Source organism: Dama dama, chromosome 9 (genome assembly GCF_033118175.1).
Source record: "Dama dama isolate Ldn47 chromosome 9, ASM3311817v1, whole genome shotgun sequence".
Taxonomy (NCBI): Eukaryota; Metazoa; Chordata; class Mammalia; order Artiodactyla; family Cervidae; genus Dama; species Dama dama.
In genome coordinates, this window is record NC_083689.1 from 44,100,502 (window position 1) to 44,172,590 (window position 72,089).

Here is a 72,089-nt window from a genome sequence, read left to right on the forward strand (position 1 = left end):
ATTAAAAAGCAGAGACATTACTTTGCCAACAAAGGTCCATCTATTCAAAGCTATGGTTTTCCAGTAGTCAGGCATGTATGTGAGAGTCGGACTATAAAGAAAGCTAAGCGCTGAAGAATTGATGCTTTTGCACTGTGGTGTTGGAGAAGACTCTTGAGAGTACCTTGAACTGCAAGGAGATTCAACCAATCAATCCTAAAGGAAATTAGTCCTGAATATTCATTGGAAGGACTGATGCTGAAGCTGAAACTCCAATACTTTGACCACCTGATTCGAAGAACTGACTCATTTGAAAAGACCCTGATGCTGGGAAAGATTGAAGGTAGGAGGAAAATGGGATGTATCGCTCAAAATTCTCCAACCCAGTCTTCAGAAATAAGTGAACCATGAACTTCCAGATGTTCAAGATGGTTTTAGAAAAGGCAGAAGAACCAGAGATCAAATTGCCAACATCCGCTAGATAATCAAAAAAGCAAAAGTGTTCCAGAAAAACATCTATTTCGGCTTTATTGACTATGCCAAAGCCTTTGACTGTGTGGATCACAATAAACTGTGGAAAATTCTGAGAGAGATGGGAATACCAGACCACCTGACCTGCCTCTTGAGAAATCTGTGTGCAGGTCAAGAAGCAACAGTTAGAAATGGACATGGAACAACAGACTGGTTCCAAATAGGAGAAGGAGTACATCAAGGCTGTATATTGTCACCCTGCTTATTTAACTTATATGCAGAGTAGATCATGAGAAACGCTGGGCTTGAAGAAGCACAAGCTAGAATCAAGATTGTCGGGAGAAATATCAATAACCTCAGATATGCAGATGACACCACCCGTATGGCAGAAAGTGAAGAGGAACTAAAAAGCCCCTTGATGAAAGTGAAAGAGGAGAGTGAAAAAGTTGGCTTAAAGCTCAACATTCAGAAAACTAAGATCATGGCATCCGGTCCCATCACTTCGTGGCAAATCGATGGGGAAACAGTGCAAACAGTGTCAGACTTTATTTTTCTGGGCTCCAAGATCACTGCAGATGGTGATTGCAGCCATGAAATTAAAAGACGCTTGCTCCTTGGAAGGAAAATTATGACCAACCTAGATCGCATATTAAAAAGCAGAGACATTACTTTGCCAACAAAGTTCCATCTAGTCAAGGCTATGTTTTTTCCAGGGGTCATGTATGGATGTGAGAGTTGGACTGTGCAGAACGCTGAGCGCCGAAAAATTGATGCTTTTGAACTGTGGTGTTGGACAAGACTCTTGAGAGTCCCTTGGACTGCAAGGAGAACCAACCAGTCCATCCTAAAGGAGATATGTCCTGGGGTGTTCATTGGAAGGATTGATGCTGAAGCTGAAACTCCAATACTTTGGCCACCTCATGCGAAGAGTTGACTCACTGGAAAAGGCCCTGATGCTGGGAGGGATTGGGAGCAGGAGGAGAAGGGGTTGACAGAGGATGAGATGGTTGGATGGAATCACCAACTTGATGGACGTGAGTTTGGGTAAACTCCGGGAGATGGTGATGGACAGGGAAGCCTGGCGTGCTGCAATTCATGGGGTCGCAAATAGTCAGATATGGCTGAGGGACTGAACTGAATTGAACTGAACTGATTTAAGTAAAGTCATGCAGTGAAATTCTTAGGCACAATGCAGATCATTCAATAATTCATCAATAAAACTTGTTTTTGATAAGCTCTTGATATCATTATTATTCATGAATATTGCTTTTGTTTTTTATTTAACATCTAGAATTTGCAACCTTTGACTTTTTTTTTTTTCTTTTTTACCTATGCTGTTTCACTTCATTGACTGTAGATATTAATACATACCTGTTTGAATATAAAATTCATACAGACTTTCATATACTGATTTGGAGACTCCTAGTAAAATAGATTTATGTAATTAAACCATCTCACTTATTCCCTAGTCAGTTGATATACAAAGTGATTCAATATACTTATGTTTTGGTTATTAGTTATAATATCCCAGCATTAAGAAAAAAAAAAAAAAACTTGGAAAAAAAAAATAACTTCTCTCAGGACTACCTGTTAGATCAGAAATTAAAATTGTTTGCTAAAGCAGAGAGAAAGGGAAGAAGGTACCTAAAACTTATTTGATACAAATGGTGTCTCATATTTATTTTAGAAATGAAAATCAAATTAACCTTATGGAAGAGAACTTATTATCCCCCTTCTGTAGATGACTAGTTGGAATTTCCAAGAGTTTATGTAGTTCATTCCAAGTCATATGGCTAGAAAAATTCAAAACTGGTAAAGTTCAATTAAGCCATTCTCTTTGGAAGAGTGCTTTTTTGGGAAAAATATTTCCATAGCACTCTGCTCCCTATGCAATTACTAGCTTGTCTTGACACGTTAGTTATTACTAAAGTATAGACTATAAGATTAGACTCACTCTTGGGTAAAAGTATTTTATATATGCTATCTTATTAAACACTATTGTTAAGCAAATCTCCCATTCAAATAGTCAAATCATGATTTTAGGATTAGGTGAGCCAAACAAGCACTTTCTTTTTAGACCAAATATACTGGGATTGAAAACAATATACTGCAGAAGTATTTGGTCATCTGTATTCTCCTAGGTTCCCATTAACATTTGAGTACCTAGAACTCAGGACTCCCTAAGGTTTTACCCCTGTAATTTACATTTTATATTAGAACAGAAGAAGTATTAGTAGGTTCAAAACAGTGATTCAGGTGCCAGAGCCAAGCAGCATTATCCATCTCCTGCAAAATGGCTACTACTGACACAGGTGAGTGCTCAGACTAAATATATGAAACTTGAGCTGGTGTTCTCTAATGTGCTTATCTATTTTGCTTCCAAATTTTAAAGGATTATAACATAATCTATAGAAATTTGAAAAATAAGAAATTAACTTACTGAAATTTCATGCTTACTGTTTGCCATAAATATTTTATAAAACATGACCTTGCATGTTCACATGCTATCTAAGACCATTCTGACTGTTACATTATGCTGCATAACAGCAATTTAATACTTTTATAATAGATCTTCTTATTATGCATTATAAACAAAAATATTTTGTGAATAGATGACATTTTCATTTTATTTTATATTACTTTTAGAATGAAATCTAGAAAAAGTTGCTGGTTTTAAGCAATAAGGATTGTGCTAGGGTACTTACTCAATCCTGCCAAACTGATATAGAGATTTTAAACTTTATACTATATTAATTTCTACTAAATCACATTTTGTAAAGAATATTATCAACAAAAACTTAAGTCCAAGGTTTCGTGTATAAGAATATTTTGTTTCATATGTGGGTTTCTTTAATTTTTCCTGAGACTATAAATTGTGTAGACATATATTACATAAATTTATTGAACTGTAGTTATGAGCAGTATATGATTGAGCTTTTCAAGAGATGGAAATTTATTCATGCTCCAGCTCTAAGTTAAATGGATGCATTTAATTAACTATCTACTTGTGTTTATTAGTATTCTTTAGAAAAAGTGACAGTTTTAGAGTACATAAAAGCAATAGTGCCTACTATTTATTGAGAACTTACTAATTTTAAGTAATCAGTTAAGCACACTTTTTATACTTCCTTTAATCTTACAACTATGTAATATAACCATGTATACATTTTTAAAACAGAAGCTTGAAACACATAGGGTATGAGAAATGTGTCTTACTTCATCGAACTTGCAATTAATAGAATACAAAATAGAAAGAGCTCTGTTTGACATATAAACCTAACCACTTACCTCAAATATTCCTATAGTTACACATTTTTACAGGTATAAAATGCATTTTAAATGCATTTTAAAATATTTATGCCATATTTTGTGTTTGCAGTATATTTGCTAGCAAAACTAGGCATTGAAAATGCATCCATCCAGAATGAACGTAACAAATGGATTTCTTTATTCAAACTAATTTTTTTTAATTACATAAAAGATAATTATTTAATGCAGCTTATAATCTTGAGAATCATTTCCCTAGTGGCTCAGACAGTAAAGCGGCTGCCTACAATGAGGGAGACCTGGGTTCAATCCCTGGGTCAGGAAGATCCCCTGGAGAAGGACATGGCAACCCACTCCAGTACTCTTGCTTGGAAAACCCCATGGACAGATGAGCCTGGTAGCTACAGTCCACAGGGTCGCAAAGAGTCGGACACGACTGAGAGACTTCACTTCACTTCATAACCTTGAGAATCCATTATTTAATATATTAAATATACAGTACTTGCTTATTAAATGTTTTTGTCTTCTCACTGTCAAGACAGTAACTATGACAAAAACTGAGAGACCTAATTTAGCTTGGAAACTTAAATTCCATAACCTGGGTTCTGGACTCGTGGCTCTGCCTTTGATACATGTCTTCTCCCTTAATTCTCCAGGGAAATTAAAGTAGTGAAAAAGTGAAAGTGAATCATTCAGTTGTGTTGGACTCTTTGCGACCCCATGGATTGTAGCCTGCCAGGCTCCTCTGTCCATGGAATTTTCCAAGCAAGAATACAGGAGTGGGTTGCCGTTTCTTTCTCCAGATCTTCCCCACCCAGCGATTGAACCCAGGTCACCCACATTGCAGGCAGACTCTTTACTGTCTGAGCTACCAGGGAAGCCAAAGTAACCTTACTCTAATTTAATTCATGTGCAACTCAAATATCAGTGTCTACTTAATTTAATTATTATGACATTCCATGAGATAATACATATTGAGCTAGCATAGTGCTTGAAGTAATATTTTCTACAACTATTATCCTTGTTATGTCTGAGTGGCCACAACTATAGCATGCTGCTGTGGAATTAGTCATTTCAGCTTTAAAATGTCAAGTCATTTTGAAAAAAAGGTTGTATGAAAGCCTGGCTAATTTATGAATCTGCATGTGTGTAACATAGAGCATGCATACAGTTGGGTAGGGTGAAGTTTTGATAATTATGGGGAAACCACATTACAATGGAGAGAAATGAGATAATGGTGAAGATTTAAGGAACTTCTTTGGAGGTCCAGTGGTTAAGACTTCGCTCTTCCAATGCATGGACTGTGGATTTGATCCCTGCTTGGGGAATTAAGATGCCACATGCCATGGAGCATGATAAAAAAAAAAAAAAAAAACAGAAAATAACAACAGCAACAACAAAAACTTATAGTTCTGTGTAATCAGTGATTTTATGCAACTGGAAAAATAAGTAACAAGTGATTTTATTCTTTTTAATGTGTGAGAAGCCACATAGATGACTAGTTATATTAATAAATCTATCATGCATTTTGAACACATTGAATTATACAGACTTGAATTCACTTCAGTAAAGCAGCCTTCCTGATAGGAAACAACACATAATAAGATTTTATCTTTTATTTTACCCTATGATTTAAAAATCTTAAGGAGTATATAATTTTATGCATGATAATTTCCATAACATACTAAAATTTTTTTAAGTATTTAATAGTAAACCTATGAGACCTGTTTCAAAATAGGTAATTAAAGAACCAACATCCTTAGTATAATCAAATTTACAATGGTTATGTGTGTTTTCTCTGTGTTCAAAAATTCATAAACGCTGAGTGGAGGGGACAGTCCCACCCAAAAATATATTGCAAATAATATATCACCTAAATTATTTCTATGTCAAAAAAAAGTAGATTTGTATTATATGATTGTTCTCAAATAATTATTGATTTTAATTCCAAGGTTAGGAAACATAATATTTAATAACAGTAAAAAAAATATTAAGGCTAATAAAGGTATTGTGTTGTGACATACATTTGGTTATGCATTTATGTGCATTTTCTCTTGCAATCAATAAATAATCATAAGAGATTGACAGTGTGTTTCACCCCATTTTGATATGATATTTAAATATATTTTTAAATAAACTGCCTAAATTTATCCACCTACTTATCAGTGACATAGGCATTCATACTCAAGAAGGCTACTCATTAATTCAGTACTTCTATCCCATAAAATCAAAGAAAAACTTGCTGCTGAATTTAAGATAAGGAATACAGATATTGCTATCTGTACTCTAACTTTGAATGTGCATTACTACTGAGCCACATAACGTCTAGACTTTAGATTTCTTAGTAATCTACTGATTAAATTTGAAGTATATGAGTATTTTACATGACTTTTTATTTGATTGAATGAGTGAAAATACTTGTTACCACAATGAACTTTTAAAAATTGTTTACCATTTTAAAACACTTTCTTCTTTGATTGTAATATCACATAAGACTTTCAAAATCAGGCATAAAATAATTCATCATATAAAAAATAAATTGAGGAAATGGCCTTAAGCATGTGCATTAGTTGACAGTTTTCATTCAAATAGAAAACACAAGGTAAATCTCAACAGAGCAAATTAATTCTGTGCTGGAAGACAGTCTAGAAAAATATAAACTTCTTGATTCTAGGAACAAGGAGACTGACTCAGCGAGGGTGCTTGTAACATGCCCATTTCTAATAAATATCTTCTAAGCGAATTTTGAGAAGAATTTGGATTTTTTTCTTCTTGTTATTTAAGCATTCTTTAATTCATTTTGCTAATGTTTGCTGTGAATCTGGACTGGATAAATTGGAAGAATTTTATATTGAAATACAGCCAATTCAACAAATCCATGAAGTCAAAGCCCCATCTTTCCATATTATATAATTGAAAAAAGAACTCCAAACAAGACAATTCATAGGGTTAATGTATTTGATAAGCATAGATGCAAAAGATACTTCAAAAATAATATTGTTTACCAAGATCACAGAGTCAAACAATGTACATATCAGTAATAAGCAGTTTTATCCCAATAATATTCAGATGGTGCAGTATGAGAAGGTCTATTAATGTAATCTAGCTCAATAACACTAAATCAATAATAACATGAATCTCAAATGCATGTAATATTCAATGTAAACTTTGGTTTAAAATGATGCAACAATCAAAATTTGTTAAGGTCTGGGTAAAATACTGACATGCATATAAACAAGTCAGAACACTGTACATAACTAGAAATATAATAAATTATTTAAATCTATAAGGAAAATTCAAACAACTCAATAGAAAACATAGACAAAAATGTTCAAAGGGAACTTGAAGAAGTAATCCAAGAGTTCAGTGGATATTTTTTTCTCAATATCAATGAGCATGTAAATTAAAACAAAAATAATTTGCATTATTCTATGATTGGCCATAATAGCTGCACCTAACAATATCTGACAGGATCACATATGAAAAGTGACAGAACAGACTTTTGAACTCTGTGGGAGAAGGTGAGGGTGGGATGTTTCAAAAGAACAGCATGTATACTATCTATGGTGAAACAGATCACCAGCCCAGGTGGGATGCATGAGACAAGTGCTCGGGCCTGGTGCACTGGGAAGACCCAGAGGAATCAGGTGGAGAGGGAGGTGGGAGGGGGGATCGGGATGGGGAATACGTGTAAATCTATGGCTGATTCTTATCAATGTATGACAAAACCCACTGAAATGTTGTGAAGTAATTAGCCTCCAACTAATAAAAATAAAAAATAAAAATAAAAAAAACCAGAGGGGAAAAAAAAAAAAAGAAAAGCGACTGAAGCAAAAATCATCAGTGGATGTCATTAAAAAATTAGGGATTCAGTTATCTCAAAGACAAAACCAATGCTACTTTTAGAATATTTACTAGAAAAAACTCATGTCCCATGCACAGGACCATAAACTATACTGAGAGAAAATTAGAAGGAAACTAAATGTTGACAAATACACTATCCTCTGCATACAAGTTACAAAGTGGAGTCATAATTGAAAATTTCCTAAGGTGAAAAATATAGTACACATTATTTGGATAACAAACTGTGATAATGATATGGGCATTATTATATCTTATTTATAGATATTTTGATTAACAAAGCAAACATACATTTTAATGACATAATTGACTTTGATAGTATACATTAGGCACTAAAAATGATGTAAATATTTACTAAAGATATGGTGCCATTCACATAAGTTGCACTGTTTATAAAGTAACTTACAGAAGAACTGAAAAAAAAAGATTTCCTATACAGGGCTTCCCTGATGACTCAGTGGCAAAGAATCTTTCTGCAGTGCAGAAGATGCAGATGGTTCAATACCTGAGTGGGGAAGATCCTCTGTAGAAGAAAATGGCAACCCACTTCAATATTCTGGCTGGGAAAATCCCATGGACAGAGTAGCCTGGCAGACTACAGTCCATCGGGTCACAAAAAGACATGACTGAGCAGAGCACACAGCACAGATTATGAATAAAGTGCAAACATAAACTTCCTGGAAATCACTAATTTATTACTTTCTTTAAAAGTCTGATTTGCAAAGAAAAGACATATGTTATACAAGAATGAAAGTCATTTGCATATATATTCAACTCTATTCCCATAGATACTAATATGTAACAGAAATAAAAGCTAGCAGCTTTGATGAAAGGAGAATTACTCTTTGGAAATAACTGAAATGCTCCAGATTTTATATGTAGTGGTGCTGTATCTCAAATGAGTTTTGTGTGATAAATTAATTTGGGTAATATTTTACTTGATTATATAGTTATAGAATCAGTCAATTAAGTATGGTAATTAACCTGCTTGTTAATACTTGAATTAGTTAATAAATTAATATTTTAGTACATTTAAAAGGTGCTTATTGATAACAAAGTATGAGAGCCTATAAGTAAGTCCAGTTTCTTTATGTTCCTTTAGGTTGTATTCCTTCATGAATTTTTTAACCATTTATAATGTGTATATTTAACTAATTCAGATTCAATTTGTAAGTATATGCTAGGTATGAATGTTAACTCTTGAGACATCCCTAAACTAAGAAAATGCCCCTGTAATCAGGAAAACCAGTCACGGTAACATAAGGTGATGGGTGACCCTGAGCAGTATCTGTGTGTGTGTGCTAAGTAACTGTGGTAGCTAGAAACTTGATGTACCCAGACTATGGGCTGTTTGCAGGCATAGAATGGAGAAACTGAGCCATTTTCCCTTCATCTCTAGGAAACTGAGTTTTAGTAGGTTGACATTTTGTTTTGTGTATACAATTCATTTTAAAAATCTAATTCATCATGAGATTTAAAAAAAAAAAGACCTCTTATAAGAGTAAAAAAAAGAACAGGAGAAACATTCAATAGTTATGATGTGTACTATATAACATCAATATTGACTAAAATGGATTATCTGAAACTCTTTAAGATGGAAGTCCCAAAATTATAGAAATTGAGATTATATAATAGCAGTTCCTAACACTATGAATATTTTTTTCTGTGGCATACTGACAAAATATTGAGAAAGAAATGCAATTGGTAATATTTCATATATAAAAAATCAATTTATTTTGGTCAAAAATAATGTATAATTGCAAAGAGATGGACAATTGGATACCAAGGCAAACATCTTGTGAAGTGAAATAAGTTAACTCATAATTTTTCTTCCAAGTCTCATTTTTTCTGTTATGGACCAATTTTTCTTAAGGAAATACCCAAGCTTCCTTTTAAGCAGTTCTCATTTCCTAATCATTCATTGTCTTCCAGGAATAACAGGAGCCATGGAAAATGCAAGTGACACCACAGGAATAAATTTCATTCTTCTAGGACTTTTCTACTACACACAGACCCATCTGTTCCTCTTTGCCATGGTGCTCATGGCCTTCCTCACCTCCCTGATGGGCAACACCTTCCTGATCATGCTCATTCAGGTGGATCCCCAGCTGCGCACTCCCATGTACTTCCTGCTTAGCCAGCTCTCCCTCATGGACATGATGCTGGTTCTTACTATTGTCCCCAAAATGGCAGCCAACTACCTGATGCACAACAGGTCTATCTCTCCTGCTGGCTGTGGTACTCAAATCTTCCTGTTTCTCACCCTGGGAGGGGGCGAGTGCTTCCTCTTAGCCGCCATGGCCTGTGACCGCTATGTGGCTGTATGTCCCCCCTTGAGATACCCGATCCTCATGAATCAGAAGCTCTGCTTGCACATGACGGCTGGCTCCTGGCTTTTGGGAGGGGTGCATGGGCTGATGCAGGCCGGTGCCACTCTGAGCTTCCCTTACTGCCACTCTCGGGAAGTCAATCACTTCTTTTGTGAGGCACCATCGCTTGTTCACCTTGCCTGTGCTAACACCATGATTTTTGAATTTTTCATGTACGTCTGTTGCGTCCTGATGCTCTTGATTCCACTGTCTCTCATTCTGGCTTCCTACAGTCTCATCTTGACTGCTGTACTCAACATGCAGTCCACTGCAGCCAGGAAGAAAGCCTTTGCGACCTGTTCCATCTGGCTGTTGTGGGACTCTTCTATGGCACTATCATGTTTATCTACATGCGGCCCAAATCCTACCATTCAGGGGCAAACGACAAGGTGGTTTCTGCTTTCTACACCATCTTCACCCCTGTGTTGAACCCCCTTATATACAGTGTGAGGAATAAAGATGTCAAGGGGGCTTTGAGAAAGTGGCTGGTAAGGCACTTTTGATGGTCTCAACAGTGATCATTATTCTCCAAAATGGCATTACTCAGTTTAGATTTAGGTTATGAAATTTGGTTTGTGTCATCATATTTTTCTCTCTCTTTCCCAGTTTGCATGATTTTTACAAATTATTTCTTTTATATTTGATAAATTAATTAAAAGTGACATTTGTCATATTTTCATACCTTATCATATTTTCTTCTAAACTTTGGACCTCAGCAATAAGATTGAGGCACTATATAGTACAAGATATGCTAAATATCAACCATGTAATTTGCATTTTGGTATATTCAATAAAAATTCTTAATTATGATGGACACAAATAATTTAGAAAGTGCATAATTATTCTGAAGAAAGCACTGTAGAACTAAATTCATATATTTTGATAAATTTCAAATGAGCAAATAATTATATATATTAAAGTTGCAAGAAATATTTATCAAAATGTTTTCAGGGGAATTATTATCCCTGATTATGTGATTAAAAACATATTTAAAGATATGTTTAAAGATAAAGAGATTGGGTTATGTACATTGAGGGATTACCAATATATGAAGTAACTATGGGGAAGTCAACATCTTTATCTGAAAAACAGAAAAAAAACTATTAAAATAACATGTGATAAAATTTATCACATAAATTAGCATAGATAATACACACAGATTATGTGCAGCTGTAATTGGAGCAAAAAATATCCAAGTATTTTTTCCAAATATTTCTTGCTTTCTATTAACTGTCCCACAGATAGAAAAAATCACCTTTGATCACAAGGAAACTTTGGGACCAAATGTTTTACATCTAGTGTTTAGCTGAGGGGAGTGAATCTAAGTTTATTGGAGAAGTGTTACACTCATGATGCATCTGCAAATTTCTTGGGACAATTTTTTTTTAAAGAAAAAAATGAAAAGAAGGAAGGAAGGTATATAACTTAAATATTTTGATTTTAAAAGATTGTCAGAGAGAACAAGCTGGAGGAGTAGTTGGTGGATGTGGAGTACATCTCTCTTCATGGATACATCAGAAATACATCTTTAGATATAGAAGTGCATGCAGTACACCTACTGAGAGCAGACAGTAGTACCTGACCAGAGGAAAAAAATATATATAGAACCCCCAAAACTCGGTAGGACTAAGGAACTAAGGGTGAAAACAGGAGTGTTAGTTGGACTGGACCTGCCTTCAGTGGGTGGGGGAACTGAAGCAGGGGTCTAATCCCCACAGTGGGGCAATTGTCTGAGTCAGAAGAGGAACATTTAAGGCTGAGAGTGAAACAACTGATCTGTGGCAGCCTAAATGGAATGAGAATCAGATAGTCCTTGCTGCAGCCATACTTACCACAGCAGGAATGCTGGTCTCCTGGAAGGCACAGTGGCTGGGAGTAGAAACTGAGGGATTGTGGAGCAATCCCAGGGTGAGGGCTGCTATTGACTGTGGAGAGACAGATTGAGGGGATGTGAGGAAGGAGATCTTGGTGAGAAAGGCTGGTGGAGGAAAGGTGGGCAGCCATGGAACCAAGGCAACACTGCTGAGTTCCGCGTAGGAAGTGGAGTCATCACCATAGCCTCTCTCTCCCCACACGCCAGAACCAGCAGCTGAACAATAGGGAGGCTGGCTCATCAAATGCCTGATGCACTGAATTACGAGCAGGACCCCACCCAGGGTGCCCTTTTAAGTTCCTGACACACCAATCTACAGAGTAGGATCCCAGTCAGGGGGGCCTCCTCTGTGTGCCTGACACTTGGAAGAACAGAGAAGGACCCCAGGCAAGGGAGACCTGTAAGTGCCTGAATGGGCGGAGCTACAGAGAAAGACTGGCCAAGTAGGCCTTCTGATGGCCAGCTAGAAGAGGCTTGAAAAAAGACTCTGATAGGTCCGTAACCCTTGCACACTTGGCACCACCAAGGTTCCCACAAGCCAAGCAGCTGCACCAAATTCATGCTCAATTCTCACTGGGGCAGAGCTGTCACGGGTAAAAAATGTCTTGTGTCTATGTGCTCAGGGTCGTGCCACCCTGTAGATTGTGGCCTGCCAGTCTTCTCTGTCAGAAAGGGGATTCTCCAGGCAAGAATACTGGAGCATATTGGCCAATACTGGTTGCCATACCCTTCTAGAGCACTATATTTCCTGTTGCCCTAGCTGCCACCCCCCTCCCCTCCCCGCCCCCCCCCCCCGCCCCCCCCGAGTACCTGGTGCTGTCAGAACCCCTGCAACACAAGCAGCTGCACCTTCTCCACACCTGGCCCTCACTGGGGCAAACCCAAGCCCTCCAGGGCAGCCTCAGTAGTTAAATCCAAGTGGAAGATCCACATGTAGAGGTGGAAATAAAATCACAATTAAAACCCAGAGTCAGTGTGGCTAAGGAAGGAAGACCCAAAACCTTCCCACCAGCTGTATAAGCTGCAGATTAAATCTACATGGTTAACTAAGCAGACTCTGTGTCTATGGAATATATCAAAGGCCATTGAGAGCTCCCATAAAAGAAAATGCACTAGCTCTGATAGCTGTGGACATTGGAGACAAGAACACACAGGAGTAGGACCAGATTAGAAGCTGAGCTGCCCCCACAGCAGGTCCAGAGATCAGCACAGTGTTGGAGGGCATCCTAGGGAGGTGAGGTGGACTGTGACTCCCAGCGAGGGAAAGGACTCTGACAGCAATGACTCAAGAAAAGCATTTATTCTTCTTATTTTTTTACTAGTTCTGTAGATTATTTTTTGTTTGTTTGTTTTTCTGCTTATTTTCGAGTTGTCAATTTTATTGGCACTAAAAAAACGATTAAGCTTTTTGTTTTCCCCAGTCTCAACTTTTATTGTTGTTGTAAACTTATGCCTCTATATTGGGCTTTTGCAGTTCTGTGGCGTTTTCCTCTTTTCTCTCTCTCTCTCTCTCTTTTTTTAATTTAATTGAAAAAAATTTAAACATTATTTTTTTTCTACATTTATTCCTTTGTTTGCCTTTCCTACTGTTCTTTTCCCCAGCAGTTAATCTTTAATGTATATAAATCTTCTTCATCTACCTTTCTTTAACTCTGCATGTCTATTCTCTTTTCTTTTTTTCCTTTCTTCTCAATATATTTGTTAGTTTTGTTTTCATTGCTTTATTCCCAACTTCTCACCTTGCTTTAGTTTTGTTTTCCAGTTTTTGCTTAAGTTAGTTTTGTTCTTAACTGTTAAATATAATATTTGATTTCCTTTGTTTGCCAGGTCAATCTACTGTACTTTATTACTGTTGGACAGTTTTCACTTTGCTCATGGGAGTATATGTATATGCGAGTACTTCATTAATTTAATTATTATTTACCTGATTTATGATGCCAATTATAAACTGCCATTTGTCTGGGGTTCATCTTTGGTTTCTCATTCTTGGATATTTGTTTTAATCTCACTTAATGCCATAACAAACCACTTGTGGAATCATTGTTCCTGACCAAAGAACAAGCCCTGAGCCTTTGGGGTTGGAACACAGACTCCAAGACTCTCAACTACCAGAGAACCAACCCTGGGGGGTATCATACAGTGAGAAGTCACACAAAGGAAACCACTTGAATACAAGACCCTGAATCACCCAATCACCAGTAGCACCTTGTGCAGGACTCCTCATCTAAAGAACAAACAAAGCAAAAACACAAACCCAATCATCAGCAGACAGGATTTACACCTCACTCAGCCTTGCCCATCAGAGGAAAAATAAACAAAAAAACAAACAAAAACTCAGCACAAATCTCACCTTATATGAAACTCACACAAACCACTGAACTAACCTTAGGAGGGCAGAAACCAAAAGGAAGAAAGAATTCAGCCTTCTTAAAGGAAAGAATTCAACTTTCCCTGAAGCCTGGGAAAAGGAGCCCTCAAACACAATAACTTAAAAAATAATAGTAATGAGAAGGCAGAGAAATACTGCACAAATGAAGGAACAAACTAGAAACACAGATGTCCAAATAAATGAAGAGGAAAGAGGCAAACTACCTGAAAAAGAACTCAGAAAAGGGATAGTAAAGTTGATCAAAATCCTTGAAAACAAAATAGAGAAAATGCAACAATCAATTAACAAAGACCTAAAAGAATTAAAGAATAAGCATATAGAGACAAGCAACACAATTACTGAAATTAAAAACACTCTAGAAGGAATCAATAGCAGAATATCTGAAGCAGAAGAATGAATCAGTGAGCTGGAAGGTAGAATGGTGGAAATAACTTCTGAAGAGCAGAATGAAGTAAAAAGAATGAAAAGAACTGAGGACATTCTCAGAGACTGCTGGGACAACATCAAATGCACCAGTATTCAAATTATAGGGGTCCCAGAAGAAAAAGAGGAAAAGAAAGGGTATGAGAAAATTTTTGAAGAGGTTATAGTTGAAAATTTCCCCAACATGGAAAAGGAAATAGTCAATCAAGTCCAAAAGGCACAAATAGTCCCATACAGGATAAACCCTGAAGAAACACACCAAGACACATAATAATCAAACTAAGAAAGATTAAACACAAAGAAAGAATATTAAAAGCATCAAGGGAGAAGCAGCAAGTAACATACAAGGGAAACCCCATACATTTAACAGCTGATCTTTCAGCAGAAACTCTACAGGCCAGAAGGGAATGGCAGGATATATTTAAGTACTGAAAGGGAAAAATCTACAAACAAGATTACTGTACCTGGCAAGGTTCTCATTCAAAATTATGGAGAAATAAAAAGCTTTGCAGAGAAGCAAAAGTTAAGAGAATTCATTACCACCAAACCAGCTTTACAACGTATGTTAAAGGGACTTATACAGTCAAGAAATGCAACAGAAGAAAAAAGACCAAAAAAGAAAAAGAAAAAAGACCTACAATATCAATACCAAACAATTAAGAAAATGGCAATCAGTTCAGTTAAGTCGCTCAGTCGTGTCCTACTCTTTGCGACCCCGTGAACCGCAGCATGCCAGGCCTCCCTGTCCATCACCAACTCCCAGAACTTGCTCAAGCTCTTGACCATCCAGTCGGTGATGCCATCCAACCATCTCATCCTCTGTCATTCCCTTCTCCTCCCGCCCTCAATCTTTTCAGCATCAGGGTCTTTGCAAATGAGTCAGTTCTTCCCATCAGGTGGCCAAAGTATTGGAGTTTCAGTTTCAGCATCAGTCCTTCCAATGAATATTCAGGACCGATTTCCTTTAGGTTTGACTGGTTGGATCTCCTTGCAGTCCAAGGGACTCTCAAGAGTCTTCTCCAACACCACAGATCAAAAGCTTCAATTCCTTGGCGTTCAGCTTTCTTTATAGTCCAACTCTCACATCCATACATGACTACTGGAAAAACCATAGCCTTGACTAGATGGAACTTTGTTGGCAAAGTAATGTCTCTGCTTTTTAATTTTTTTTCTAGGTTTGTCATAACTTTCCTTCCAAGGAGTAAGTGTCTTTTAATTTCACAGCTACAGTCACCATCTGCAGTGATTTTGGAGACCAGAAAAATTAAGTCAGCCACTGTTTCCACTGTTTCCCCATCTATTTGCCATGAAGTTATGGGACCAGACGCCATGGTCTTAATTTTCTGAATATTGAGCTTTAAGCCAACTTTTTCACTGTCCTCTTTCACTTTCATCAAGAGGCTTTTTAGTTCTTCTCCACTTTTTGCCATAAGGTTGGTGTCATCTGCATATCTGAGGTTACTGATATTTCTCCTATCTTGATTCCAGCTTGTTCTTCATCCAGCCCAGCATTTGTCATGATGTACTCTGCATATAAGTTAAATAAGCAGAGTGACAATATACAGCCTTGACGTGCTCCTTTCCAGATTTGGAATCAGTCTGTTTTTCCATGTCCAGTTCGAACTGTTGCTTCCTGACCTGCATACAGATTTCTCAGGAGGCAGGTCAGGTGGTCTGGTATTCCCAACTCTTTCAGAATTTTCTACAGTTTATTGTGATCCACACAGTCAAAGACTTTGACATATTCAATAAAGCAGAAATAGATGTTTTTCTGGCTTTCTCGGGCTTTTTCAATGATTCAGGGTATGTTGGCAATTTGATCTCTGGTTCCTCTGCCTTTTCTAAAACCAATTTGAACATCTGGAAGTTCATGGTTCAGGTATTTCTGAAGCCTAGCTTGGAGAATTTTGAGCATTACTTTGTTCAAAATCATCTCGTGTGAGATGAGTGCAATTGTGGGGTAGTTTGAGCATTCTTTGTCATTGCCTTTAATAGGGACTGGAATGAAAACTGACCTTTTCCAGTCCTGTGGTGACTGCTGAATTTTCCAAATTTGCTGGCATATTGAGTCCAGCACTTTCACAGCATCATCTTCTAGGATTTGAAAAAGTTCAACTGGAATTCCATCAGCTCTACTAGCTTTGTTCATATTGATGCTTCCTAAGGCCCACTTGACTTCGCATTCCAGGATGTCTAGCTCTAGGTGAGTAATCACACCATTGTGATTATTTGGGTCATGAAGATTTTTTTTGTATAGTTCTTCTGTGTATTCTTGCCACCTCTTCTTACTATCTTCTGCTTCTGTTAGGTCCATACCCTTTCTGTCCTTTATTGAGCCCAATTTTGCTTGAAATATCATATTATAACACATATATATGGAATCTCACCCCACTTCAGTACACTTGCCTGGAAAATCCCATGGACAGAGGAGCCTGGTAGGCTGCAGTCCATGGGGTCACGAAAAGTCAGACACGACTGAGCGTCTTCACTTTCACTTTTCACTTTCATGCATTGGAGAAGGAAATGGCAACCCACTCCAGTGTTCTTGCCTGGAGAACCCCAGGGATGAGGGAGCCTGGTGGGCTGCCATCTATGGGGTCACACAGAGTCGGACACAAGTGAAGTGACTTAGCAGCAGCGGCAACAGCATACGGAATCTAGAAAAATGGTACTGAAGAATTTATTTACAGAGCGACAATAGATAAACAGACATAGAGAACAAACTTATGGACTTGGAGAAAGGGGAGGAGAGGTTGAGATGTATGGAAAAAGTAACATAGAAACTTACACTACCATATGTAAAATAGATAGCCAGTGGGAATTTGCTGTATGGCTCAGGAAACTCAAACAGGGGTTCTGTATCAACCTATAGGAGGGGGATGGGGAGGGAGATGGGAGGGAGTTTCAAAAGGGAGGGGATATATGTACACCTATGGCTGATTCATGTTAAAGTTTGACAGAAAACAGCAAAATTCTGTAAAGCAATTATCCTTCAATAAAAAGTAAATAAACTAAAAAAAAATAATTTTAGTTTAGAAATTAGTTCAGTTCAGTTGCTCAGTTGTTTGGCTCATGTGACACCTTGGATTGCAGCAAGCCAGGCTTACTTGTCTATCATCAATTCCTGGAGTTTGCTCAAGCTCAAGTCCATTTAGACAATGATACCTTCCAAATATCTTATCCTATTTTGTCCCCTTTTCCTGCCTTCACTCTTTCCCAATATCAAGGTCTTTTCCAATGAGTCAGTTCTTTGTATCATGTGGCCAAAGTATCTGAGGTTCAGCTTCAGCATCAGTGCTTCCAATGAATATTCAGGACTGATTTCCTTTAGAATTGACTGGTTTGATCTCCTTGCTGCCCAAGGGACTCTCAACAGTCTTCTCCAACACCACAGTTCAAAGGTATCAATTCTTCAGTGCTCAGTTTACTTTATGGTCCAACTCTCACATTCACACATGACTACTGAAAAACCATAGCTTTGACTGTATGGATCTTTGTCGGTAAAATAATGTCTCTAGTTCTTAAAATGTTGTCTAGGTTCATCATAGCTTTTCTTCCAAGGAGGAAGTATGTTTTAATTTTATGGTTGCAGTCACCATCTGCAGTGATTTTGGAGCCCAAGAAAATAAAGTCTCTCACTGTTTCTATTGTTTCCCTATCTATTAGGCATGAAGTGATGGGACCAGATGCCATGATTTATTCTTTGGAATGTTGAGCTTTAAACCAACTTTTTCACTCTCCTCTTTCACTTTCATCAAGATGCCTTTTAGTTCCTCTTTGCTTTCTGCAATAAGGATTGTGTCATTTATATATCTGAGATTATTGATATTTCTCCCTGCTATCTTGATTCTGATGTTTCGTAAGATGTACTCATTCTGCATATAATCAAATAAGCAAGGTGACAATATACAACCTTGACGTACTTCTTTCCCATTTGGAAACAGTCTGTTGTTCCATATCCAGTTCTATCTGCTGCTTCTTGACCTGCATACAGATTTCTCAGGAGCGAGGCAAGGTGATCTGGTATTCCCATCTCTTGAAGAATTTTCCAAGGTTTGTTGTGAACTACACAGTCAAAGGCTTTGGTGTAATCAGTAAAGCAGAAGTAGATACTTTTCTGGTAATCTCTTGCTTTTTCAATGATCCAACGCATATTGGCAATTTGATCTCTGGTTCCTCTGCCTTTTCTAAATTCAGCTTGAACATCTGGAATTTCACAGTTCATGTACTGTTGATGCCTAGGCTTAGAGAATTTTGAGAATTACTTTGCTAGCATGTGAGATGAGTGCAATTGTGCAGTAGTTTGAGCATTCTTTGGCATTGCCTTTCTTTGGGATTGGAATGAAAACTGACCTTTTCCAGTCCTGTGGCCACTGTTGAGTTTTCCAAATTTGCTGGCATATTGATTGCAGCACTTTCACAGCATCATCTTTCAGGATTTGAAATAGCTCAACTGGAATTCCATCACCTCCACTAGCTTTGTTTCTAGTGATGAAACTCCAATACATTGGCCACCTGATGTGGAGAGCTGACTCATTTGAAAGACCCTGTTGCTGGGAAAGATTGAGGGCAGGGGGAGAAGGGGATGACAGAGGATGAGATGGTTGGATGGCATCACTGACTCGATGGACATGGGTTTGGGTAGACTCCGGGATTTGGTGATGGACAGGTAGGCCTGGTGTGCTGTGGTTCATGGGGTCGCAAAGAGTTGGACACGACTGAGTGACTGAACTGATACTGATAGTAGTTCTACTTTTAGTTTTTGGAATCTTCATACTGTTTTCCATAGCAGCTGCACCAATTTTTAAATTCCCACCTCCAATATCTGAAGATTCTCTTTTCTTCATATCCATACAGCATTGGTTATTTTTTAATTTTTTAACAATAGTTACTCTGACAGGCAGGAGATTATAGCTCATTGTTTTGAGGTGATTTGTGTTTCTCCAACAATTAACCTTGCTGAGTAACTTTGTTTTACATTTTAGCATTCTATATGCCATCTCTGGAAAAATATCTATTCAGATTATTTGTGCATTTTTTATTGGATTGTTTTTTGATATTTAGTTACATATGCTGTTTTTATGTTTTGGATATTACCTCCTCGTTGATCATATCACTTGCAAATATTTTCTGCTGTCCTGTGGGTTGTCTTTATTTTGTAGATTTCTTTTTGCTTTTACATCTTTTGCTTTAAGAGATAGATCAAAAAATTGCTCCTCCTGTAAATCAAAGATTGTTCAGCTTATGTTTTCTTCTATGAGCTTTATGGTTTCAGTTCTTACATTTAGGTATTTAACCCATTTGAATTTATTTAGGTATGTTGTGTGAGGAAATGTTTTAGTCATGTTGCTTCACATTAGCCGTCCAGTTTTCCCAGCACCTCCTTTTCTTAAATTTTAATAACTTCTGAATGGTCTACCTAATATCTTTCATTTAATTAGCTCACATTAACTCAAATAAAACACTGCATTTGTAGATGGTCAAGAAGTAAGAAAAAATATTCTTCCATAGCTCCAATAATTTTTTTTTTTTTTTTTTTTTGCTGATCACTGGACTTTATTAAGATGAAATCACTGATAATTACACAGAAATTACTTGCCTAAGCCAAAATCCTTAAAATTCACATGAACTCAGTTACACAAATAAACATCATGTTCAAAACCATGAGGAAATATCCCAATGCCCAGGTGATGAAGGCTGGGTTGAACAAATCTGCACACTTATTTCAAGCTGTTAAACAGTTTGTGGGCCACACAGTGTTCCCTTGCATGCAAGAAGTCAAAGAACTCCTCTGTGCAGTCCTCCTCTGTCTGTGACCTGGAGGATACACGATCACAGAGCTCTAGCTGCTCCCGAGCCTTCACACATTTCTCTAGCTGCTCTCATTGCTCTCTCACTGTTGTTAGAGGATCCACTAATTCTTCTTCCTCTTCTTTCTCCTCCTTGGGATCTCCGGACCCGGTCAGCATCCTTTGCTCGTCCTCTAGCCCCATGTCCGGCTGCGGTTCTGGACTCAACACCCATAGCTCCAATAATTATAGGACTTTCCTTCTAATAAGCTTTCAGATACTTGAAGCTGAAATGCCAGAATAAAATTTTATATTAAATCTTTTTTTTCCATTACACTTAATGAATTAAATAAGAATAAAACTAGAGAGTAATATGTCAGTATATGAAGTCACACATCAATATCCAACCAGATTCATTCTAAATAAATATAATTTAAGAATTTATACTATATTTCAAGTCATAAGAAATTGAAAATCAATCATTTGAAAATTATTTATGAAAGTGTACTTGAATGATGCACAGATTGTAGATTATGGATTAATGAAGTCATATACACTGATAAATGCTTTTGTATGTGCATGTTTGGTCATGTCCAATTCTTTGCAACTCCGTGGACTTTAACCCTTCAGACTCCTCCGTCCATGAAATTTTCCAGGCAAGAATCCTGCCATTTTCTACTCCATGCTCATGTATACATGTGTGCTTGGTTGCTCAGTCATGTCTGATCCTTTGTGACCCTATGGGCTATGTACAGCCCATAGTAGAGTAGAAAATGGCAGGATTCTTGCCTGGAAAATTTCATGGACACAGAAATACAGAACAGACTTTTGAACTCTGTGGGAGAATGTGAGGGTGGGATATTTCAAAAGAACAGCGTGTATACTATCTATGGTGAAACAGATCACCAGCCCAGGTGGGATGCATGAGACAAGTGCTCCGGCCTGGTGCACTGGGAAGACCCAGAGGAATCGGGTGTAGAGGGAGGTGGGAGGGGGGATCGGGATGGGGAATACGTGTAAATCCATGGCTGATTCATATCAATGTATGACAAAACCCACTGAAATGATGTGAAGTAATTAGCCTCCAACTAATAAAAAAATAAAATAAAATAAAATAAAATAAAAAAAGAGTACCGCAATGAGCTGCCATTTCCTCCTCCAGGGGATCTTCCCAATCCAAGGATAGAATTCGCGTTTCCTGTGTCTTCTGCTTTGCAAGAAGATTCTTTATATGTTGAGCCACCAGGGAAGCCATACTTATGTATATTTATTTATAATTTATATATGTAAATTGTTGATAGATACAAGTTACATATGTAATACAATATGTAAATATATGTAACAATGTGCATGTGTGTGTATGTGCGCTCAGTTCTGTCCAACTCTGCGACCCCTTGGATTGTAGCCCACCAGGAGGCTCTTCTGTCCATGGAATATTTCCAGGCAAAAATAATGGAGCAAATTGCCATTTCCTACTCCAATGGATTTTCCCGGCCCAAGAGATCAAAGACGCATCTCTAGCATCTCCTGCATTGACAGGTGGATTCTTTACAACAAACGCCACATGGGAAGCCCAATACATAAAAATATATCTATGTAATCTATGCTTTTTATAATTTCATATATAAATATATATTTCCATATATAAATAACAGATTTATATATAGACAAAATATGTAAAATACTAATAAACATAAATTACCTCATAAAATTGCAAATGACAAATTATCATGTATAAAACTGTACTAATTATAAATCAGATTTAATACATATAATTTTCATACACTTTAGTTGCTGTTGATGGCTAGTATTGCTTAGAGTCACAACATATATTTCATGTTCTAAGTGAGATCTATTTAAACTTAAAAATATGACAGAACTCCTATTATATGTGTGCATAGTGTATGCATAATGATATATAGGTACCAAAGATAAATTGCATATTCAAAAAAAAGTCTGCAAAATGTGCCAATCTATAAACTCCAGTAGGACACTACCGATAGTCTATTAAGAACTGAAATCTGTGTCCCTGTTCTTTAAATCTGGGAAGACCCCTTTGATTCCTTTTATCCTAAAGCATGGCAGAAGTGACTATATGTTCAATCCATGATTAGGTCACATAGGTACTTTCTTGTCCATGTCTATAAATATTTGCAGGCAGACATTAAGCTTACCTTTAATAGCCAGGACATATATTTAAGCCCTTGAGAAAGTGGATCCTCCAACACCCTTTTCTGCTGATGCTCCTTGAAACACAGACAAGCTGCCACTGCTGGAAATAGCCAAAATTATAGATTCTTTTGAAATATGTTATTGTTTTTTAAAGCTTCTATTTTCAATACTGAAATGATAATTGTGATGTGCTGTCTTTCTGATTCAGTGGCAAAGAATTTCTCTGCCAGTACAGGAGATATGTGTTGGATCCCTGTGTCAGGAAGATTCCCTGAAGAAGGAAATGTCAACCCACTCCAGTAATTCCCATGGACATAAGAGCCTAGCAGCTACAGCCCATGGGGTCACAAAGAGCTGGACACAACTTAACAACTAAAACAACAATAGCAACAAAGTAGCTATAATAGTACTCTAATTAATGCATGCTTTTTTTCTTTTTTCTGGCATCCATGACAAATATAATGTCATCATTTTAAACTTACTTCACAAAATCTGGAGCCATTGTTTTGATAGATAATTTTTATTATACTATATGAGAATATTTCATATTAATAGGAATATTTCACTACTTCAGCCTTCATATATGATCCATAGATGTTTTACACACAAAACATTTCAAAATGTAATTTAGGAAAAACATTCAGAATTTGATACGAAATGATCAGGAGTTACACTCTGAGGTCAGTCACCTAGGAACACACACCCTTGTATATTAAACCCTCTAAAATGCAGCTATGCAAGTTTACAAATATAACATTTCTGTAGTTTAAAAATAGTTAAAATTTAATTCAAATTGAAAATTAAATGATATAGACTTCATTATTTGAGTGTGTGGCAGAATAACTACATGACAAATCCAAAGAGTTAGATGGATCTATAGATAGATTTGGAAATAGATATGGAAATCTATTATGCTTATATATTTGCATATTTATCTATATATAAGTCCATATAGTGAGACATCTATATAAGAATACCTATCTATTAGAATTGAAAATTGAAGAGAAAGAAGAAATCTGAAAAATCAAATGCCAGGATGTCTTCTCTTTACCAAGAACATCAATCATGTAAAATCAACAAATATTATTTGTTTTCATGACCTCATGCTTCATGGGAAAAAATGAAAGACTACAAGTCAAACCAAAGGTAAAGATCAAAGAGAAGGCATGTGAATAAATCAGGGATATATAAAGTACACTTTCAGCATTAGGTTTGACTCGAAATAAACCTCTACTTTTCACCTGTAAGACCCTGAACTCTGAAAAAAAAAAAAATTGTTTGACTCAACTGAGTTGAGTAGTTAAATACTCAGTTGGAATCTCTGTGTATGTGTGAATGTATTGTCACTTCAGTTGTGTCCGACTTTGTGAGACCCTAGGGATTGCAGCCTGCCAGGATCCTCTGTCCATGGGATTCTCCAAGCAAGAATACTGGAGTAGGTTGCCATGCCCTCCTCCAGGAGATCGTCCCAAACCAGGGATCAAATCCCATCTCTTAAGTCTATCTGCACTAGCAGTAGGTTCTTTACCATTAGTGCCACCTGGGAAGTCCAAATGGAATCTGTAGGTCATTTTATTTACTTTTATTTTATTTTATTTTTTATTTTTTCCCATTTATTTTTATTAGTTGGAGGCTAATTACTTTACAATATTGTAGTATTTTTTGCTGTACACTGACATGAATCAGCCATGGATTTACATGCATTCCCCTTCCAATCCCCCCTCCCACCTCCCTCCCCACCCCATTCCTTCGGGTCTTTCCCAATGCACCAACCCCAAGCACTTGTCTTATGCATCCAACCTGGGCTGGTGATCTGTTTCACCCTTGATAATATAAATGTTTGGATGCTGTTCTCTCAAAACATCCCACCCTCGCCTTCTCCAACAGAGTCCAAAAGTCTGTTCTGTACATCTGTGTCTCTTTTTCTGTTTCGTATATAGGGTTATTGTTACCATCTTTCTAAATTCCATATATATGAGTTAGTATACTGCATTGGTCTTTATCTTTCTGGTTTACTTCACTCTGTATAAGGGGCTCCAGTTTCATCCATCTCATTAGAAATGATTCAAATGAATTCTTTTCAATGGCTGAGTAATATTCCATGGTGTATATGTACCACAGCTTCCTTATCCATTCATCTGCTGATGGGCATCTAGGTTGCTTCCATGTCCTGGCTATTATAAACAGTGCTGTGATGAACATTGGGGTGCACATGTCTCCTTCAGATCTGGTTTCCTCAGTGTGTATGTCCAGGAGTGGGATTGCTGGGTCATATGGCAGTTCTATTTCCAGTTTTCTAAGGAATCTCCACACTATTCCCCATAGCGGCTGTACTAGTTTGCATTCCCACCAACAGTGCAAGAGGGTTCCCTTTTCTCCACACCCTCTCCAGCATTTATTGCTTGTAGACTTTTGGATAGCAGCCATCCTGACTGGCGTGTAATGGTACCTCACTGTGGTTTTGATTTGCATTTCTCTGATAATGCATGATGTTGAGCATCTTTTCATGTGTTTGTTAGCCATCTGTATGTCTTCTTTGGAGAAATGTCTGTTTAGTTCTTTGGCCCATTTTTTGATTGGGTCATTTATTTTTCTGGAATTGAGCTACAGGAGTTGCTTGTATATTTTTGAGATTAATCCTTTGTCTGTTGCTTCATTTGTTATTATTTTCTCCCATTCTGAAGGCTGTCTTTTCACCTTACTTATAGTTTCCTTTGTTGTGCAAAAGCTTTTAAGTTTCATTAGGTCCCATTTGTTTATTTGTGCTTTTATTTCCAATATTCTGGGAGGTGGGTCATAGAGGATCCTGCTGTGATTTATGTCGGAGAGTGTTTTGCCTATGTTCTCCTCTAGGAGTTTTATAGTTTCTGGTCTTACATTTAGATCTTTAATCCATTTTGAGTTTATTTTTGTGTATGGTGTTAGAAAGTGTTCTAGTTTCATTCTTTTACAGGTGGTTGACCTGTTTTCCCAGCACCACTTGTTAAAAAGATTGTCTTTTTTCCATTGTATATCCTTGCCTCCTTTGTCAAAGATAAGGTGTCCATAGGTACGTGGATTTATCTCTGGGCTTTCTATTCTGTTCCGTTGATCTATATTTCTGTCTTTGTGCCAGTACCATACTGTCTTGATGACTGTGGCTTTGTAGTAGAGTCTGAAGCCAGGCAGGTTGATTCCTCCAGTTCCATTCTTCTTTCTCAAGATTACTTTGGCTATTTGAGGTTTTTTGTATTTCCATACAAATTGTGAAATTATTTGTTCTAGTTCTGTGAAAAATACCGTTGGTAGCTTGATAGGGATTGCATTGAATCTATAGATTGCTTTGGGTAGTATAGCCATTTTGACAATATTGATTCTTCCAATCCATGAACACGGTATATTTCTCCATCTGTTTGTGTCCTCTTTGATTTCTTTCATCAGTGTTTTATAGTTTTCTATGTATAGGTCTTTTGTTTCTTTAGGTAGATATACTCCTAAGTATTTTATTCTTTTTGTTGCAATGGTGAATGGTACTTTTTCCTTAATTTCTCTTTCTGTTTTCTCATTGTTAATGTATAGGAATGCAGGGGATTTCTGTGAACCAGTAAGTTTTGTGGTGGTTTCTTATACAGCATTATGTATGTATAATAATTTGAGTTAAATTATATATATTTTTAATTTTTTGCATGTCAGTTCTTTTGGAAAATGTAAATATACTTAATGTTACAAGTGAAAAGGAAAGAAGCTATACTGAAGAAAAATTAGGGTTTAAAGCATACATATCTAAACTTGAAAAAATTTAGCATGCTAGAAAATTAAAGAATGAGACTAGGTTTATTAGGCAGGTATTAACCCAACAGTAAACAGATTTAGACTTAGTAAAATAAAATAAATTTGATGGAAAAAACATCACTATATCTAAAAATACTCACTAGCAAAATATAAAACAGATATTATTGTTAATCAGCATGCAAGTCTTCATTTGCTTGTTTTCAGATCTTTTTATTCTGCAAAGATCTATAGCTGAAGATAAAAATTTTTGATTATGTGCCAGTTGGTTTTCTACAGAAAATCTCAGTACAAGCTCCAGTGAAAACTTGGAAGTTCTATAGGACATAATAAAAAAAAAAAAACTTTTCTCTTTCATTAGCTGTCTCTCTGTTTTCTTTAGTATCCTTGGCAGTAGTTGAGACTCTCCATGTTTCCAGGTTTCTTGAGAGAGCTATTCTTTCTATATATAGTTTCAAATCATACAATCTAACCCGCCTCTTTACTCAGATTCTTCAAGTGGGCCCTATTCTTCAGTTTCAGGATGCCACTCATTCAGGTGCTCCTTGATTTACAGGAATGATGGAAACTTACCATGCTTGCATGTTGCTAGGTTGATTCAGTTTTCCCCCATTTGGCTCCTTGACATTCTTACCTTCTATTAGGTTAATTATCTGAATTACTCTGCTCTGTTTGAAAAGAGATAGTGGCTTCCATTTTTATAACGTAGAGTCACAGGAAACTTTGGCTTTTTAAAATAGGAAACCAGGCACAGACAACTTAAGGTGTTAAAATAGACAACATGCTCAAGCATCATCTTCTCATGGCAATAAAAGAAGCAAGAGAAAAGGGGGAAAATGATACCTATAAAGATCTTGGTGTGGAATTGATAGATAGAGATGTTCAAACACAAGGCATCAGTCCAAACAAGATATAGCTTAGCCAAGCCAATATACATACAGATACACACACATACACACATATGTGTTTTTGTGTGTGTATACGTATACATAATGCATATACATATGACAGTGAAGTTTGCTCTTCACATGGAAATCGGCAGAATGCCGAGAATATGTATAAAGCAATAATAAACCACACACAGACTTCAAACATGTATCTAAAGACTGTTGGCTGAGAAAACCAATTTGTCACAATAAGATTATTTTCTACAAATATCAAGTCAGAGAAGGCAACCTGGATTTTGAAAAATAAAGACTATTTAAGGGGAATGTTCCACTGACAGTAAAAAAGAGAAAACTATAAAAATGACTTTAATTATTAATTTTCTTCATCCATATTAGAGTTGAAAATTATATGGCTGCCCAGTAAAAATTGAGAATGTCCGAGAACATATTACTATATTCTTCTCACTGTTTTTTCCCTTTGGGGATTGTTTACTGCTATATTCAGGACTTTGATTCACCAAATATGTTGGGTATTGGATGACATATATTTCACAGGTCATCAGATATAAGAACATTTCTGGATCTGTGGGTAACTGCTCAATACCCATGACTGAATGAGATTTTTACTTGTTTCCTTTGGAAAGTGAATGAACTGGTTTTGTGAAGAAATTAATGGAACAAAATATTTGTTAAAAAGAAAGGAGAAATGATTGATTAGTGATGTTTATTAGTAATCTTGTTTCCTACTTCTGGGATACAGGTCATATTGTACTTTGTCTATGTCCCATGAATTGCCAAGTGTGTCTCTTTAACCCTAGGAGAGGAGAGGCAAACAGAAGAGTAGAATTTATTTCCCTTACTTCCTATCTACTCAGGTGTAACTTCTTGACTCTGCACTGTAGCCAGATAGCAGCACCTATTAGATGCCCTTTTCAAAGCAGTCTGTCATTGTAAAGTCTGGAAAGTATTTAATTTCTACATACCTCCTGGAGAAGAGTTGTGCAGAACATCTTTGTCTTACTAAAATGAGGGTCTGTTAAAAAGTTTCTGATTTCTCTAAATTATATTCAAATATTTATAAATAATCTTAAATTACTCTAAATTTTGACCCCAAGATTCACAGTCATTTCAGTTTCATGATGAAATTCTGAGAAGTATGTCCATTTTTCCCTCTGATATAAGCGTACCTGATCTTCCTACTTATGCCCCTGGGAACCAACAGAATATTTGATGTATATTACTCAATGTCTATTTCCCCCATCTGACAGTGGCAGCACTGTCAACAACTGTGCTTCTGGAGCATTGCTCTGAACAAATCCGTGGCCAATATGAAACAGTATTCAAAACAGAAAATACAAATTTTATTGAAAATGATCATTGCTCTCTTGTCAAATGTCTTACTTGAAACCTGATATACTACCTGTCCAGGTTGTACTACTGTTACTTAGCTAGGAATATGAGGTTTAACAAAGGAAATAATATAGTTTTGCAAAGGAAACAATACGAAAGTGAAAGCCATTCAGTCATGTCCAACTCTTTGCAACTCTATGGACCATAGTCTGCCAGGTTTCTCTGTCCGTGGAATTCTCCAGGCAAGAATACTGGAGTGGATTGCCATTCCCTCCTCCAGGGGATCTTCCTAACCCAGGGATGGAACCCAGGTCTGAGTCAACAGGAGAGCCCAAGAATACTGGATAGCCTATTCTTTCTCCAGGGGATCTTCCGGACCCAGGAATCGAACCGGGATCTCCTGCATTGAAGGTGAATTCTTTACCAGTTGAGCTACCAGGGAAGCACAAAGAAATAGTATAGCTTGACCTTAAAGGTAAGGTTTCACTCAGGAGGTCAGTTATATTTTAAATCAGTGCAAGATTGGACACTCTGATAAGATTCAACATCCAAAGATAGAGTTAGAATGAAAATCTAGGTAGTACTCCCTTCCTAAAAGAAACAAAATAACAATTATTACTGCTCACCTGGATTAATCAATTTGCAGTATCTTATATATATATATATTTTTTACAGAGGCAGCTTTTCCCACTAACTATTCCATGAGAAAGATACATACACACACATACATACATATATACATATATATATGTATATTTTCATTTGTGGAAGGTGATCCTTATTTACTCTTAGACAACACAAAGTTACAGGGGTGGTAAAAATGAAGCAAAAATATACTTTCCCTGGGCTTTTAAAATGAAAAGTAAACCAATAATAAAATTATAAAAATTATCCCAGATAGAATCAAATTGCAAATTGCTTGACACAAAAATGTAATCTGCTATAATTGTTTTTGCTATTACAATGCATGTATTGCATAGACACAAGCATACAAATACAAAATTATGTATAGTTATGTTGCTGCTAAGTCACTTCAGTCGTGTCCGACCCTGTGCGGCCCCATAGATGGCAGCCCACCAGGCTCCTCCGTGCCTGGGATTCTCCAGGCAAGAACACTGGAGTGGGTTGCCATTTCCTTCTCCAATGCATGAAAGTGAAAAGTGAAAGTGAAGTCGCTCAGTCTTCTCCGACTCTCCTTGACCCCATGGACTGCAGCCCACCAGGCTCCTCCTTCCACAGGATTTTCCAGGCAAGAGTACTGGGGTGGGGTGCCATTGCCTTCTCCAACAGTTATGTTACATAGATACAAACTAAATGAAACTTACAATATGCTATTATTTTATCAAATTAAGTCCAAAAAGAAAAGTAGCTGAATTCTACCATAAGCTTTATCAATTTAACTACTGAGTTTGACGAAATCTTGTCTTTCAATAACACACTCTTTAAATTTTCCTCCTTATTAAAGTTTAAACAAGTAATGCTAGAATCAGATTAGTCCCTTCAATGTATTTTTAAATAGACATCTCTTTCCAGGTTCATTTGCATTTTAGCTTTCTTTGGGTAAATAATTCTTCCTTGTTTTAATGAACCATAACATTATGAAAGCATGTAAGAAAATATATTGAATTTCTGGGGACTTCTGAAATCCTTGAAAATTAAATATCTTTGATATCCAAGAGTCATATTTTTACAGTTCTGACATATTAATAGGATAGTAAATTTAGAGCTGGGCTTCTTAGATGGCGCTAGTGGTAAAGAACCCACCTGCCAATGCAGGAGAAGTGAGAGAGGAGGGTTAGATCCCTGGGTCAGGAAGATCCCTTGGAGAAGAGAATGACAACCCACTCCAGTATTCTTGCCTGGAGGATCCCATGGACAGAGGAACCTGGCGAGCTACAGTGCATAATGTCACAAAGAGTCGGACATGACTGATGCAACTTAGCACACAAATTTAGAATAAGATGGCAATAGGCCACACCCATTAATAGGTTACTGTGATGAGCATGTTTGATGTTGCAAGACTAGAAAAGCCTTCCTCCACTCAAAGAGTAACAATAGGAGGATGCCAGTCAGAGAGGATGCAGATGCAGACTTTTGGAGTTTGTCATTTTTATCTTGTGTGAGTAAGTGATACTAATCTCTAAATATTTCTTAGGTTTGCTTATTAAATTTGAACTCCAGAAAGTCCACAGTTAATTTAATTTCTTTATATAGTTTTACAAATAAAATCCATTTGATTATGTACTCTACGATCTAAAGAACTAAAACATATGTTAGCTGGTATAATCATTAGGTTAAAGTACTTGTAATAACCTGGAATTTCATCAAATAAATGATTTGGCTGTTATCATTTTAATTTTTACACAATAGATTGATTAAGTCTCTGTTTTCTTGGGAGAAATTTATAATTTTAATGCTGAGTGAAGAAAACAAGGATTATAAAAATATACAAATAAAAGTTATAGACAGTTTTAAATATTCTATGATAGTTCTATGAGAAAACAAGAGAGGCTCTATTTGTGCCTTCTGGTAGCATTGCAAAAGAGATGAGTTTGTGATTTACAGTAAAAATATTACAACTTTACAGCATTATAAATGAAAGACTATATAGTCAGAATGAAAGGCGGAACATCAGCATTCTGAAACCACAGTGCCAAAGAAAACATATTTATTTTTACAGCATTACATTTTCCTATTCCTACACTAGTTTAGAGGTAAGCTTTTATTGTCTACATAATGTCATTGTAAATATTTTATTTGCAAGATGAATTATTCCTCATTTAAAAATTTCACCACACTTTGTATCCATAGCCAATTTTAGAAAGTATCCTTCAAAATTCTCTTTTCATAGGTTTACAAACATTTTAAATAGTTGCAAATAGATTCACTATTTGAAATGAAATTCACTATTTTAAATTATCACATACTTGTAATATGAAAAGATAGAAATTTAAATGAACCAAATAATAAAACACTATCACATTTTAATAAATATAATTCCCTACTACTCATTTAATTGACACATACAGTAGACAATTCCATTAGATAATCTAAACACAATTATTATGCTGACTAGTCATTTATATTTGTGATGACTGTTGTTTGTACATACTTATCTCACTCAAAATTAAAATGTAGTCATACCATTTATGTCCATTGAAAAATTGAGTTAGTGAGTCATAATAGATAAAATACTTAATACAAGTGGAAACATCATAATAAGAAAATGTATGGTATAAGCAAAAAGTTTGGTTAAAAACTAATATTTTGTGCTTATATATGTATCTATACAAAATTAAAAATAATTACAATGAATTAAGAAAAAGTCCCATTAAATCAATAATTACATGCAAACCAGGAGTGAAAGCAATACAAATGTCCATAACTGAAATGAATTAATAAGTAGAATATAGTATGTGCATATGAAGAAATATTTTTTACCTTAAAATGGAAGGAAATTTTTACTCAGTACAGTATGGATAATCTTTGAGGGCATTATAATAAGTGAAGTAAACTAATGAAAAACAACATAAAAGTAAATGCTGCTTGATTTCATTTATCTAATGTTCCTAGAGTAGTCATTTTATTTTATTTTTTTAGAGTAGTCACTTTTATAGAGATAAAAAGTAAAACAGTGATTTCCAAGGGCTGAGGAGAAGGGAGAATGGAGTATTATTATTTAATTGTTAATAGTTTCAGTTGGAGATGATGAATGTCTGGAGATTAATATTCATGATGCAGTCACAACAGTATGAAAATACTTAATTCCACTGTATTGACAGTAAACTTAAATTAATTTAAGAAACTCACCAAACATCCTATAGTAACTGAGTTACCTATTGATTTTTAAACAGGGTTAAACTTCTGAAGGTTTAAACAGGGTCAACCTTCCAACAAAATTTTAATGAAAATTATGGAAAATAAGAAGGATTCAAGTCAAAGAAATACATTAGGAGGGTTTGAGGTATTTCAGAAGAATGACACTGAGGGCTATAGTTGGAAATGCATATAGCTATTAGTGGTTCAGACTGATTATTCTACACAAAGATAGTGTGTGGATCATGAAGTTTTAGAAAATATGAAATGCATTTGACAATGGGGATTTCCATGATATCTTACTTTAAAGCAACCAGCTAAACCTTCCAGCGGAATCTGGTAAGTGATGATGGTAAGATGATGATCAAGCAATGGAATTAAGAATTGACTGAGCCTTTTGCAATGCCTTTCTCCTTCTTGGTTGACTAGTATGAGATGGATGTAAAAAGTGTAGGTAAAGAGAATGACCATGGAAGAAGAGAACTCCTTCTGTCAGGTCACTTCATTTAATCACAACATATCATTGAAACTGAATTAGCCTCCTTACTTCCGCAGTTATGGTTATATTTATTTAACCAGCTACAACTGTTTTGGTTCCAGGATATTAGAGATGAAAATGCTTTTGAGGACTTAGATCCTCATGAAACTGAAGGAGAAATTAATTCATCTCTGTGTTTGAGTTAAGAAGTAAGATTTTTTTTTTCTTTATCCAATAAAAGTTGTGTTTCTGTGAATTTGCAGGGAAAACTTCTCCCTACACAAAATGTCCTTTCCAGTTGTGAAGGTTTAAACAGATTTATGGGATTACACTGGTGGGGGGGGGGTGGGAATACTACTAAGAAGGTCATTATTGTTTTCAATTTATAGCTTGGCAAAGTTAAAGCACTAACAATTCCAAATTAAGTTGTTTCCATCTACAGACTCAGTTCTTCTACTTCCTGTACATAAGAGTATGTCATCTTATTTTGAAAGTAAAAATAACTTCCAAGATTAATTGACATCAAGAAAAATTATTGGATTTTAGTGTGTTTCAATAAAGTTTGGTATGTCATGCATATGTAACACTTATGCATTTCTCCATTTCAGTATCACTCTTGTTTGAAATCATGGAAAACTGGAATATCACTGCAGATTTCATTCTCCTAGGTCTCTTTAACCACACTGGAGCCCACCAATTTCTCTTTGTGTTGGTTCTGATAGTTGCTTTCACCTCTCTAGTGGGCAATGCCCTCATGCTTCTCCTGATTCTCCTGGACTCCCAACTCCACAGGCCCATGTACTTCCTACTGAGCCAACTCTCCCTCATGGACCTGATGTTGATTTTTACTGTCGCACCCAAAATGGCTGTTGACTATTTGACTGGCAGGAAGTTTATCTCCCCTGCTGGCTGTGGGTTCCAGATCTTCTTCTTTGTCACTTTAGGAGGGGGTGAGTGCTTCCTCTTGGCAGCTATGTCCTATGACCGCTATGTTGCTGTTTGTCATCCACTGAGATACCCAGTCCTCATGAGTTGGAAATTATGCCTCAGTATGATTTTGGGGTCTTGGTTCCTTGGCGCAGCTGATGGGCTCATGCAGGCTGCTGCTACCCTGAATTTCTCATTTTGCAGTGCCCGAGAGATTGATCATTTCTTTTGTGAGGCCCCCACTCTGGTGCGTTTGGCTTGTGCTGACACTTCTGTCTTTGAGTATGTCATGTACATCTGCTGTGTGTTAATGCTCCTAATCCCCATTTTCCTCATCTTGGTTTCCTATAGTCTCATCCTTGCTGCCATTCTCCAGATGTGTTCTAATGAAGCTAGAAAGAAGGCTTTTGCCACTTGCTCCTCACATATCTCTGTGGTAGGACTCTTTTTCGGAGCTGCTATTTTTACCTACATAAGACCCAAATCCTACAGGTCAGCTAACCAAGATAAGTTTGTGTCAGCATTTTATACTATCTTCACCCCTGTGCTAAACCCCCTCATCTATAGTCTGAGGAACAGTGATGTCAAGGGAGCTCTGAGAAAGTGTATGGATCTGTGTACTGCCTTAAGTCTTGATTAACATTAGATTTATTTGCCCTAAAGTTCAAGATTGTACAGTGTGTTTGTAAAATTTCCTTGAGAGAGTATATACTCATTATATCTCTGAAGGAAAGTTACATGGCTCAAAATAGCCTGGAGTTAAAACACCCCTCCAGGTCCTCCCCATCATTCTATGCAAAACAAAGAACTCTTTCACCAGAAGAAAAAAAATGGACTTTAATGTTGATTACACCCAGCTCCCAGCTGGTCCAGCCTCTGGTCGATCTCCAAAATTCCTTGCCCCAGCCATTTAAGAGATAACTACTCTGAACAACCTTGGAGAAGAACAGGCCCCCTTAAGACAGTAACTTTCCACATACATGAGTATATATACTTTCCCTTTTCTTAGATAAGGACAGCAGCTCGCTAATCTGACTGCTGCCCCTTCTCACCTCATCAAAGGTGATCTGTTCCTGTAAAGTGCCGGTATCGTTCTTTTTCTGAACCTTGCCTTCTCTAACTCCCTTACCTTACAATTTCCGTGTGTCATTTCTGTTTTACTTTAGAATTCATATGGACTTCCATACTTTGGGATCATTTGCTAAGCTATGGTCAATAAATCAGACTATTAATTATTAAAATCCTGTTAATCACATATCTTTATTAAAATGCTTCTACACCCCATTTCACAATAAATATTTGTTCAAAGAATGAGCAAAGCTTTCAAACAATGTTGAAATTTGTTGCTTTTTAAAAAAGAATTGCTATAACTTATAACACTAGAATACTCACAGACATAGGCTTCCCTTAAGCCAGTTTCCATAGTACATGAACTTATAACTTACACCCAGTATCAAGAGACAAAATCTTTGGGTTTCCCTGGTGGCTCAGATGGTAAAGAATCCACTTGCAACACAGATATCCAGGTTTGTATATACAGTACCAAGAGACAAAACTTTTACTAAACCAAAAATGTCCCTCATGTCCTTTTTCAGTGAAATCACTCAACCCAGTGACAGATACTCTTCTGATTTGTATCTCTATCTGTTATTTTAACATGTACTTGAATTTTATATCAACGAAACTGCACAGTATGTATTTTTCTTGTCTTTAATATCTTTATTTCATGTTAAAAGTTTTTAAAGATTCCTACACAAATTTACACTATGTAGTTTGTTTCTATCATTGCTAAGTAGTACTTTGTTATTGGTATGAATCACCATTTATTTATGCATTATTTTCTTCATAGACATCAGGGCTATTTTCAGTCTGGAGCTGTTATGATTAAGCTCCTATTAATCTCTCTCTCTCTCTTTTTTTTTTTGTCTGTGATCATATGTTTTTACTTTTTTGGTAGAAGTATGAATAAATTTTTAATAATCTGTTTTCAGTGTGGATATTGAATTTTAAACTCCTGCTAGCAGAACACACAAGTAGCAGTTGCTCCAAGTTGTTGATATTACTGTTTCTTTTTATTTTGTCTGTCTTATTTAATGTACTCATTTGGTCTAATTAGTATTTTCCTAATGTGTAATGATGCTGCAGACTTTTGAATTAGCTTATTTACTATTTGTATGTCTTTCTTTTTGAAAGATTCATCTAGTCTTTGAAAAAAAAAAAATAAATGTGCTTCTAAATCAAACACAAATTGGTGGTTTACTGATAGATAATACATGATGTTTATAGGAATATTTGGAATTTTTAAATAAATTACTTGTTACTTGTTATACAAGTATACACTTTCTGACATCACTATTTCCACTTAATTCATGATGATTTTCTATTTTCATTGAACTGGATATGTATAGAAGGAGTCTATTCCACCTCCATTGGGCTTGAAGCTGTAGCTTTGTTTCCTCTCTCTCTCTCCCCTTTCCCTCCGGCTAATTATCTGGAGTGCGGAAACCAGCTGAACTCATTCTCCTGCTCGGGCTTTTAAGACCCCCTCGAGAGGGCGCCCTGTGCCTTAGTGAGCGGTGCAAGCCCTGTTCTGGGGTTTTATTGGTTCTCTGCATAAACCAGGGAATATTAGCTTCTTTCTCTCTTTAACTTTCTTATCATCAACTCTCATCCACCAGGTTTCAGTCCTTTAAAGGACCGCAACAAGATGGAAGGAGATCCAATGAGCAGATAAAATGTTCATGTTCAAATTTTTGTCTTGCCTTAAAGTAGGATACTTATTTTATCAGTATATTCCTTATTTCTCCTACTGAGTACATATCCACAATTAGTTTTAGCTAAGAAATTTGGAAAAATTAGAGGCCAAGATTGAGGGCAGGAGGAGAAGGGGACAACAAAGGATGAGATGGTTGGATGGCATCACCAACTCAATGGACATGAGTTTGGGTAGACTTCAGGAGTTGGTGATGGACAGGGAGGCCTAGCATGCTGCGGTCCATGGGGAGCAGAGTTGGACATGCCTGAGCACCTGAATTGAAGTGAACTGACGAAATTTGGAAACATTAGAGGCCATTGGATTTTCAAAGAAAATAGTTACAAATATACATTTGTTTATACAGCTATGTATTTCAAATATGTACACATAACTCAGGCTTACCAGGTGGTGCTAGTGGTGAAGAAACCACCTGCCAATGCAGGAATTGTAAGTTATGCTGATTCAATCCCTGTGTTGGGAAGATCACCTGGAGGAGGGCATGCCAACCCACTCGAGTATTCTTGTCTGGAGAATGCCCATGAACAGAGGAGCCTGTCAGCTACAGTCTATAGGGTCACAAAGAGTCAGACATTTTTGAAGGAACTTAGCATGTATGCACACATAACTCTCCAAAGATAAAGAAATTAAATATTAATATAAAGTTAACTGTAAGACAATAATTTTAAATAACTTGTTTAGAATCCAATTTAGAAATTTAAATGTTTTATTTTGCCATTTTTGCTTGATATGGATCCCAGCTTTCACAACTTTTTCTTTTGTTACAAAGTATTTTTGTTCAAATTGTTTCCTTTATGTCATGTGAATTAAACAGAAATATCATTTAAGGAAGACAATATCAAGAAGCATGGGACAGAAACAGCTGTTCAGGCTCCTGGAGTATTTTGGAAGTGACATCTAGAGATTTAGAAGAAATACTAAACCTGCATTTAGCTTAAAACTGAATACCATGTTTCAAAGTCTTTAATAAAATTCAACCATTATTCAAATATTTTAAACTGTTCTCCTAAACAGGGCCATACTTTGATCAAAGGATAATTTCACTAAGTATTTTATTTCAATAGTTCACTTAAGGTACATTAAGTAGATTAATAACAGCTTCACTGTGATAGAGTTAGCATTTTAAATCAGAATGTCATACTGAATGAAGTAAGTCAGACAGAGAAGGAGAAATATCATATGACATCCCTTATATGTTGAATCTAAAGAGAAATGATACAAATGAACTTAATTATAAAATAGAAAGATATTCACAGACTTAAAGAATGAACTTATGATTGTCAGGGGAAGGATGGGGAGCAGGGATAGGGAGTTAGGGATGTAAATACTGCTATATTTAAAATGGATTTTCAACATTGACCTACTGTATAGCACATGCTGCTCAATGCTATATGGCAGCCTGGATGGCAGGGGAGTCTGGAGGAGAATGGATCCACATACATGTACGGCTGAGTCCCTTCACTCTTCACTTGAAATTATCACAATTATTGTTAGTGGGCTGTGTGTGTGCTTAGTCAGTCAGTCATGTTCGACTCTTTGCAATCCCATGGGCTGTAGTCTCCTCTGTCTATGGAATTTTAAAGGCAAGAATATTGGAGTGGGTTGCCATTTCCTACTCCAGGGGATCTTCCCAACCCAGGGATTGAACCCACATCTCTTGTGTCTCCTGCATCAGTACGCAATTGCTTTACCACTGTATTACCTACTCCAATAGAAAATAAAAAGTTTACATGAAAAATAGCAATGATAATAACAATAAACAATACAAGGTACTTAATTCATGAATAACCTTGTGACTCTATTTTGCTTAATATTTCACTTTGTTTCTTAATTATTATCATAATTATGAGAAAGGTTTAACATTACCTCTATTTTTAAAAAATGTCTCCATTGAGATAATATATATATATATATATATATGTATATATATATATATATTTGCTCAAGAAGGATCAGTTTTAAAAAATAAGACTGAAAACACACCTCCTGCCCCTCATATGTTTCACATATGAACACATGTGAAATAGCCATCCTTGCCCTTCATTAAAAACAAGATATTGTCAAATGGAGTCTGTGCTAAGTTTGTGGGTGCTATTAAAGTTTGTGGTTAAAGTTTGTGGTAAAGTAGTTAAAGTTTGTGGAGATACACTACTTTAGAATGTGAGTGCTGAGACAAAAATTTCAGAACTTGAAACTGGGTCATCTGTATGACCTTCAGAATGTTGCTTAACATCTGTAGAACCATGCAGATTTTTGTTGATTAAATAATAATTAACCGTAAAATGCTAATAAATATAAGATACTTAAAATGCTATCTGACATTTATAAATGCTCAGTTAGAGTTGGCAGCCAAAATAATTATATGTAAAATAAGTACATTAGCTAAATGTTTTTGCTATGTTCACTTACATATTCAGTTTATTTGTTGATCATTTAACTGACTTATGAATCTATTGAATATTAAAATAGGCAGAATCACTTTGGTGAAGTGAGTCAATCTTTTTAATGCCCCCCACCCCTTGTAATTGGCAGTCTGTAGAATAATCAAGTTCATCTACTGATGCCCAAACACCCAGGAGACTCAATGCAACAGCAAGTGAATTCCACCAAGTTGCCTGCCCTGGAGCTTCTATCTAGTGTAAGGAACAGGTCATACACAGAAACCTTAACAGGCAGAGTAGTTACAAACCTTTAAGAGTAGAAATAAAATATACACAGAAATGAAGGAATGATGGGAAAGGATTCAGAGAAGGCAGTTTCCCCCTCCTTCATCAAAGGTTTATGTCACTTTGTGCAATTAACACTGAAATAGACTATCCCTTTAACCCTTTCACATAAACTCTTCTGCAGCACCCAGAGGAAAACCTGGTACATCTCAGTGTCCATACCTTTCTCCACACAAAGTATTTCATCATGCTTTCTTTTTTTTTTTAACTTCTTTCTTTGACTGTTCCATGGGGACATGGACATGTCCCATGTCACAAGGACATTTTCCCATGTCACTTTATCAAAGGGTGGTTGTTTTCTTTCCCAGAAGCCACACACAGCAGGACTTCAAGAGGTGGGTGTCCTCTCAGTTTCTTATTGCTCCTCTCAAGACATTTATTCCCCATGTCCCTGTAAACCCTCAGCTACATCAAAGGAAGTACCTGGATTGAGGCATGACCCATGTCTTTCAAACACTCTGTAAGAAGTAAGAAGTAATATTGAAGTAGACACCTGAATGGTATAAGCAAAGGCCTATTGAGGAGAGTGTTGCTTGTAGCCTATGAGGCACCAGTTGGGCTAGTGTGTTAGATAGGAAAAAAAACTCAACAAAAAGGTCCTTTTCTGGGTAGCAAGAAATGAGTAATGTGAAATGGGGGGGCCTTGGGAAGACTTCAGAGCCCAAGTTAAGAAGTAGTGGATAGGTCATGTTCAACGTGTAGAGAGTATAATTAAGCATAAATGGAGAAGCTCTAGAACAGATATGACATCCTGACATAGTTGTATAGTCCTGAGCAAGAAAGAGAAGGAGAGAAGACAGTTTGAAAAATATCAAGGAAGTCTGTGCACATGAAGGACCAAACATAAAATCTTAGTGGAAGACCATAAAGCCCCTAGCAATGATGGAGAAGACTGTTTATGTGGAAGAGATAAGAGGGTATAGGCAAAGATATAAAAAAATAACAACCCAAGAAACACAATATTAAATAAGTGCAAATACTTCAGTTTCATAAAATGGGAACTAAAGGTTAGGAGATCTTATTTTATGTTTATTTATTTATTTAATTTAATGTACCCAGCAGAAATTCATGTTCTTAAATCTGTGTTCTGGGAAAACTAATGAACTAGGGCAAAAAGTGCATTTATGTGGGGAGTAGTGGGAGGCACAGGACTCCTCAAATTATCATTACAATATTGTAACACTTTCAGATTATATCCCATAAAACAAAGTATTAGGCATTTTGGATAAAACATACTAGAATTATACTAGTCTGTTACCTATAAAAATTGATGATCTAGTAGGAATGTTAAAGATAGAAAATGATTGCCACAGAACAACCTACTCCTTTTTTCCTTCTCAAATCAATTTTTGAACAATTTAGTTAGTTATTTCATGCTAATATACTTAGTTGTCAAGATCAATAGGAAATTTTATGGTGTCTTACAATTTTCTGTTCCTGAATCCCAGAGCTTTGTTTCCTGTATAACTCTTCCAGGAAGAATGCACACCCAAGTATCATCACATACAGATTCAAACTAGTAGGATGAAGGAACAAGAATGGTGTGTGCCTCTGCACACAGTCCCAACACACTTCTGTTGTCTAAATTTATTTAATTGAACACACTCCACTGGCTTCAAGTACATTTGAGAAGCATGTTATATTATTCAGGTGTTGCAGAGCTCATACAGGTCTACAAAATTTAAAGAGTAGAATCAATGCCTTAGAGCCTCCATGGATGCATATAGCATACAACCATGAGAAAGAATAACCCATGAGAAGCATTTGCATAGAATCAGTAGGAGATTGTGATTTGCAAATGGAAGAGAAGATACAGAAAGAGAAGTTAGAATGATTTTCTGATTTCTGGATGGGGCAGTTATATGCAATGGGATCATTCATTGTTTAAGGGAACTTGGGCAGTTCAGCACTGTACATGATGAATTTGATATCAATGTGAGATGCTAATCACAAATTCTCTTAAATTGGAGAGGCAGCAAGAAGAGGCAGAAGTAAGATCATCCTACAATAATTCCTTGGGGCATGATGTGGTATCCTGAAAAGTCTGCAGGGCAAGAAATGTGTAATGGCAGTATCATTGGCTATTTCAAATGAAATTGTGAACAGCTCTGCTGATTGATTTCAGAATAAGAAGCAACAAAGAACATTACTTTCCCCTGTCACACAGATCTATACATGTGTATAAGTGTGAGGAAGCCAATCTAAACATCTTCATTCAACATGCAGAGTTGGTTTCTCTCCCAGAAAGCCTCTAATTTTAACAGACACTGAGCAAAACTGAGTTTCTGGTTCACTTCATTGAAATTTACTTCCAATTACCTGATTATATTCTCTAAGGTCCTGTTTATTTCTCTATCTCTTTCTGTCTCTCTAGTATATAATGGCTTAAATGTATATTTTAAATATAACAAATAACAATATATTAATGATAGAAATTCTAACACACTAATCATAGAAACAAAAATAATAATAAGAAGAAAGAATAACCTTTAGTTTGAGTTTTTGCAATGTGTCAGTCTTTGTTTGGTGTGTATGTGCATGTATGTATAGACTACATGTATGTATGTATTATTGTGTAATAATGCAGGTGTGTATTATTTAGTGTATTGTCTAATGTGTTTCACTTAATCTTCAAAAGATTAATGTGAAAAATGTACCACTATTATCCTGACTTTATAGAAATTCATTTCAACTCAAACTTCATCATTAATTGGTGTTTTATATCATGAAGAGACATAAAAGATAAGTGTTTATATTGTAATTTCTTGTCTCTTCAAAGCATTAGAAAAAATTTAGGTTATAATTTCTATTTTTTATATTTATGATTAATATCTTTATCTGAGTCAAAAGCACACCTGCCCTCAGGCTAGGTAATATCTATCATACAATTTTCTACCCATATTCCATATCAGCTTCTTAAAAATGAAAACTTTTGTTTCATTCATTTTTAGGGCAATTCAATTTATGATTCCTGTATGTTCAATGAAAATCTATTTAGTTTATCAAATTGTTTATAACAACCAGTTATTTCAAGTCAGTTGCACACCAACTAAGTCTGATATTTGAAGTTTTCTGAGAGAACTTATTATTATTTTATCAAGCAAGTCACTGATATTATGTTATAGAAAATTTAAAAAGTAAAAATGGCAGTGTTATATAGTGTAAAATATAAATCTTCAGTTTTAGTATTTCCCAGGATTTCCAAATTAAACACTTTTCAAAGTATTTTTCAGAAAGAAACGATTTGGTGTTTTTGCATTTGTTTACATTACAATGATAACTTCAATGTAAATACAAGATGTTTGAACATACAAATATTTCTTTAATATATAAATGTGCAGTCTTACCAAGATTAATGTATAACTGACCACTAGTTAAATGGAAATATAAAACAATATTGTGTGTGCTTAATTTTATAATGGTAAATCTAGTAAAGAATGGCAAATAATTTGATTTTATTTATAGTGTATTTTGAAAATCCTGATAAATGCAAAATGATAATGATTAGAGTGTAGTACATTCATTGAGTAAAGAATACAAAGGTCTTTTTATTTCCTTTGAGGAAGGTTTGAGATATGGCTGTGTTTTTAGCTAAAATAAAACCTAAAAGTGATAGCATTTTCTATGATTCATCTTCAAGATTCTTCTAGAAAATACAGGGATATAAACTGCATTGCACATCTCTTTTCTGAAATTTAGCATTATTAAAAAAGGAAATGTTGATGTTAGATGGAAAGAAACTTTATATTGGGTAAGAGTTGCACAAATGTGAAGGGGCTAAGACATGTAATGCATATGTCTCCACTTTGAACATAAAGCAAGGAAACTCATCACTAGAGCATTCCTCTTTTGATTCAAGAATAAAATTTCATTCAAGATCCTGGCTGTCATACAAGACATTTTTTCATCATTCTAGCATCTTGGGAGTATGTTTCCAGATCCTTGATTGATTGGTTATGCAATAAGTTATGAAAGAGAGCTGTCAAAGCCTTAGGTGCCTCATAGATATTGGCAGGACGATAGAAGTAGAATGATAAAGGAGTTAGTGAATGTATTATGGAGTGTTTCTAGTACCTGAAGACAAAATAATAATCTTGTGGAGACAACGCAAACTCTCTAAAAATGTAAATATAATTGATACATCATCAGAAACCTTTGATAAGAGGGACCAGACAAACGTAAATCAATAGTTTTTTAAAATAAGCATTTGAGAACTTATGATGGTACAGGGACTCAGTGTGTAGACTAGACATTACCCATACTCAGTACTAAGATGAAGTGCTAAGTTTTGAATCAGGATGACTATAGGAAAAAGCAAAATCAGGAGGACAAAATTATTCCAGGCATGAGAAAACATCAACAACTTTGTACACAGACATATTGAATTTCAGTTGTCAGTAACCACTGATGTTCGAGACTTATGATCAACCAGTTCTTGGCAGGCACCACTGCCTGAAATCTGAATCTACATCTATATGGAATTTTTACTGAGTTAGTAAGTCAAACCAGTAAAAACAGTCAGGACCAAATTTACATGCATATATCCTGCAAACCTCATTCATATGCTGATCACTTAAAACTCGTAAAATTGTAGTAAATTGATTCTAAAATTTCAAGGCATTCAATGTAAAATCAGAATTTGTTTATTTCATAATGAAAAAAAAAGTAGTCTATGGCTGATTCATATTGATATTTGGCAGAAAACAACAAAATTCTCTAAAGCTATTATCCTTCAATTAAAAAATAAATACATTTTTAAAAAGTAGCTAATTTAATGGATAAACATCATATTACAATAAAATATCCACTTCAAAAGTTGCCTGAAATTCCTTTGGCTTTAATTACAAAATACACATGAGTAACTCTCATTTTCACATACAGCTAAGTGTAAACAAGTTTGAGATTCACACTACTTTTCCCCCCTTTTCTGTTTAGCTCTAATTTGACTATTTATTTATAGGTCAAAAAAGGAATTCATGATGGGGCATGAGAATCACACTTTCAGCAATGACTTCATTCTTTTGGGACTCTTTACTTCTTCTCAAGCAAGTCTGGTATTCTCTTTTATATTCACCATTTTTGTTTTGACTGTAACAGAAAATACAGTCATGATTCTCATCATCCACAGGGAATTACGACTCCATACTCCAATGTACTTCCTGCTTAGCCATCTCTCTTTTATGGATATCTTGCATATTTCCAACATTGTTCCCAAAATGATTGCTGACTTTCTGTCAGGCAGCAAAACTATTTCATTTGCAGCCTGTGGCTTCCAGATATTTGTATCCCTCACCCTCTTGGGTGGTGAGTGCCTTCTCCTGGCAGCAATGTCCTATGATCGCTATGTAGCTATCTGTCACCCACTGCGCTACCCCATGCTGATGAATGACTATGTCAGCGTTCTCATGGCTGGAGGGGCCTGGTTTATTGGGATAATCAACTCCATAGTTCACACAGCTTACACACTTCACTTTCCCTTTTGTGGCTCAAGAGTCATTGACCACTTTTTCTGTGAAGTCCCTGCCATGTTGGTGTTGTCCTGTGTGGACACAACACGCTATGAACGAGGTGTTTATGTAAGCGGCATCATTTTCCTGCTTGTCCCTTTCTCTCTAATCTTTGCATCTTATGTCCAAATTCTCCTTACTGTCCTCCAAATGAAATCATCAGAGGCTTGGAAAAAGTCATTTTCTACTTGTTTCTTCCACATGATTGTAGTCATAATGTACTATGGGCCATTTATTTTCACATACATGAGACCTAAAAAGTATCACACTCCAGGCCAGGATAAGTTCCTGGCAATATTCTATACAATCCTCACACCATCTTTCAACCCAATTATCTACAGCTTTAGGAATAAAGATGTTCTAGAAGCACTGAAAAATATGCTCAAAAGTAACTTTGTCCAGAAAAAACAATAGAAAAATGCTTGAAATACCTGTTCTCTATTTCCACTATTATATTTAGATGATATCTGTTATTCATATCTCTGAAAAGATAATAAAAAAATTTTTATCTCTTCAACTGTAGAAAGAAGCAGATGTTTCCAAAATCCTGATAATGATAAAGTTTTTATCACAGGTGTTTGCCTTATGAATACATTTATCTAAAAAATATACCTTCCTCTCTATGGTACTAATTATAACTGTCAGTCTCTAATAGAAAGTCAAATATGACTCAATGTTTTTAATTTTGTCCCACTAAAATTATAAGAATGTGTAAAAATATTTTACAATAAAATCACATTGTATTGAATATACATATGTGTGTTAGTCGCTCAGTTGTGTCCGATTCTTGTGACCCCAGGGATTGTAGCCCACCAGGCTCCTCTTTCTCTGGAATTCTCCAGGCAAGAGTACTGGAGTAGGTTGCCATTCTCTTCTCCAGGGGTTCTTCCCAACCCAGGGATCGAACTTAGGTCTCCTGTTTTGCAGGCAGATTCTTTACTATTTGAGCTACCAGGGAAAATAATTTTATAAAAAGTTATGTGATTCTCTCTCTCTCTCTATTTGTATAGATATATATATATCTTCCATATAAATACAGAATATACTTATATGTTTCATATAAGTATATACCATACATATATTCCAGTAGATTTGGAATATATATATATACACACACATATATAAAAAGGGAGAAAGAGAGCCACATAAATTTTTAAATTATATTTCAAACACTACAATGTTATTAAAAGTTTAAGGTAATGTTTGTCAAAGGTACAAATTACCAGTCTGGAGATAGGTACTAGGGATATACCAAAGAGCATTGTAATTATATGAAAAAAAAAAAAGATACATTTTATATTTAAAAGTTGCTAAAATAGTAGATTAAAAAACTTCTCATCACTAGGAAGCAATTGCAATTGTGGGTGATGGATTTTAACTAAACTTATTGTGGTAATCTTATTGCAATATATGCATACATGAATACATGCATGCTAAGTTTTGCAATATATATATATTTTTATATACACACACACACACACACACACACACATGTATATCGGAACATCATGTTCTATGCCTAGATGTAACATAATGTTGTATGTCACTTATATTCCTGTAACATAAAGATAATGAAATATATTATTATCATTACACTATATTCTATTCTGGGCATACTGCTTATAATATTAAAATAATATTAGTATATGACATTCATTAAGTGGGCCTCCATGGTGGCTCAGCAGTAAAGAATCTGCCTGTCAGGGCAGGAGAGGTAGGTTCAATTTTTGGGTTGGGAAGATCCCCCAGAGAAGGAAATGGCAACCTATTCCATTATTCTTGCCTACTCTCTCCTCACCTCAATTGAGGAGGAATTTAGTGGCCACAGGACTGGAAAAGGTCAGTTTTCATTCCAATTGCAAAGAAAGGCAATGCCAAAGAATGCTCAAACTGCCACACAATTGCCCTCATCTCACAGGCTAGTAAAGTAATGCTCAAAATACTCCAAGCCAGACTTCAGCAATACATGAACCGTGAACTTCCAGATGTTCAAGCTGGTTTTAGAAAAGGCAGAGGAACCAGAGATCAAATTGCCAACATCCATTGGATCATCAAAAAAGCAAGAGCGTTCCCAGAAATCATCTATTTCTGCTTCCTTGACTATGCCAAAGCCTTTGACTTTGTGGATCACGATAAATTGTGGAAAATTCTGAAAGAGATGGGAATACCAGACCACTGACCTGCCTCTTGAGAAATCTGTATGTAGGTCAGGAAACAACAGTTAGAACTGGACATGGAACAACAGACTGGTTCCAAATAGGGAAAGGATTACATCAAGGCTGTATATTGTCACCCTGCTTATTTAACTTATGTGCAGAGTACATCATGAGAAACGCTGAGCTAGATGAAGCACAACCTGGAATCAAGATTGCTGGGAGACATATCAATAACCTCAGATACACAGCTGACACCACCCTCACGGCAGAAAGTGAAGAACTAAAGAGCCTCTTGATGAAAGTGAAAGAGGAGAGTGAAAAAGTTGGCTTAAAACTCAACATTCAGAAAACTAAGATCATGGCATCCAATCCCATCACTTCATGGCAAATAGATGGGGAAACAGTGGAAACAGTGGCTGACTTTATTTTTTGGGGCTCCAAAATCACTGCAGATGGTGACTGCAGCCATGAGATTAAAAGACACTTACTCCTTGGAAGGAAAGTTATGACCAACCTAGACAGCATATTAAAAAGCAGAGACATTACTTTGCCAACAGAGGTCCGTCTCGTCAAGGTTACGGTTTTCCCAGTAGTCATGTATGGATGTGAGTTGGACTATAAAGAAAGCTGAGTGTAGAAGAATTGATGCTTTTGAACTGTGGTGTTGGAGAAGACTCTTGAGAGCTCTTTGGACTGCAAGGAGATCCAACCAGTCCATCCTAAAGGAGATCAGTCCTGAGTGTGCATTGGAAGGACTGATGTTGAAGCTGAAACTCTAATACTTGGTCCACCTGATGAGAAGAACTGACTCATGTAATAAGACACTGATGCTGGGAAAGATTGAAGGCTGGGGGAGAAGGGGACGACAGAGGCTGAGATGATTGGATGGCATCACTGACTCAATGGACATGAGTTTGGGCAAACTCTGGGAGGTGGTGATGGACAGGGAGGCCTGGCATGCTGCAGTCCATGGAGATGCAAAGAGTTGGACATGGCTGAACGACTGAACTGAACTGAACCTGGGGGAAACAAAAAGTTAGAATTATATAAAGCGACAAATCAGTACAACCGTATCTGTCATTTGGCCCTCTTCTGGAAACTTTCAAAATCTGAAAAGACTTCACAAACTCCATTTGAAAAATGTTTGACTAATAAATCAGAATATTTATCTTTAAAAGCTTAGTGAGGTAACAGAGAACATAAACAACTATACAGAATTAGAAAATCAATATAGGAACAAAATGAAAAGTTCAACAAAATTTGAAACTGTAAAAGAGAACCAAACAAATCTAACCCTAGAACTGAAGAACACAGTAATTGAAATGAAGAAAAGCAATAGAGACTAAATAGCATACTAGATCTAGCAAAAGAACTATCTGTGAGATCAGAGATTACCAACAGGAACAATAATAGCAACAACAAAAACTGTGAAAAAGAATGAAAAAAACATATAGCACTTATAGGATAGTATAAGTCACTAATATATGCTTTATAGAAATCCCTAAAGGAGGAAAGAAAGAGAAAGGGAGGCAAAAGTTTATTTAATGTAGTAAATGAAAACAATATAGAAACTGTAAATCTGGGGAGGGAAGTGAACATCCAGATCCATGAAACTCAAAGAACTCAAAATAAATTAAACATAAGGAAATCTTCCCCTAGACACATTGTAATTCACAAATCAAATATTTAAAAAATCTAAGTTGAGTCAATATTACTCCTTGTCAAGTAAAACATACAATTAATTAACTTACTGAAGACTATTGGAAATATAAGAATGCAAGTTATAATCTGCAATAAAATTTATTGTTGAATATTTTCTCAATATCATTGCACCAAAGTAAATATTATTTTCATTAGATAGTTTATTACATGAAAAAATTAGCAATCTAATTATAATTATTACATGACATTTTTTATAATTTAATGGGTTTTACCAAAAGAATGACAATTTCAAATAAATTATGTAAACTTAAAAAAATTAAAAACTATTCTCACAAGTGTGATATTTTTAAGAATCTTTGCTCACATGTTTTGTTAAATTAAACACATCCTATTTGATTTATTAAATTTTTGGCCAATATAATCATAATAGGAAATAAATTAGTATATGTAGACATATCAATATTGTGCACTTACTGAGTAACAATATATAAAATATATGATCTAAAAATTTAGAGGCATAATAATATTGAAAGAATCTGAATAAATAAGTGGTGTCTTTCTGCACCAACTAATACTAAATACACCAGGGAAAATTTCTATAGAAGTTATTCGAACTCCTACCCAAACCTTGGCTTGTGGCCATCCTGGGCTTCTAGTGATTTAACTGATATTATGTAAGTCTCGGTGGATATTCCTAAGTGCCTAAGTGGATGGAAAAAAAAAGAGAAAAAGAATTAAATTGAGTTTCAGGTAAAGGAGGCCTAGAATCAAATCATTGTGACCCCTGAGTTTCAATAAAGGCATTTAAAATGTCAGCTTTAGAGATATAAATATTAATATATTTGTTTAGAAATTTTTCAAAGAATTTTTCTCAGAAAATGACTTTGCTCCCATGAAGAAGTTTGGACTGCTTTCAGCTAATCAAGCCAGTGAGTGTGTGAAAGTGCAGATATAATAAAAGGTACTAATTGTATTTTTATTTCTATTTGTCACCGAAGAGAAGGGACACTTCAGCAACTGCTTAATAGGAGTTTATTCAGAAGTAAGTACTTCTGCTTATACTAATCAATACAGCCAGGCCTGCGGTTAGCCAGAGAATTCAAAAAGAAAACTTCATTTGACTGAAGTTAGTTTCACAAGGTATATAAATACTTATACTAGATTGTATATCCTTAAAAGTAAAAACTATATGGGCTATTCAAGCACTTGCAAACATTTTTTAAAGACATAAAGCTCTGTTTAAATCTAACATTTGTTATCATATAATTCTGAGTATTAATCTGAGTGTGAATGACTGTGAAAGGATGATAAAATATAGCAAAACTAATAAAGACAGCTGTTGATATTGTTTATAAACTACCCTTCTAAATTTATGGGGAATAATGCATGGGTCTACACTTACCTATACCATATACTGAAATATGATGGAAAATAATCATGATATTTTATAAAACATACAATAAAATCTCACATAAATTCAATAGTACTTCAAATATGAGATTTATGTGGTTGTAATTGAAATAAGATATGCATAGAAAAAAAAAAGAAATTCAACTAATAAACAATATTCATTAAAGAAATGAGAATTCATTGTATCCATAGGCTATGATATATCCTTTACACATGGGAAATATTGTAGCCAAGAAGGGAATGTTTTAAAACAGCATAGGTAACACAAATCATAATCTCTAGGAGTAGAGATGCTTTCATGCAAGCACACTATATAATAACGTGGAAGCTGATTTTATTGTATTAACTCCTTTGGCAGTGTTGATTACTGTTTGGATTGAAATCATTCAGGACTTAAGGTAATCAGCTTAGGAAATGAGTGATATAATATACATAAGAGTTGGTTAAACTAAGAAATAGAGGTTTTAAATGAAATTTGACATTAAGTGTGTGATTGCACTTTTTAAAATACTGTTCAGCAAAAATTGTACAGCATAAAATGAACAACAAAAAGTAGTTTTCTACTTTATTCATAAATGTGATTTCTGAAAGGGAAGTGAGATGAAGTTGTTGGAAGAGATAGAGCCAAATCATATTCAGTATGCTCTGGATGTGCTCAGGTTATATTTGAAGAATAATATAATATTTAGGGAATCCAATCCTCAATAAAGTTTATAGAGGGCAGCCTTTCTTATTTATTATTAATTTTAATTTTTGGTTTATGAATGAAGGTTCATTACATGGTAATGTTGCAACCCAAATACTGCTTCCTACTCATTCTTTTACCCTAAATGAACTCACAATTTCTAAGTAAAACCTAAAAATTACTTGTCTAAATTTCATATTGAAATATAAAATGGAATAAATAGTGAAGGTAAACAATAATGGCTATTGTTACCTGTCTGTGGATATATTTTGATCATCTGTATCCATAAATTCTATAATTTGAAAGATAGCTTCTAGAAATAAACTAGCTATTAACCATGTTTAGTTATAATTATCCTTTTTTATACTTTTAAACATAAACTGTATAATTGAGGAGTCTTATGCTTTTAACTTGTACATTTTATTTATTTTTATTTCTTATAAATAAATATTGAGCAAAAATATCTGAACAAACAACCTTGCATAATTTTGTGAATATAAAATGGGTTGTAGCATACAGAAATAATTTGAAAACATGCAATTGTAGTTAATGACAAGTGAGGTGAATGTAAATGTTGGTTATGAAAATGATATTCATAAAGATGCTAAAATGTAGAGCTATTCTCAGTGATATTTTACACCCTGGCATACACTGATTTTTATGTTTTATCTCCTAGATGGCCTGTAATATTCTATGACTCAGATATTTATATTCTTTATGCTTACAATTCTTGTAAGTAGATAAGATAAAATTGTATCTAGTTTTAAACTTAAACTCTTTCATGTACCTGTGTATTAAAACAGAATAAATACATTCTTATTGCAAGAAAAAATTGAAAAACATATTATTATAATCAGTTTCTGCCTTTCAAAGTATTTGTTAATTACTAGTTTACCTAATAATGCTTATTCACCACTGTAAAATTTCACTGAATAATATGAATTAGGACACACAAGCATATAAACACAAATATTCTCTGTGTATTTAGATCTCATTACATGTAAAAATATTGTTCTCTAATTATATACTTTAAAACTTAGAAATACACATTATTTGAATACTAAATACTATTAGTAAAATCTCTAAATCAGTTAATTAATATGTCTTTATTCACCCTTGGCTCTTCTTTAGCAAAACCTACTGTGGAAATACTTGAAGGAATATAGAATCTCATGTAAGTCTCCATAGAAGGATACTGTATAGAGTTATGCTTATCTATAGTCCAGAGGACTCTCTTTTGGGTAATATGATTCTGATCCTATGAAAGTCATTTTACAGTGCTGTCAATTCTAGATAACTGATGGAAATACAAAATAATTTTATTATAGACATTTATGACCAGTCAATTTTTAGGAACTATAATTGACTTCTTGTAGCTAATGTATTCAATAACCTCACAGTATAATTGATCTAGTAACCTGGTTTACTGGTTTCCCAGCCCTAAACATGTTGAGTAAGGAAGGTCATTTGGGGAAAGGTCTAGCGGTTTAGTTTACTTCAGACATCTTGAGAAGAGAGGTTATCCAAATTTCTCTAAAACCTGGTGGAAATTGTCTTTGTGCTTTAAGAACTTGTGAAAGTCTGATCTGAGATTTCCTATAACACTTCCAACAAAACAAGTTTAAGAAACATTGTCAGATAAATCCATAGTCTTATTGTATCTCTGTAAATAGTCGCGCCAGTTTTATTTTCTAATCAAGACTATTTCATTGAGAAGAGTTTTGATCTAAAGCAAGGAGAGTGTAGGGTACAAAAATCTGTGCTTTAGTGGAAAACTCTGCCTTGTCTAGGCTCTAGAGGATGCTGCTCTTCTGTGTTTTCCAATTCAATCACTAGGTCACTATACAGTTGTAAAGAGCTCACTTAACATATTCATGATTCTATTTTTACCTTTTTTTTTTTAATAATAAAATTATGATTTTTAAAACTTTGTTTCATAACATATGAATCACTGAAAGGCAGATTTTTAAAGTATTTCACTTCCAACTCTAAATATAAATATAGGGGGAAAGTATAGATGAAAAAATGCTCTATATTGAAATTGATGCATATTGACTTTAAGAGATGGCTATACGTAATTCGGGCTTCCCTGGTGGCTCAGACGGTAAAGCGTCTGCCTGCAATGCCGGAGACCTGGGTTCGATCCCTGGGTCAGGAAGATCCTCCAGAGAAGGAAATGGCAACCCACTCCAGGATTCTTGCCTGGAAAATCCCATGGATGGTGGAGCCTGGTAGGCTACCGTCCACGGGGTCGCAAAGAGTCGGAGACGACGGAGCGACTTTACTTACTTACTTAAACATAATTCATTTTGAAACTTGAGTAGCATTTTGAATGGTTTTAATTATCGTACAGAATGTGTATATCTATAATCTGAATTACTCAGACAATGATATGATTGTTTCTTTCAAGTGAAATCTAGGAAGAGAGAATTTTGTTTTGGGAGCAAAATATGAACTGTATTTCATTTAAAAGCTTTGAGAGACCAATTTGTGAAAATACTTTAAAACTGGTATGTATGAGAAAGTAGAGAAATATGTCAAAGTGAGTTAACTATGAACACTGAAATAGCTTTGTGTTTTAAGACATATTTCATATACATTCTTGACTTTGTACCACCTATATAGAATTATATTTTAATGACTTCAATTTATTTTTTTCTTTTGCCATTTTCAGTTCTTTATTGTCTATAAAAAGTAACCCACCCTTATTTCAGGTTTATTTTCACAAATATTTAATATGTAATAAATAAGATAGGAATGGGATGTGTTTACATAGATAGATAGATAGATTGGTAAGAACTAACTAGAAATTCAGTTTTCTGACAATATATTTTAAGGTAAATCACTTCAAATATCTGAATCTCAATTTTGTCATTGATAAAATGTCAGTGGTGGTGTCAAGATCAAGATAGGGTAGTAAAGATTAAATACAATTTAATTCTGGAACATATTCTGATATATAACAGGTGCCAACCTATAGAGATGATCGATAAAAGTTTAAATTTTTATCTTCTCTTCCATATATTACATGGCCTCAATATTTTTTTTCTTCTAGCATTTTCCTCTTATGTTTAATGTCATTAATGCTGATGCCTCATTTGCAATATTTTAGAAAAATTTTTAAAGTCAAAGAGATCAAAAATGTTTTGTAAATGGAAATATGTTATTTATTGTTTTTTCAGTGGATAAAACCCCAAAAGTTATGTTTTAAAAAGCTAGTTGACTTTATTTTAACCTAGGAAAATGTCCTATTAACTTTAGAGGTAGAAGTACTCAAGGATAATATTCAGCAGCTAAAATTGCTTTCCTGATGAATGCAGAGGTCTTTTACGTAATATGGTGTGCAGAATGTTAGAATACTGACACATGAGTAACTAAAACATTGCTCCAGGGTCAGTCACAACACATGGGATAAAATATCAGATATGATGTGTCGTTCATCACTTCCCTTGTTTATTTTTTCACCTTCAGAATGTAATAATATTATCTACTTGATAGAAAATGCATGCAATGTATGTGTTAGTAGCTCAGCATGTCCAGCTCTTTGCAACACCATGAACTGTGGCCTGCCAGACTCCTCTATCCATGGAATTCTCTAGGCAAGAATACTGGAGTGAGTTGCCATTTCCTTATCCAGGGAATCTTCCCAACCCAGGGATTGAACACAGGTTTCTTGCATTGCTGGCAGATTTTTTATCATCTAACCCATCAGGGAAGTTCAAAATACATGTGATGGGAATGATCATAACTCCATTGTTAATTTCAAATATTATATTTTAACTTACTCTTAATTAAGTTACTTATATAAATTATATACTATGGGATCAAGTTCATATCTTATATGTTTCTGAACATAAGTGGCATTTATGAAGAAACATTTCTCCCACTTTTTCCTTTGCAAAGCTGTCAGAGACCAAACAGTATTCAAAGGTTGATTCTTCTGTATACGTCCAGAAACCTGCCATAGGTTTGAACACTGTATTTGGAACTTAAAATATTAAATAATTTCAATTATATTTGAATTCTATTTTTGGATTTTTTGTGTGGTAAATATGCTTACCATAATTTTTTACCATTTTTTCCATATTTAAGAGTACAGGTCAATGATAGGTATATTAACATTATTGCACAAACATTACCCACATCACACAGGACATTGTTCTCTTACTCAACTGAAACTTTGTACTCATTAAAGACTAACTCTTCACTCCTCTCGTGTGCCAGTCTTTAGGAACAACCATTCCACTTTCATCTCTATAAGTATGACTACCCTGGGAAACTTTCATGTTTCCTTCTAAGAATTTATAGTTTTAGCTCTATAGTTAGCTATTTCATTCATTTAAACTAATTTCTGTGCATGCTATAAGATAATGGACCAATTTTAATATATACATATGGATCTGAAGTTTTCCTAGCAATATTATTTGAAAGAACATCCCAATTGTAGGTATGAATGAGACATGTCAAAAAAGTCATTTGATCATATATGTGAAGTCTTTTTCCTGATATCTCTAAAATTTTGGTTTTGTTTTCTTTATAACAATACTATGTCTTTGTTTTTGTAGCTTTGTGGTAAGTTTTGTTCAGAAAGAGTGAACTCATATATGTGGAATCATGTGTATGGGTTGTCATGACTGTCTTATTTTACTTGACTTAATATCTGCTAGCTTCATCCATGTGGTAATTTTTGCAGATATTTTCCATTTTGTGTGTTGCTTATTCACCCTTCTGACAAAGTTATTTGATTCACAGAAGATTTTTATGGAATACATCTATATTTTTGTTGTTACACATGCTTTCAATGTTATGACTAAGAATAAATAGCTAAATCCATGTAGCAGCATTTCCATCCATTTAAACACAAAATATATGTATACATAAATATATACACACATATAGATATGTATATATTAAGTTTAGTAATTAATTTGTAAATGGACATTTATGATTTCACTATTTTCTTTATAGCTTGGATTTTGATTTGTTTGTTTTACTTGCCTAGAGGTTCTTTCAAGTACTATATTAATCAGAAATGACAAAAGAGGACTTTCTTGCCTTGTTCTTGATCTGAAAGAAAGATTTTAGTCTTCCATCATTGATTATAGAGTTAGTTGTGAGTTATATTTTTAATTGCGACATTAGTTTATACCACCTTAATATATTATTCAAGTAAAGAAGAACATGATCTTAGTGGCCAACAGAATAAGCCATGGTTTCATCACCCACTCCTCCTGATTCCTAAGGCATATATTTTAAAATATTTTAGCACGTTTCCCTCTATTTAGCAATATATTTTTCACCAATATGCTTATATTTAATACTTACTAAATACCAATACCACCTCAACTCTTCTCCCTGGCTACTGTGAACAAAGACATTTCTCTCTATATACCACCATCTCCACCTCTTTTGTATGTGTTACCATCATTTCAACATAGTTACATCCAACTTTGCATCTGCAGTGACTAGGTTGACAACATTGTTTAATCTTCCACTATAGATTGCTATAATAGAAGAATATAAATTCTTTTAAAATAATGATATTTTAAAAAAATCATGATATTTTAGTGTATATTTCTCTGTATACAATTCTTCTCATTATTGGTATTGGTATTTTTACTGTCAAGACATTTTTAGAGCTATGTATTTATAGGCAATGTTGAGAATATTCAGAAAACATATTCAAGAAGACATTTAAAATCCTAAAGAAGTTATTTTGCAATATAGTATTTCTCATTTATTTTTCTGTTTTCTATTCATGATATTTCAATATAGTGACTCATGTATATCAATACTGAGTATTTTTCTTTGATAATATTAACTCCATTATTATTTTTATATGCATTTCTAGGAATGACTATACATATATATTGGTTTCCTTATATTACTTCTCTAATTCTCCTATCCCTTCAATATGGCAACATAATTAGATGTTTGTTGCTGTTCTATTTTAAATATTAATTCTAAAGGATTTTTTTCCATTTTGTGTTTGAAACTTCCCTTTAATCTTTTTATTATCTTTTTTGCTTAATTTGCAAAAGACTTTCTTACCTGTCTCTTTTACGTATCTAATGATATGTGGTTTAATAATATCCTATACTTCTTTGAAGAGATGTCATTTTTTTAAAGTGTTCTCTTTTTCATTTTTTCAATTATTTAACTCGCTTTATATTTGTATATGATTGTGTGTGTTTCAGTATACGTATATGTATGTGCACATATTCAGCTTTCTCTTTCACTTTTAGCAATTCCTTTAAAAGTCTGGAAAAAATTGGCTCTAGAATAATATTTACAAGTAAAACACAACATGCAGTGTAGAATTAATAAATTCTTAAAATATCACTGAGAATGCCTTTTCCAATATTCATTCATGAGAATACTTTCAGAATGTCATTTTCTGTTTTCCATTAAATGATTGACCACCTCTCTATTCAAAGTTCTTCTTTCAAAAGAACCTAGAATATTTCATCTCTCATTGTGGCATATGCTTCCCTGTTCCCTTTTAGTTTAGCACATGTCTATTTCTTAATCATCATGATAGGTTTTTAAGAAGGAGGAGATTATAAATATATGTACTTAACTGAACACACTCATCTAGAATTGAAAATAATTTTAAGTACAAAAAATGGTAAAAAATGAAATGAATACAGCAAAGCAATATAAGGCAATATTTATCAAATAATGATTAAAAAATAAAATTTATGCTAATGGGAGACATTGAGTAAATTCACAAAAGCTACAAGAGGCACATCTTATAGGTATTCAGATAAAGGGTCTACATTATCTATAGTATTCAGAATGTTGTTGAGGAGGAAGAAGAGAATGACTTTGTGTAAACAGTACTTAACAATAAGGATTCATCCTAGATTTCACAACGAATGAGCCAAATGATATTAATTGGCTTCAAATAAGCTTGATTTGACATTTCTATGTAAAAAAATTCTGAAGAAAGAAAAATATTAATAGCTTCCCATCATCAGCTGATACATTGATACAGTTTTAGAGGTAAGCTTTTGGGTTTGAATATGAAAGATAAATAATTCATTAATGGTAATAAATATTTATTTACAGAATTTATATAATGTATGCATTTGCATTGATGTCCTATGAATATATTTCAATTATGATATCTGATTTTGATGATACTTGAGTTCATGTCGGCAGTAAAAATACTAATCTTAATGATTTCTTAATAATTTTTTAGAAGTAAATTCGAAGATTTCTGGGAAAACTTTGGCAAAAAATGTTTGCATCTTAAACTTTCAATCTCTGGCTTAAAACTTAAATTTATCTTTTGCAAAATAGATAAAAATTCAGTTTTGAATTTTTATGACTGAACTAAATTAGTCATTTAAGAATAACTTACTGTTATGTCTGTCTTTAGGAAAAAAAAATATCAATGATTCATGGAAACCTATAATTGGACATCAAATGATTTCATCTTAATTGGATTGTTCTCCCCTTCAATAGTCGGCCTGTTTCTTTTTATTTTCATTGTTCTTATTTTCTTAATGGCATTATTTGGCAACCTGTCAATGATCCTTCTCATCTTTCTTGACACGCATCTCCATACACCAATGTATTTCCTTCTTAGTCAGCTCTCCTTCATTGACCTAAATTACATCTCCACCATTGTCCCCAAAATGGCCTCCAATTTTCTGTTTGGAAACAAATCTATCTCCTTCATTGGATGTGGGATTCAGAGCTTCTTCTTTTTGACTTTAGCAGTTGCAGAAGCATTGCTTTTGACATCTATGGCTTATGATTGCTATGTGGCCATTTGCTTTCCTCTTCACTATCCCATAAGAATCAGCAGAAGAGTGTGTGTGCTGATGATAATAGGATCTTGGATAATGGGCTCTATCAACTCCTGTGCCCACACCACATATGCCCTCCATATCCCTTATTGCAGATCCAGGGCTATCAATCATTTCTTCTGTGATGTCCCAGCCATGTTGACTCTGGCCTGCATTGACACCTGGGTCTATGAGTACACAGTATTTGTGAGTACCACCCTATTTCTTGTGTTGCCTTTTATTGTTACTGCTTGTTCCTATGGCCATGTTCTCTTTACTGTCTATCGCATGAACTCAGCAGAAGGGAAGAAGAAGGCCTATTCAACATGCAGCACCCACCTCACTGTGGTGACTTTCTACTATGCACCCTTTGTTTATACATATCTACATCCAAGATCCCTTCGATCTCCAACAGAGGACAAGGCTCTGGCTGTCTTCTACACCATCTTGACCCCAATGCTCAACCCTCTTATCTACAGCCTGAGAAACAAGGAAGTAATGGATGCATTGAGAAGAGTAGCTCAGAGACTCTGCTCTGTGAAAATGTAGACAAAGCTTTTTTCCATGCATACCAAGACCTGAGCATAAATCCATTCATCACTGTACAGTGATAAAAACATTACTTTATGCTTAACTGAAAGGATAAAAAATTTGAAGTGTCTTGTTAAAAAGAGGAAAAAGTGCCATTATCCTTTCTCAAATATAGTTTTTCCTTCAAAATTTTTTGTTAAATATGAAATATAATACAAATTGCAAACAATATTTTGTGTCACAATTTTATGCATAATAAAAAGTAATCACTATTTTCATGTGTCATTATTGGCCATGCCCAAACTCACATTTCTATGGATTTATTAAAATTTATACTTTTAGGAAATTTATTTTTTTAATGTAGTTGAAATTTTTTTAGTCAGAGATGACAAGTACAAAGTTTGTAGTTAATTACTGATTACTTTTAATTTTGAAATGAATCTTTCTGCTAATATTACTGAAGCCATTAGATGTATTTGTAAGTTATGAAAACCTTGGATTGAATTATTGATAAATTATGCCAAAGTGTAACTTTTAGCACATGTGGAACTAATAATTCAAATGGAGAGTTTCTTTTTCTAAAAAGTTCTCTTATAAGTCAAGTTTACTTCATCCATTCACACAAATCAGTTTCATGTAAATCTGAATTTAATTTTAAATATAGATTCACTCTGTGTCATCAATTATTTCTGTCAAATTTCTCATAATTTGTAGACTGTATATAGGAAACCAGAAGTATCGTGAGGTTTTAAATGCCTTTTCTTTAATTTTACCACCATATATCCAATTAGAAGGTAAATTGAGTTAAAATTTGCTAATGATTGTTTCCTATAATTTTGCATAAAGAAAGTATTGTTTTCCATGAATGATCTTTCATATTAATTTTAAAATCTTAAAATGTCATTTCTATTTCTAAAACTGTGGATATTTGATTTGTAATGTTGAAACAGTTTAAAGAAAAACAACTTACTTTCTGTACAATTTCATGAATGCTTACAATTTCCTGATGTGTTTTATTTCAATGACAATTTTTACACTATTATTTTGTTTATTTACTGAAAAAGTTGACTGCCTGAGCTCTTAGCATTTGTCCTGGCACTCTAGTTATGAAGTGATGTAGTGAATAATTTTGTACATGACAAACTGTTGGGCTTTAGGATGGAAGTTTAATTTGGTCCCTACCTCCACCATTGGTCATTGTTTCTTTCAGGCAAAGCTCCTTCTTTTCTCTTCTAGTCAGTGACCACATGTAATGTTGTAGTTGCATCTTCAGCTGCCCTTATCACCATCAGCAATCTGTACCCAGGTTTCAAAGTAGCCCATCCCTTGGTGTCCTGTGAAGATCTGAACACAGATGTATGTGCACACATTACGGTAGGCCAGGCCATTTGCTTCATATACTGCTGCCTGAGCTGACATAAACAGATCCTGCTACTGTGGATGATTAAGCATGTAATCATGCTCCTGCAAGGCAGGAGATGTGGGTTCGATCCTCTGGAGGAAGCACTGGCAGCCCAATCCATTACTCTTCCCTGAAAAATACTATGGACAGAGGAGCCTGGCAGGCTATAGTCATGGGGTCACAAAAAGTTGGGCATCACTGAGTTCCAAGCACACACACATGTACTGCCGCCTGAGCTGGCATACACAAGTCCTGCTACTGAACCAGAACTCTTTGCTGTGGCTGCCACCCAGTATAGTAGGTCTGCTCACACACATGTTCAGACAGAATTTCACATGGCAACAACAGAGCATTAATGGCAAAACAGAGCATTAAACAAAGAAAGCTTATTTCTAGGAACCTAAGCAAGCACACGTACTACATGCTCTAATAAATGCAGAATGAGTGAATAGAAAATGAATGGCATCATCAGAAAATGATGGTAATATCTGCTGTTTTGTCAGTTGCTATTATTGAAAGAAAATACTCTAAGGAAGTTTGTAACTGAGCACGAATGTCTATTCCAGACACTTCAACATGTCAGGTGGTAAACAATAGAATCAAGAGATATGTATCTATTGTTGGACCTGATGCTCTATGGCCTAAGGGAATCACATCATATCCCTGGACTTTGTTTGCTGAGAAGCAAGATAGAAGCTGGAAAAGACTGAAGGAAGGAGGAGAAGGGGACAACCGAGGATGAGAAGGTTGGATGGCATCACCGATTCGATGGACATGAGTTTGAGCAGCACTGGGAGTTGGTGATGGACAGGGAAGCCTGGCGTGCTGCAGTCCATGGGGTCGCAAAGAGTCGGACATAACAGAGTGACTGAACTGAACTGAACTGAAAGATAGAAGCAGCATACCCTGAATTATTGGTAAATTGCAGTAAAGAAAAAAAGTTGTTTTTTTTTTTTCTCTGCCCATCTAGTTCTTGGCTGAGCTATCCTCTATAATAAAAGTCAGGTTAACAGAAAAAAAAAAAAAGAAGTTTACTAACATCTATACTTCGTGTATACATGACAGAGACCCAGCAAAACTGAATAACTCTCTGAAATAGCCCAAGTCATTGAGACAGGAGGGCAAGCAGCTGGGCACAACCTTTAAAAAAATGACAGCCATTGATCAAAACAGTAAATGACAAAAACTGGCAGGACTTTTTTTTAATAGGCTTAAGATGGCAGAAAATTTGACATCTAGTAGACCCTGACCTTCAGTATTTGCTCACTGTCATACATTAGCATGCTAACTGACCATCCCCAGGGCACCATGACAGTTCTAAGGCTGACCATTAAAGGTCAAACTGTGACAAACCTAGACATCCCTACCCCTGTCCCCAAATAGTTGGAACAATCTTCTCAATTGTTAGTGTATGAATTTCCCCAACTCTAAAAACTAATCATATCCTAGGGCAGCTTTCTGAAATTGTCTATATTCTGCCTAGGTATATCTCTCTAAATACAAATTATCCCACTTTACTTTGCCTCACTCTTGATTTCTTTCCTCTGCAAAGCCAAGGATTTTCGCTTGGTGGCCCACTCCAGGAACTTGCCCAAGACCTGGGAAAGGATCGTTATCTTGCTCGCCCTTCTCCTGCAACACTTTCTGGCTAACACAGAGGGACCTCAAAGAGCATAATTTGGATCTGCCCATTGGGCTGGGACTCATTCATCCTGAACAGTGTAGATTCATGTAGCCCCTCAGGGAATCTGGCAGAATTCAGCTCTCTGGTTATGAAAGAACATGCCAAGCCCCAGGCAAAAGATTTCTTGCCTCAATCTTTTTTATTATCTTCTACTGCTCTCTCTCTTTTGACTCCGGAAGATCTACTGAGATGACCACTCAGGACTGCCAAATTAAGACTGTGAAGCAGGTAATTGGCAATCTGATTGTATGAGTTTTCTGTCCGTGGCTCCTCAAGCCTGATTTCCAAACCCTACTTTATCTTAGTCTCAGCCTTGTTCTAGGATACTGGAACCACATCAGGGAGCCCCAAAGAGGGGACTAATGACCTGGCCCTCTTCTGGTGCCTGTTGGGGTTCACAACCTCATTGCAGTTCTGAACAGAAGTCACAGATGAGCACTTCCCTTGAGAAGGTCATATGCTTTATTTAACCCCTGTGCAGAGGTCATGATCAAGCACCTTTCTTTTTTTTTTTTTTTTTCCATTTATTTATATTAGTTGGATTGTAGTGGTTTTTGCCATACATTGGTATGAATCAGCCATGGATTTACATGTGTTCCCCATCCTGAACCCCCTTCCCACCTCCCTCCCCATCTCATTCCTCTGGGTCATCCTAGTGCACCTGCCTTGAGCACTTGTCTCATGCATCAAACCTGGACTAGAGATCTGTTTCACAACTGATAATATACATGTTTCAATGCTATTCTCTCAGATCATCCCACCCTCACCTTCTCCCACAGAAAGCACCTTTCTTAAGAGCTTTCAAACCTCTAGTCTTGAAAGCATCATGGCTGTATAACTTCTTGTCTTTTCCTGGAGATCTTCATGCTGAATTTCTCTTATATCCTCCTTTTCTAGTTCCCTTCTGACTTCTTAGACTGCACATTCATCCTTGAGCCTCCTTACCAGCTTTGCAAGCAGATCGGATGGTGCCTTGGTTTTACTTCTGTGAAAAGGTAAGCCTCGTTTGGCTCCCTTCAGGTCAAACTGCTATTAACCTGAGCCTGGTGGGTCATAAGTCCATGGGGTCATAAGGAGTCAGACATGACTGAGTGACTAATACTAACACAAGTAAGTGCTTTTAACCCTGTTGGATGCCTGATTCAACAATGCTAAGCTAAAAATCACAAGGGCCAATCCTGAAGGTGACTTTGCATTGTATTATTATCACTGTGTTGCCTTGTGTTCCAGTCTTACCCTTCAACTCTATTTGTTTCTCTTTTTTCTTTCTCAGAGAGCACTAAAAGATAATCTGCTTAGTTGACTCAGGGTCTAAGTCTCCTCCTCCTCCTCCCTCTCTCTTAAGGATGGAGGCCTTGGACTCAGATCACTTTCATTCCCACTGGCTTTTGTTCTTCTCCTTGACTAATCCAAGTGGTTTCCCAGGCTCACCACACAGAGATGGAGACCTCACCATTGTCTTTGCTGAGCAGACCTTTTCTTATGGCTGGTTGGCTGCAATCCCCCTTTTTTATTTTTTTCTGCTTAATTGAAAACTTTTTTTTTTTGGCCAAATTTCCTACTCCAGAATCAGGGGCTATCATGGATCCAGTCAATTAAACTACCTGTAAAATTGCTGTCAGGACTTATTTCTATGAAAGTCCTTTGAGGACGTCCACTCACTTAACTTTCTGGAAGCACATTCTCTTCTTATATTTTTAAGATTCAAGGACAACAACTAGAAACACAGTTATGGTAGGTAGCCCTAGCCCCAGTACCACCTCAGTGTTACTCTCCCTTGCAAAAGCTTATGCAGGGGCAAATCTAGAAAATATGGATCAGAGGCACCACCCAATGGAGAGGGGATTTGTTTTAAATGCAACTGGGAGGGCCACTGAATGCCCTCTGTATGAGAAAAGTCCACTAGGACTCTATCCCCCGTGATATGCAAATAAGAGGGCTGTCAGGGTCCCTGCATCGATTGGAAGAGAATATCCAGATGTGAGGCAAAATGAAAGGAGAATAAAGTTTATTGGAGCAGGATTTGTGCAAGGGGCAGAGGGGAAAGCACTGCCGGTAAAGTAGGTCAGATTCCTGACAATCAGGGAGAGCCAACCCTGAACGTGGGTCATTGATCTGCTTTTATAATCAGGGGACAAAGGAATGGGGTAAGGGGTCTTGTGAGTCATTTGCTGATTGGATGAGTTACATATACATTCCCTATATGAAGCACATACACATTCCCTATATGAAGTAGGAGAAGAGTGGGACAAATACCTTTCCTTATAAGGGGTTGGAGGGGGACCGACTACGCTACTGAGGAGTGCTCAAAAATTCCACAATGGTTATAGCATGGCAGGCAGGGCAATGAGAGTCTGCTTTTCTCTCTTCCTATATTCTGAGACCCTTCATGCTCATCTTGTTCTTTTGTCCTCAGGGCACCACAAGGAACATTGGAATCAGACTGCCCTCGGTCCCAAAGAGGATTCAGGGCTCCCAAACTGATGAAGATCGAAGACTGATGGGGCTTGGCACCATCCATGGCTCCCCCAAAACAAATGTCATTTCCCTAAAGAAGACTTGGGTAATTCTTGATGTAGCAGGTAGTAAAATTTTTTCTCATTAATACATGGGTTACCTACTGTGTACTGACTGATTTCCCTGGATCATTGTTCTCCCAATCATGTATGATAATAGGGATTAATGGATGGCCAAAAACCAAGCTGTTCATTTACACTCTCAGCTGCTTGCTAGAGAATTTTATCTATGCATTTCAGTTCCTGCTCACACCTGAATGTCCCATGGCCTTGTTTCAGAAGGGATTTGCTTACTAAACTTCAGACAATACCCTGATTTGGATATCTTCATGAAGAAGGCATCCACCAAGAAAAACATCATTCTGGACCACGGGGACCTTTCTCAGTCTTAAGCCAGGGGAGGTTTCCATTATAACCCATATTGTTTCTCAAATGAGTCCTACTCTCTGGACAACTGAGATCCCTGGCAGAGCTACTAATGTGCCACTGGTTCAGATCTCATTAAAACCTGATTGCTGGGGCTTCCCTGGTGACTCAGTGGTTAAGAATCCACCTGCTGGTGAGGGAGACCTGGGTTCGATCATTGGTCTGGGAGTATCCCACATGCTGAGGGGCAACCAAGCCTGTGCACCACAACTACTGAGGCCACATGTCACGAATATTGAAGCCTGAACACCTTAGAGCCCAAGCTCCATGTAATAAGAGAAGCCACTACAATGAGAAGCCCACATGCCACAACTAGAGAGTAGTCACTGCTCTTTGCAACTAGAGAAAGCCCGCTCAGCAACAAAGGCCCAGCACAGTCCCCCAAGAAACTAATGCTGATTACTCATGGGGGAAAAATGACTGTTTGAGACCCGAGATCCAAGAATGTGGTCAGTTCAGTTCAGTCAGTCGTGTCTGACTCTTTGCAACCCCATGGGCTGCAGCACACCAGGCTTCCCTGTCCATCACCAACTCCCAGAGCTTGCTCAAACTCAAGTCGGGATGTCATCCAACTTTCTCATCCTCTTTTTTCCCCTTCTCCTCCTGCCTTCAATCTTTCCCAGCATCAGGGTCTTTTCAAATGAGTCAGTTCTTTGAATCAGCTGGCCAAAGTATTGGAGTTTCGACTTCAGCATCAGTCCTTCCGATAAATATTCAGGACTGATTTCCTTTAGGATTGACTGGTCAGATCTCCATTTAGTCCAAGGGAGTCTCAAGAGACTTCTCCAAAAACACCGTTCAGAAGCATCAATTCTTCGGCACTTATCTTTCTTTACAGTCCAACTGTCACATCCATACATGACTACTGGAAAAACCATAGCTTTGACTAGATGGACCTCTGTTGGCAAAGTAATGTCTCTGCTTTTTAATATGCTGTCTAGGTTGGTCATAGCTTTTCGTCCAAGGAGCAAGTGCCTTTTAGTTTCATGGCTGTAGTCACCATCTGAAGTGATTTTGGAGGCCCCAAAATAAAGTCTCTCACTGTTTCCATTGTTTCCCCATATATTTGCCATGAAGTGATGGGACAAGATGCCATGATCTTAGTTTTCTGAATGTTGAGTTTTAACTTTTTGTTAAGCCAACTTTTTCACTCTCCTCTCCCCAAGAATGCATCTGATCTTTAATTATCAAGTTCTTAAAATATGAGCTGTTTCAACCTTGCCAAACTTTGTGTAAAATCTCCATTCTGTCCATAAAAAAGAAAATTGAGATAATAAGCTTATCTAAGACCTGAAGGTAGTTAATGAGGCAGTGGTCACAGTTTACCAGACAGCCTCTAATCCATGCCCCATATTGGCTGAAGTCCTGGAGAATGCAAATTGGTTCATAGTGCTAGACATAAGAGACAGTTTCTCTTGCATTCCACTGCACCCTGACTTCCAAAATCACTTTCCTTTTGAGTGCACAGATTCAACATCTACTAATAGCATGAATGCCTCCACTCTGTGTGCTTATGATGAAATTCAGTTTTTAGGGTGCCCATGGGTTAGAAATGGAATGAACTAAAATTTTCACTAAAACTTTCCTGGTTACCTTTAGAAATGGAACCACATGAGGCTATAGGCAAAAATCCAAAACAAAGGCCAAAATGAAGGCTATAATTGGAAAATTTATTAAATCCAAGGAGAATAATCAGAAGTGTTTATAAACAGATTATTAAAATTAGAGGCCATTGGCCAGGCTAAATTGATCATAGCTGATATTCAAAGCCTGATAGGGATTTGTGGGGGGGGGGGGGGGGGGGGGCGGCATTTATTCTAAACTAAATGTTCAAAAACAAAACATCCCAACATTGGTGAATGGGTTTGTCAGTCCTTGATCACCAACTCTTTGAGAAAACAAAACAAGCAGACAAACAAATCTGCAGTTAGAGAGGCCTAAAGTGAAAAGCACAATGTTCAATTAAGGGTTTTCTTAATCATACAGAATCTAGAAATGAAGCAAAATCTGTCTGTGGTACAGTGACTTAAATCAGCTCAAGCTCAGTGTGTATTGGCACATTGGTCATCTTTGATTGTTTCCATGTAACCAAAAAACATGTATATCTGAATCATTGGTTAGATTTGTGGATGATTATTAGTTTCCATGATTCAAAATTAATTTTGAGTAAGGTCCAGTCAATCCTAAAAGAAATCAATTCTGAATATTCATTAGAATGATTGCTGCTGAAGCTGAAAATCCAATACTATAGCCACCTGATGAGAAATGATTTACTGCAACCACCTTGAATTGACGCTGAGAAACATTGAAGGCAAATGCAGTGGGAGGGTTGAGGGCGGGCAGAAGATGTAGGTATGTATGCATGTGCATCAGTTCAGTTCAGTCACTCAGTCGTGTCCGACTCTTTGCAACCCCATGAATGGGGTCCATCACCAGGCCTCCCTGTCCATCACCAACTCCCAGAGTTTACACAAATTCATGTTCATCGAGTAGGTGATGCCATCCAGCCATCTCATTCTCTGTCGTCCCCTTCTCCTCCTGCCCCCAATTCCTCCCCGCATCAGGGTCTTTTTCCAATGAGTCAACTCTTCACATGAGGTGGCCAAAGTATTGAAGTTTCAACTTCAGCATCAGTCCTTGCAATGAACACCCAGGACTGATCTCCTTTAGGATGGACTGGTTGGATCTCCTTGCAGTTCAAGGGACTCTCAAGAGTCTTCTCCAACACCACAGTTCAAAAGCATCAATTTTTCGGCGCTCAGCTTTCTTCACAGTCCATCTCTCACATCCATACATGACCACTGGAAAAACCATAGCCTTGACTAGATGGACCTTTGTTGGCAAAATAATGTTTCTGCTTTTTAATACGCTATCTAGGTTGGTCATAACTTTCCTTCCAAGGAGTAAGCATCTTTTAATTTCATGGCTGCAATCACCACCTGCAGTGAATTTGGAGCCCCAAAAATAAAATCTGACACTGTTTCCACTGTTACCCCATCTATTTCCCATGAAGTGATGGGACTGGATGCCATGATCTTAGTTTTCTGAATGTTGAGCTTTAAGTCAACTTTTTCACTCTCCTCTTTCACTTTCATCAAGAGGCCTTTTAGTTCCTCTTCACTTTCTGCCATAAGAGTGGTGTCATCTGCATATCTGATGTGTGTATATATACATATACATATAGCACCATATATGTATGCTATCCATAAAAAAGAATAAAATAATGTCATTTATAGCAATATGGATGGACCTAAAGATTATCCTAAAGTAAAGTAACTAAGGCAGTGAAAGACAAATATCCATATTTATATATGCTTGTATATGTTTCCAAGATAACTTTTTAGAGACATTTTTGAACTGTAGTGTTGGAGAAGACTCTTGAGAGTCCCTTGGACTGCAAGGAGATCCAACCAGTCCATCCTAAAGGAGATCAGTCTTGGGTGTTCATTGGAAGGACTGATGCTGAAGCTGAAGCTCCAATACTTTGGGCACCTCATGTGAAGAATTGACTCATTGGAAAAGACCCTGATGCTGGGAGGGATTGGGGGCAGGAGGAGAACGGGACGACAGAGGATGAGATGGCTGGATGGCATCATCTACTCGATGAACATGAATTTGTGTAAACTCTGGGAGTTGGTGATGGACAGGGAGGCCTGGTGATGGACCCCATTCATGGGATCGCAAAGAGTCGGATACAACTGAGCGACTGAACTGAACTGAACTGAATGATTCTCTACTCCTCTCTGTTATTTTTAACCTTTTCATTAAAGCATAGAATAGTACTTTTCATCACTTTATACAATGAGAGATAGAATTATACTCAAGTCTTAGTACTCATGCAAAAACTTTGTCTACAGTTTTACAGAGCAGATTCTCTGAGTTACTCTTTTCAAAGCCTCCATTAGCTCCTTGTTCCTCAGGTTATAGATAACAGGGTTGCACCCTGGTGTAAGAATGATGTAGAAGACAGTCAGAGCCTTGTCCTCTGTTGGAGGGGCCATGGGTGTAGGTAAGTGTAAACAATGGGTGCATAGTAGAAAGTCACCACAGTTAGATGGGTGAAGCAGGTTGAGTAGGCCTTTTTTCTCCCTTCTGCTGAGTGCATGTGATTGACAGCAAGGAGAACATGACCATAGGAACATACAATACCAATGAAAGGCAACACAAGGAAGTGGGTGGTACTCACAAATACTGTGTACTCATAGATCCAGGTGTCAATGCAGGCCAGAGTCAACATGGCTGGGACATCACCTAAATGATCGATGGTCTGGATCTGCAATAAGGGATATGGAGGGAATATGTGGTGTGAGCACGGGAGTTGACAGAGCCCATTATCCAAGATCAACACACACACTCTTCTGCTGATTCTTATGGGATAGTAAAGAGGAAAGAAAATGATCACATAACGATCATAAGCCATAGATGTCAATATCAATGCTTCTTCAACTGCTAACGTCAAGAAGAAGAAACATTGAATCCAGCATCCAATGAACAAGATTGCTTTGTTTCCCAATAAAAAATTGGAAGCCATTTTTGGGACAAAGGTGGAGATGTAATTTAGGTCAAGGAAGGAGAGCTGATTAAGTAGGAAATACATGGGTGTGTGGAGATGCATGTCCAGAAAGATGAGAAGGATCATTGACAAGTTGCCAAAAAGAGCCTTTAGAAAAATAAGAAAAATGAGAGTAAAAATAAACAGATCAATTGTTGAAGTGGGAAGTAACCTCAATTAGATGAAATCAGTTGATGTTTGATTATAGTTTTCCAAATGATACTGATATGCTTTTTTCCCTAAAACCAGCAGATATAAAAGTTAATAAGTGTAAAACTATAAAATATAGTATCAAATTATTATTTTAGCCCATTTTTTAAAATTTGCAACTCATAAAAGAAGAACTGATGCTATTTATATTGAAAAAAATTATGTTGTATTTTGAAATTTAGTTTAAAATTTGAAAACACAAATATATTTGGCCAAAGTGTTTTCCCAGATATCTTTATTTTCTTAAATTATTATGTTATTAGGAAAAGTATGTGTTATTGTCCTATAAAACTCAAGTAACAAATTCAGATATCATATTTAAAATATGTTCATAGAAAATCAGTGTAAATTCTTATAGAAAAATTTGCTATAAATTAATTTTTATTAACATTAAGAAATGATTTCTCTTACATATTCAATCCCCAAGGCTTACAGCAACCTATCAGCTCATGTTGAGAAGACATGTTTCTTTCTTTAGAATTTTTTACACAGGAATGACAAATCAAACCTACGTAAAGTCAGGTAATGTTTGGTTGGCTTCTTGTCCTTTTGGCTAACATCAAGTGTAATATGGGGGCTTCCCACATGGCACAGTGGTAGAGAATGAGAGATGAAATGTTTAGATCCTTTTGAAATAAGAATTTGGAAAGAGGAATGGTCAGTTACTTAAACAGAAAAAATAAATTGAGAGTCTTCTCATGGAGGTGGGAGGAGGAAATCTCCAGAGGTATTTTAAGTCAACAAAGTCTACACAGTCTCTAATGCCTTAGCTGTAAATATTAATCTAGAACCAAATTTTTCCAGACATTAAAGGTGTTTCAAAATGAAAGAGAAAGCTGAATACATGGGCACACATTGTCAACACACACACACACATATTCACATACACATTCAAACACAAATATGTGAGCTATAATAATTGCAAAATGCAAAAGAAAAAAAAATATTTTTAAAGTAAGATTTGTCTCTTAAAAGAAGCATGAGATATTATTGATTCACAATGTAAATATCATTACATATACAAAGTCATATAACAAAGCCTTTTGCAAATTAAAAAATAATAATCAGTTAAAAGTTAAATGAAAGTTTCTAAGTGGAAAAACACCTACAGAAATAATTTAAAAAAAAAACAGCAGTACAATTTAAAAATTTTTATAGACTCCATATATATGCATTAATATATGATTTTTTTTTCTTTTTCATATGTCACTCTGTATAACTGGTTCATAGAGAACAGACTTCCCAGTTAGGGAAGGAGACAGTGAAGTGAGTTGAGAGAGTAGCATTGACATATACATACTATATGCGTGCATGTTAAGTCACTTCAGTCATGTCTGACTCTGTGCGAACCTGGGGACTGTAGCATGCCAGGGTCCTCTGCCCATGGGATTCTCTGGGCAAGAATACTGAAATGGGTTGCTGTGCCCTCCTCCAGGGAATTTTCCCAACACAGGGATCAAACCTGTGTCTTTTACGTCTCTTGCACTGGCAGGCAGATTCCTTGCAACTAGCACCACCTGAGAAGCCCATATATACACTACCCTTGTAAAGTAGATAGCTAGTGGGAAGCTGCTTTATAACACAGGGAGTTCAGTCCTGTCCTCTGTGACAACCTACAGAGGTGGGATGGGGGAAGGGTGGGAGAGAGGCTCAAGATAGAGGGAATAAATAATATGTATACTTATGGCTGATTCAGATCATTGTATGGCAGAAAGCAGCATACATCAGAAACTAAAAAAAATAAAGCAATTATCCTCCAATTAAAAATACTTTTTTAAAAAGTGAAAAACAAAAGACTTTATCAAGGGCAAAGCCTTCCTCTCTGTAGGAAGAAGCATATATCCAGCCAGGAGTCACTGAGAGGAGCTGAAGATATAAATCAGTTCAATCTTATAAGCAATAGAGAGGTAGGATCAACCTTGCTTACTTCTGTCAAGCAGGCATGGAAGGCATAGCAAATACAAGACTCTTCACCACCGCTGTTGAAGGTAAATACATACAGCTCACTGGCAGAAAAAAGTCAGCAGGAACTGGGATGTTTCTTGGGAAGGGAAGGAAAGTCTTCAATTGAGAGAAGCTTAAGGTATAAGGAGAAGTACGTATAAGAACTGACAATCTCTCCGAGGTAGCGTTCGTAGTAAAAAGTCTGCCTGACAATAGGAGATGCAAAATACATGAGTTCAATCCCTGGCTTGGAAAGATCCCTTGGAGTAGGAAATTCCAGGATTCTAGGA

General features: G+C 35.9%; 3 protein-coding genes and 3 pseudogenes across 3 annotated transcripts; 4 read left to right on the forward strand and 2 right to left on the reverse strand.

Moving 5' to 3' along the window:
• The first annotated feature begins 9,524 nt into the window (after positions 1–9,524).
• On the forward strand, positions 9,525–10,450 carry LOC133062844 (olfactory receptor 2T33-like; annotated as a pseudogene).
• A 9,702-nt stretch (positions 10,451–20,152) lies between these two features.
• LOC133061350 (cytochrome b-c1 complex subunit 6, mitochondrial-like) lies at positions 20,153–20,646 on the reverse strand (annotated as a pseudogene).
• Positions 20,647–33,502: 12,856 nt separating this feature from the next.
• LOC133061351 (olfactory receptor 2T8-like) lies at positions 33,503–34,459 on the forward strand. The gene has a single exon (XM_061149360.1). It carries the CDS (start codon positions 33,521–33,523, stop codon positions 34,457–34,459), a length of 939 nt encoding a protein of 312 aa, XP_061005343.1. The 5' UTR covers positions 33,503–33,520.
• Positions 34,460–44,294: 9,835 nt separating this feature from the next.
• On the forward strand, positions 44,295–46,806 carry LOC133061352 (olfactory receptor 2AJ1-like; the record flags this gene model as incomplete). Its single annotated transcript, XM_061149361.1, has 2 exons — positions 44,295–45,233; positions 46,792–46,806. Coding segments are annotated over exons 1-2 (954 nt in total), but the record flags the coding sequence as incomplete, so codon positions are not given.
• An 11,338-nt stretch (positions 46,807–58,144) lies between these two features.
• On the forward strand, positions 58,145–59,083 carry LOC133061353 (olfactory receptor 2L8-like). Its single transcript, XM_061149362.1, has one exon. The coding sequence runs from the start codon at positions 58,145–58,147 to the stop codon at positions 59,081–59,083; it is 939 nt and encodes a 312-aa protein (XP_061005345.1).
• Positions 59,084–68,944: 9,861 nt separating this feature from the next.
• Positions 68,945–69,696, reverse strand: LOC133062845 (olfactory receptor 2L8-like; annotated as a pseudogene).
• Between the last annotated feature and the right edge of the window lie 2,393 nt (positions 69,697–72,089).

What these genes read in the sequence shown, in the direction of transcription:
- LOC133061353 (XM_061149362.1), top strand. Translation starts at nt 58,145, where the DNA reads ATGGAAACCTATAATTGGACATCAAATGATTTCATCTTAATTGGATTG.
- LOC133061351 (XM_061149360.1), top strand. Translation starts at nt 33,521, where the DNA reads ATGGAAAACTGGAATATCACTGCAGATTTCATTCTCCTAGGTCTCTTT.